The sequence below is a fragment of the Sceloporus occidentalis genome, unplaced genomic scaffold (assembly GCF_023333645.1).
Source record: "Sceloporus occidentalis isolate IW3139 unplaced genomic scaffold, rSceOcc1.0.p SCAF_7, whole genome shotgun sequence".
Lineage (NCBI taxonomy): Eukaryota > Metazoa > Chordata > Lepidosauria > Squamata > Phrynosomatidae > Sceloporus > Sceloporus occidentalis.
Window position 1 is genome coordinate 14,063,997 of NW_028316987.1, and position 72,089 is coordinate 14,136,085.

General features: G+C 41.7%; 2 protein-coding genes across 4 annotated transcripts in view; both read right to left on the bottom strand.

The window, feature by feature from the left end:
• Window positions 1-13,148: 13,148 nt before the first annotated feature.
• Window positions 13,149-29,789, bottom strand: LOC149309230 (Golgi SNAP receptor complex member 2-like). 3 transcript variants are annotated; one of them, XM_089532007.1, is made up of 6 exons: window positions 29,687-29,789; window positions 24,020-24,084; window positions 22,444-22,552; window positions 20,163-20,295; window positions 18,866-19,006; window positions 13,149-16,087 (listed from the first exon to the last, which is right to left on the bottom strand). In XM_089532007.1, the coding sequence occupies exons 1-6, from the start codon at window positions 29,713-29,715 to the stop codon at window positions 15,926-15,928; spliced, it is 639 nt and encodes a 212-aa protein (XP_089388133.1). In that variant the 5' UTR covers window positions 29,716-29,789; the 3' UTR covers window positions 13,149-15,925. The 3 variants fall into 3 exon arrangements, with proteins under 3 accessions (XP_089388133.1, XP_089388134.1, XP_089388135.1); XM_089532008.1 differs by lacking the exon at window positions 29,687-29,789 and adding an exon at window positions 28,155-28,162; XM_089532009.1 differs by lacking the exon at window positions 18,866-19,006.
• A 41,765-nt stretch (window positions 29,790-71,554) lies between these two features.
• The window catches only part of LOC149309231 (protein Wnt-9b-like), an 11,148-nt gene continuing 10,613 nt past the window's right edge, over window positions 71,555-72,089 (bottom strand). The window contains exon 4 of the mRNA XM_089532160.1: window positions 71,555-72,031. Within this exon, the coding sequence (XP_089388286.1) occupies window positions 71,555-72,031 (477 nt within the window). The remainder of the gene's footprint in view (window positions 72,032-72,089) is intronic.

The following is a 72,089-nucleotide window of genomic DNA, read 5'->3' on the forward strand; positions in this document are numbered from 1 at the left end:
ACCTATATGTTAAGACCAGGTGCCCTGTGGTTGACTCGAACCCTAGATTCTGGAGGCAACTCTGTAGCTACAAAAGGAATCACATCTGCTGAAAATGGAGCCCAGAAGGGACTCGGAGTCAGCACTCAATGCAGAGGCTCCCTGGAAAGACAGTGGAAGGAAAAGTGGCATCATCCTCTCGTTTTAGTATTACTATGTTTTTATACTGGGCGCGGGGGGGGAGGGATAGGGGTTTTAGAATTTTAACTGTATTCTCTTTTATTGTTGTAATCCACTTGGATTCCAAGAGATTAAGCAGAATATAAATTATTATTATTATTATTATTATTATTATTATTATCCAACCATGTAACCGCCAGCGACAGTGACTGATAATCTGATCACTGCTCTGCTGATCCTGATTGAAATAAATTTTATTCAGTAATATTTGAATAGTTGTGTCCAGGGTGTGAATCTCTGTTCAGCCCATGAAAGCCCAATAAGTGATCCATATTCACTCAGCCTAAGAGGAAGGCAATAGCAAATGTCTGAATAAATCTTGCCATGAAAACTCTATAACAGGACCATCATAAAACAGAGTTATCTTGAAAGCACAAAACAACAGGGACAAGATTAGGGAATGTGCAATCTTCCAAATGCTGTTGGACTGTAACTTCCTTTACCAGTGGCTTCCAAGTTAACCAAGTGTAGTTAAAGAATATTGGGATGACATGTCTTTTGGTCTTAAGGATTCCTAAATCCAGCTTCAGTCCCAAAGGCATGATGGCATATCTGTCCCTCATAGATTAATCTGAGCAGCTCAAGCCACATTCACCCACACTCTACAATGTTCCCAGTGGATGATTCAAGGAATTGTGCCCTTTATCATAGAACTGAGGGAAGCAAAAACAAAGAACAGTTACTAGAGACGGGGTGGAGGTCCTTTCTTATTTCAAATGAGGATGGTTAGCCAGATGATGAAGTTTAACAAATACCACCCTACTGAGGTTTCCATTTCCACCAATACTGTACTACTCCCTCTCTTTGATGGGCATTCTCTTTGGTTCAGATAAAGAAGAGAAAGTTCTTACTGAGCAAAAGTCCTTTGTAACCCACAAAGGGTCAAAGGAACTAGAAATATAATTACAATATGTCATCTGGCACAATGAGAAATTGTACAAAGAGCAATTAAGCGGACAAAGCCTTTTCTCCAGGCTTACTATCTAAGAAAGTGGTTTTCAAATTTCATGACTTGTTTCTCACGAAAGATGCCCTGTGCTGAGCAGTGAATTCTGGATAGCATTCTAAGGCAGTGCTTCTTAATCTAGCTGATGTGTGGGACCAGCAATTTCCACCCCCCCAATGTGCCAAGGACTAGTATCATATTTTCCCCATTGGATACAATTGTTTTCTTTCTCTCTTGGAGACATGCGGAGTACAAGCTGATGGCTAGTGGACCACTGTCAGTTTATAGACCAACCCTTTGAGTAACACACCTGTTTGAGTGGAATACAAGCAAAACTTGTGCAATCTCTTTACCACCACTCAGTGTGAACTGAGAGTGTGCTGTTCAACACATTGAGCACTTCCCTGCAGCTCTGTAGGGCATGGCAACATTTGCATGCCATACTGGTGTGCAAGAAGTCTATAATAACAGTGTCCATCATGACTGTCAGCTTGTGAGTAAGCTAAACCTCAGGATCCCATGAAATAGTTTGAAAGTGACTGACTGCATTATTATCTTATTTTTTATATACATTTATATTCTACCTTCCCTCCAGGGAGATTTTGGTAATACACATGGTTTTCTTTCTTCCTTCCCCCAAATTTATCCTTATGACAGCCTTGTCCTCCACTGCTCTGTTCAGGTCCTGCAGGTTCAGTCCCATGACCTCTCTAATTCAGCATACGGTCTTCCTCTTTTTCTGCTGCCTTCCACTTTTCCTAGCATCATTGCCTTTTCTAATGAGTCTTTTCTTCATGACAGTAAGAGCTGTTTAACAGTGGAACACACTCCCTCGGAGTGTAGTGGAGTTTCTTTCCTTAGAGGTCTTTAAACAGAGGCTGGATGGCCATCTGTCTGGAATGCTTTGATTGAGATTCTATCTGCTTTATTTAATGTCCAGCTCTCACCTCCATACATAGTGATGGGGAATACAGTGGTTTGGATGATCCTAACTTTAGTATTCTGTCTTATGTCTTGACACTTTAGGATCTTGTCTAGTTTTTTCAAAGCTGCCCTTCCCATTCCTAGTCTTCTGATTTCTAGACTTCAGTCTCTACTCAGATCAATGTTTGATCCAAGGTATGGGAATTTTTTTTATCTAGGATGAATTCATGTGGTTTGTCCATGGTTCCAAGACATCATTTTTCTTTTCTTAATATTCAGCATTAAGCCACTCTTTGCACTTGCTTCTTTGCCTTTCTTTAGTAATTGTTCCAGATCCTTGTTTTCTGCTACTAGTATGGTGTTTGTGTATCTAAGGATGTTAATGTTTCTTCCTCCAATTTCCACTCCTCCTGCTTTTGCATCTAAGCCTGCTGTGCCTATGATTCCCCAACAGCTACAAGATTACCGCACACTGCCAAACAAACACAATGCACAATGTAGTAAAGGGCAGAAGGTGAAGGAAACTGAAGACAAGCTGAAGGAAGGCAGACAGGAGAGGATTTTTCTTGATTCCTTAAGAGCTCTCCAATAAAATTGGACAAACTATGTCCCACATTCCGGTTTCCAGTTCCATCTCAAAGATGCATTTCCATTTACACCTGATGCAGATTCTTGTCATCTAAAAGAAACAGAGCGCTGTCCAGGTGCTGAAATGAAACACTTCTTTCTCACCAGAGAAAGCAGCCCACACAATTGGAAAAGAGTGGGAGGTGGGTGGCATGGAGGCAAACTTCCAAGCCCACCTTGGACTTTGCTAATTGCAGTTTGACTCAAGATGAGTCAGATGGATGCTATTCTTCCAAAGGGAAGTGTTGCTTCTTAGCCAGCAAGCAGCTGCCTTGATGATTTTTGCAAGCCAAAAAGGTTTCCTTAACAAGCATCCATTCATTCCCTCACATTGCTAGTTGAGCTTGCAGCCAAATAGCCTTTTCATATCCATCCAAGTTCTTTACATCATTTGTTTAGGCAACTGGTCACCCACTGGGGCCAAATGCAGCCCACGATAGTTAATGCTCACCCATGAGTCATAGCCCCTTGGAGTAACCAAAAGCAGGTTTTTAGCTCCAGTTGTCTTCTTCACAGTTGATGACTTAGTAGGTTGGGAACAGACCATTAAAAAGGCATTGAGGAAGTAGCCTGTCAATACAGAGCTTGGAAAAGTTCCCTGCTTGTGATCTGATAAAAAGTTTCTGTTTTTTCTTGTTTCACTGGACCAAATTCTTTGAGTGCGTTAAGCAATCTTTACATCTTCTTCTGCAGACCTGTAAAGCATCCCTTATTGAAGTCATCAAATGCTCTAGATAGTTCATCACAATCTCTGGTTTTTCTTTTTCCGTTGAATCTCCTTTTCTGGTTGTTTGATGGCTTTTGGGGTCCCACCAACGATTGTCTGTCATCTGGTCACCGCCAGTATGCTTGACAGTGAAGTTTATAGATGTGAGCATGTTCTGTATGTGTGTGTGTGTATGTATGTATGTATTTAAAGTTTCACTTTTTAAAGATTCTTCCAATCTCTTTGAACTAGACCATTCCCCTTGGGTTATATCACCCATTTCCCAAACTAAAAAATTTCCAACGATGTCCCATTTAATATATAGCTTCCAAATATATGTCAGATCTGAAAGTATAGAAAGTTGATCTAGCTGGCATCTATGAAGTTTGTCCTCTATTTCTATAAGAGGTGGATTATAAATGAATTTTATCATTATTATTATAAAAAAAAACTTGCTGACAGTATGATTTTGTGTCCTTTTGACTTTGTAAGAAGGTTTGCCTTTAACTTGGAGGCTTTTTCCTCATATGATTTTAACTAAGGTTTTAAACTTTTAGGACTCTTTTCTTCCTGACTAAATTCTTTTTTTCTTTTTAGACCTTATGATCACAGCCAATTTTCCATCAGGCTCATTAGACTTATTTAATTTCATTGTCCATGGCTCTTACTTTTTCTTCTTTATTTATTACTTCTAATTGCTCTTGTAAGGCTTTTTCTTGTTGTGTAATCTCTCCTTTTTCTTTTTGTCTGTGACTCTTAGGTCCCATACAGACAGGCCAAAATAAAGCTGCTTCGGGTCACTTTGGAGGTATGCTATTTAAATGATGCATGACCCCTAAGAGTCCGGAAGCCATGCCAAAGCCATGCTCCAGTCTTAAGGACTGGAGTGTGCCTTTGGCACGGCTTCCAGACTCTTAAGAGACATGCATCATTTAAACATTATACGTCCAAAATGACCCAAAGCAGCTTTATTTTGGCCTGTCTGTATGGGCCCTTAGACTTTATATTGAGAGGTTTAAGGCAGATAGAGTTGTAATTTGTTTTTATGTGGCAAAATGTTGTTTTCCATCTTTTTGCCTGTTTACTGGCTCTGTGGTAATTTTTTAAAAGCATCTGAATTTGTTGGCCTTTAGCGTTTTGCTTATTCTCCAGTCTGGCAATCTCTGTGTATAGATCCTTGGTTTTTAACTCTATGCTATCAAGCTCACTTGACTTTCTGATGCAGAATCTGATTTTCTTGTTTTAAATCATATACTTGTTCTTGTAACTTTTTATTCTCTTGTATTAAAGCCTCTTTTCCTCTCTCCTGTTGAATAAATCTCTCATTTGTTCCATCTAGCAAACCCTGAAGTTTGTGAATATCTTTTTCTATATTGATGTAGGGTTTCATTAGCACTTTCTGGACGGGCCCTATTGGGCGCCGTCATTACGCGCGAGGGGCGGCGCTTCCTGACGCGCCTTGCCCCTCGCACGTAACGAGGGTGTCAAAATGGCAGCGCCCTATACAGATGGGCGCTGCCATTTTGACGTGATGGATGCCTAGCATCCGCATGTCTCGGCGCCCTTGTGACACCTCAAGTGTGCCATCGGTGCCTTGCAACATCACAACAGCACCACAAGAAGAACCTGCGATTTGTCCACTGCAGTTCCCTCGCGCAGCAAACACGGGCGCCTTTTGGGTGGTCTGTAAAGCGCCAATAGCACTTTTTGAGGAATACTTCATATCAGAAAGTTGTAAGTGCAGCTGGGCATTTACATTGGAAATTTCAGTAGGAATCCTGACATTCTGGCACAGAGACAGGAGTTTATCACACGGGAGGAATTTCTCTTAATTTCGAATGGAAAGAAAGTGGGGCCAGAACGCATTCACGTGAATTCACTAGTTCAGCAAATTTACGTGAATTCGAATTGCATTCGAACTGATTTCTCATTGCCTGAAAATAGCTTGCCATTGCCCGTAATTGTGTGTGTTCACATCTCACGCAATAACGTGAAACCCCATGATTGCGTTTGGACTGACTTCCCATTGCCCGATATTGCATGTAGTAGTCTATCATGCAATAACGTGAAATCCCATGATTGCGTTCGGATTGCCATTGGATTATACTTTCAATTTCCCTTGTCTGATAACGTCTGGGGTCTTCAGCAGACAGGACAGGAAATTGTTTGGAACAGGGAAAGGGGGAGCTGGCAGTTTACAAAACTGGGAATGAGCAGACAGTAATAGTTTATGCAAGCATTCTTGTCTGAGGCCTCATGATATCTCTGCTCTGTCCTGATGTTGTTGTGCGCCTTCAAGTCATTTCCAACTTATGGCAACCCTAAGGCCCCTATCTTGGGGTTTTCATGGCAAGATTTGTTCAGAGGAAGTTTGACATTGCTGTCCTCTGAGGCTGAGAGCATGTAACTTGCCCAAGGTTACCCAGAGTCAACTCCCAATGTTCAAACCTATATGCCATGCTAGTTTTCTATTCTACAGTCCCACAAAGTTAAAAAAAAAAATTAAAAGAAAAAGGTTAAAAAAATTTTTAAAAGAAAACAAAAACAGAAATCTTGGAAACAACAGAATAACATGCAGCAAAAAACCAAACCAAACCAAAACAAAAACCCAGAATACCCTGCTAAAACCAGAGTTAAGGTATGATGGAAAGAAAAATTGCTTGCTGTGGTGCCAGTAGGACAAAAAGGTTGCTGCAAAGGGAGGCTATAAGGTGTGATGTACTTTAACCTCTTTGTTTAAGCAGGCCTTTGAGAGTAGATTTTTTTAAAGAGGAAACAGGCCTTGTGTAATCTTCTGGATTTGTATTTGCTGTTGTGGTGGTAGCTGGGTTTTTTTAATAGTTTGTATTTCTAACTGATTTTAATTTTAAAAAGCAGCTTAACTGCTTTTTAACTTCCATATGCTGCAAATTATCAATTTCTTTGTTTTAACTCTTGTAAGATGCCTTGAGTCCTAAGTTGGAGGGGAAAGTGGGATATAAATGAATATAAAGAGGAAATAAGCGATTCATGGTTGGGTAATACTGGTCTTCCAATGAGTTTGTATCATAACCCCAAATTGACAGGTACTTCACAAATTACTAAACAGAGCCTGGAAATAATAATAATAATAATAATAATAATAATAATAGATTTGGGACATTTAAAATTTCCATTTGGATGTTTGTTTGGCTTTATACTGAATTTCTGCTGTCTTGTGCCGATTTTTTTTTGTTGATCTTCTGTGGAATTTATGCTGATTTTTACGACGAGCTTTATAGATTCTAGGCTGGCACTAACCAATGTTTCAAATCTATTTTGATGTTGTTTTACTGTATTTTAGTGATGAAGATGATTTGCAAATCACCCTGAGATTGATGGATGGTATTAAGAGATCATAAATAATGACTCACAAGTCTGGCAGCGTGTGTAAAATGAATATAGAAATATTTGTCATCTAACAGACTCATCATTCTCTCTTACAGCAAAATCATATAGATGAGTGGCTATCAGTCTGGAAAAGAAATGGGACCAGTCAAAAATAAAGGAGTGTTTTCTATTTACTTTGGAAACTCCTGTGCAATTACTTTTTTAAAGTAAATAATTCCCATTAATGTCTAAAAAGTAGCCCATTGCTGTTATACAAATATTAGAAAACCTTTTAATTACTTTATAATCAATTAATTACCTTAGTTATTCTTAATTATTATTTCCACTTCTTCCTCTTCTTCTTTAAATAAGGAATTTGACATCAAACGTAGGAAACTTCTGTCAAAATACTTCTGAAATGTCCTTTAACTGTAACATTGAAAAAGCAACTTGAAACTGTTACTTGTAACATGTAATTATGCCATTTGGTACTTTAAAGCTCTGCTTTTGAGGTATGCAAGAGTGAAGAAATGTGGATGTTAAAGGATTTCTTTTAAAATGTCATGACAGAGGCTCTGAAGTTTTAAACTGCTGGTGGCAGCTAGGCCTACAGTGAGAGGAGGGAAAGGACTGAGCTCAGGAACCAGAAGCCAGACAATCTGTAATAGTCTATCAACCCTCTTTACTTGAGATTGTTAAAGAGTTGGCAGAACAAAAAAAAATCCATTTGATTTTTTAAAACTGGAGACCAAAGAAGAGAATAAATGAAATTCCAAAGCTTATAGGCACTATTGGGAGCATGCACATTTTAGAGGGGTGGAAATAAAGGTATTGCTCCCCAACAAGAATTCTGTCCCCCTCCAGTAAAATGTTCATTCAGTCCCCAAATTTCTAGCACTGCAGAATTAGATACTGGTTTTTCCCCCACTGAGACCTCCTATATTTGCTGTGTTATCATGCCCTTTATAACTGTGCCTGTCCTTTTCCTTTGGATGCCTATACAGCATCTCTAAATGCTCAACTGAAGTTTGAAAGTACTGCAATGACAGGAATTTCAGGATTGAAGGAAAATTTCATTGAGGGGAGTGCAGAATCCTTATTTGAGGAGCAATGCACTCATCCATAGCTACCTCTCGGTTCCCCATGGCAATCCGCAAGTCTCAGAGTACCACTTCTATGACCCTTCGCTATTGGATATATTGCCTGGGGCTTCTGGGAGCTGAACTCCCAACCCTCTGGAGTGCCAAAGGTAACACACTTACTATACTATAACGATGTTTCAGAAGAGGAAAAGAAAGCCGTTCCTCCTTTCCAGAACTGCCCTTCATTCCAGTGGAGGTTATAAAATAGTCAGATTTGGGACTTGCAGTTCTCTAATCATACAGAGCATTGCAGGAAAAGGCTTGAGGGAGGAGGAGAGCATGTCCTTTATCTCTTCTCCATGCCTGAAACTAACCAGCATTGGAAGACTCTTGTTCCAGGATAGTTGAAGCCCTCCTTGGGATCACTTCTGCTTAAGCTGGAGGGGGGGACTGGAGTTGTGGAATTTGTTTAGCTCAGGGAAGCTTATGAGAGGCTGGGTAACTTGAGGATCATTTCCACATGGGTATACCAGTACTATTGTATGTACTCGACTATAATTCAACCTCACATATAAGTCGAGGACAGATTCTGGGGCCAAAATTATGGCTTTCTATGGATAAGTCAAGTGTAAAACTTAGGGGCATGTAAAAAAGGATGTAAAGAATGAGGCAAAGGGAAATGATGCCAAACAATTTACAAAATTCAAGCAGACATCACTGTTTGTGCTCACACTAAAGGCTGGATGGATGAGAGAATAGAGGTAAATCAGTGTTTCCAAGACAGATTAAACTCTTGCCTTTCACCAGACTGGTTCCCTTTTATTTTTTGTAAGAGTTAGAGTATGGTACTAATTCGACTCAGATGTTGGGGGACAATTTTTGACTAACACTTCTAGAATGTACAATAAGGATATGAGGAGGGCTCCAAGTTAGGGTGAATTAAAGTTTTTATTCAGAAATATGAGTGCAGTCAAACATATGATAGTACAGTGCGCCTGGGTCATACGCAGGCACACTATACGCAGCTTTCAGCATATGTTGAAAGCTGTGCGGGAGTGCGTGGGGTGCAAGGGGCGGCACATCCCATTTAGATTGATGGGGCGCACGTGCCGCCATGTCACCGCATGCACGAGCCCCATTACTTTCAATGGGGCTCGAGCATACATGCTTTTTTTTTTACACGGGGGGATCCAGAACTGATTCCCCACGTAAAGAAAGGTCCCACTGTAATTCAGACAGACACAGCATTTAGAGCTAACTGAAATGGAGGTATGGAAATTGGATAGTGGAGTTTTTGGGGTGCAGAGGGGTGATAATTACCTGTCCTGGACAAGTGACCATGAAAAGTAGGATGTGGCTTTGACTAGGGTCTGAGGGCAACATAGTTAATAATGGAGGACAGACTCGGGGCCAACTGTGTGCACAGTGACGCTAGATTTGGGACTGACATTTATATCTGGCAGTGTACTATCTTATAATGTAACAAAGATCTCTGAAGGCAAAACGTCAAGAATAAACTCTTCTAGAACATGGCCACACAGTCTGAAAAACCCACAAAAAATTATGGATGCCAGCCGCAAAAGCCTTCGACTTCACATAACAAAGATCTGTTGGTCTTCCCAGGAATCGACAATGGGATTCCAGACTGGTTGATGGCTTTAACTTCAGAGTTACAAGAACACCAATTGGTTTAGGACAACCTTAGGGTGAATGGGTAGGGAAGCTGGCTGGGAACACAGCAGGAGGTAGGTAGGAAGTGTTAGCTTACTACCTTCAGTACAATGAGACCTCCTTTGTCTCTTGGTGTAAGAAGATATGTAAAGAGCCTTGATGGAGAAGCACACCCATTTAGCTTTTGTCTCAGTATTACCTGGGTCCTTTTACATGTCTTCTGGGCTCCGTGTCCTTCCCATGGGAAATTCACTTGGTCTTCCAAAAGTCATCATGACTTCTTAAGAACATGCCTGGCTCTAGATATGAAAATATGGAGATGCCAAATATAATGCAGGGCGTGCAGGAAGTACAAACAGAGAGAGGGGACTTTGAACCTCTAAATGTTTAGGCTGTTTGCAGACCAATGGTATTTGTAGGTCAAATCATCTCAGTGGCCACAGATTTCCCCCTTCAACCAGGCTTCCCTTGTTTACTTTGGACGGAAAAATCCTATTTGTGGCAAATAGACTAAGAGATGGAGCACAGGATTGGAAAGTGGCCTTGCATGTACAAAGTATCAGATTCAGTCCCAGCCATTTTCAAGTTAAATCTAGGAGAGATGGATTTTTCTCCATCTCCTGTGAGAGCCACTGCCAGACAAAGCCGATCGATACTGAGCTAGATTGGCTATCAGTCAACAGAAGGCAGCTTCATAAGAAGGGGCTTACATACTTTGACTTCAAGGCAATTGCTTCACCATTCGGACCTTTTCTTCTCCATTCTCAAGGGTCCCGTGGTCAAACTGTAGAGGATGACTGCTTGAAGCAATTGACTTTTCTTAAACAAGGGAAAGGGATTTGGTAAGCGTCCCCTGCACTAAACCTTCCACAAGCCCACAAATGTAGCAGGAGAGTCATTCACTGTACTAATATGTTCTGGAAGGAAACAGAGCGCAAGAGCTGTCTAGTTTTCTAATTACTTTACTGCCCCCTCCTGGGCTCTTTAGGAATAACAATAACATCAACCTGTTTTATCTCAAAACTTTTGCATTGAATTGATGGGAAGGGTTATTAATCATTATCATTATTAGTAGTCGAACAGAATTGTTACATTTAAAGACATGCTGGGCAGGCATTTGGTATATTGCAAGGCTGGGTGAAGTATCACCCTGGGACTCCAAAGCAGCTCCGCAAGGCTGGTTTTGTGACCATAGACCCTTCCAGACTCCTCAGAAGGCTTCAGGAATGGCAAGTCACATTTATCATAGATTGCAGAGCCTTCCTGCACTGTTTAACGTCCCCCAAATTGTCCCTTAAAAACATTTTTATAAGATAAGAAACAGAAGTGGATTTCCAGCCACTTCTGGCTCTCTCCCTTCCCAATTTTTGTCCATCCATGCAGCCCCTGGAGATTTGGAAATGTGTGAAAATTAGGCTCACCATGGTTGCACACTCCTAGCCTAATGCTCTACTAAACCAATTGTTTGCCAAATTCAGAAAGTGGAGCCCAGTGTTGCCAGGCCTTGGGGAAGCCACCCACATACAAACACAGGCCCCTCAAAGCTACTTTTCATCCGAACATCTTCTACTGGAAGTAATGCTGGCAGTACAAAATACACACCAAATTTGCAGTTTGCATGAATGACACAGCTGCATGTAAATGGTTGCTTTTCTTAGCGACACACTTGGCTGGAACTAGCTCCTTTCCCAGTTGCCACTTTCATCTATTTTTACAAAGAAAGGCAGCTATTTAAATATATGCATGCCATTAAGAACAGCCTGGAGCGTTTTTGTTTTACACCATTACCAGTGCTATCAGAATTCCTCTGTTACCTACATTGCAATTTAGAATTTAAACACTGGGTTTTAAAGAAAGCTGTCAGACACTTATTTTCTTAACAAGTTCAGGCCCGTTTACAACACAACTTGTATTCTGGATTATTTCTGATGCCATGGGACAGGGGGAAGGTTGGAAACTAGCTATTGCAATGGGGTAGGTCTTGCTAATGCAAATATTAGACTTGCCAGGCGAAATAAGGGATGGAGCTCCTGTCCCTTTAATGGTGGCATAGATCTGGAAATTTCAGCAGGAATTGCTTTTCACACAAATACTGAAATTTGTTGTTCTGTGCAACAATCAAAGGGATAGGAGCCTTATTCCTTATTTCACCTAGCAATCCTAACAACAAACTTGTGATCTTAATGCCTTGGGGATATTCTAAAAATTTAGGAACTGCTACTCTTTCTTAGGTGCCTCTCATTCAAGTGGCTGCGTAGCGTTTTGTGTAGCATCCTTTCTCAAACCATACAGCACCCGTTACAGGGTTGACAGTGACACTACAGATCCTGTTGTTGTTGTTGTTTTGTGCTTTCAAGTCATTTCCAATTTATGGGGACCCTAAGGTAACTTATCGCAGGGATTTCTTGACAGGTTTCTTCAGAGGGGGGTTGCCCTTGGCCTCTCTGAGGCTGAGAGAGTGTGGCTTGTCCAAGGTCACCCAGTGGGTTTCATGTCCGAGCTGGGAATCAAACCCTGATTTTGAGTCATAGTCCAATGCTCAAACCATACTGGCTTAGATCCTGACAGTTTAATTTGTACCAAGGAGCTCCCAGACCAGTTCGAGTCCTTAGTTTCATTCCTCTCTAGGAAATGTTGAGCATGAGCATGTCCAGAGTTGTAAAGAGAGCCACTCAAGTCTTTTTAGACATGTCACCGCAGTCCGCCAAAACATTCTCACACCTTTTCCTCAGGATGGTCCCAGTTTGCACATCCCTAGCCTTTTTTAACATGGAGACAGACCTCACTAGCAAGAACCCAGCTTCTCATAGGTGTCCCAAGTGCAAGTATGGCTTCAGATGTTTATTTTTGCCCCCAACTCCAATCAGCCAAACAGGATAACCAATGCTGGGAGATTATGGGAGCTGCAGTCCAACAGCAGTCTTGCCCACCACCAGTGCAGACAATTTCTTTACTCCAACTCCAAGACACTGATGCTGTATCTCAGCAATAGGCAATGGCATGACACCATTTTTGAGAAAGACATTCTGAAAACAGCAGTTTTCTTTCTAGGTTGATTTTTATTCCTGTAGTGCAGTACGCTGGAAGGTTTTCGTACTGGTCAGACAAAATCATTTCAATTCACTACTGAGCACTTTGCAGTGTTATGGACCTTTGCGTATGCCTGGCTTGTCATGAGCTAAAAGGTAGGAGCGTTAGCGCATGCTTCACTTAAATTCCTTTGCATGTGAGAAGGGCAGAATTGGAAGCTTTTCAGATTAGTTTGCCTTTCATTACCTCTAGAGGGCAGCCCTTGCTAACACAACTGCTTTTGGGGATTTCACAGTCACTGAGAGCAATTAATAAACCACTTGAAGAGGAAGCAAGATAACTCAGCTAAGTTTTATCTCCAACATAGTGTGTTTAACTAGCATTAAGAGTCGGGTGTCCCCTTCTTTTGTGTTCTGAATCCACTAAACCTAAAACTCTATATGATAAACTTTGATTCCATGGCGTCAACAAGGCTAGAAAATGACCAGCACAGAGCCAGTTAGGGAAATAATTAACCCTTTGGCATTACTTTGTGACTCTTTGGTCTTCTTGGTTCCAGGAAGTTCTAAGGACTCCAGAAATAAACATAAATAAGTTCAAACAAGGACTGAATACATTTATTACAGATACCTTGTAGTTTCAACAGTGAAGTTCAATGAAGTCCAAAAGCATCTCCCCAATGGCTGGTAACTTGGCACTGCACTTGGAGAAGAACCACAGTAGGCCAGACATCTGCTAGTACATTGGTAGATAGTTGTCACTGCGTACTGGATAGGAGAGGCTCCCTTATGAGATCCCTGTAATATAGCTGCCTGTAACAAATTGTAGCATTCTCAATTTATGGAATACTTGGATTTGAGTTTCACAGATTGATCAACAATTATGGAGTTTCAGGCTTTTGTACCGTTCCAACTCCTTGACCAATTCCACTGGATGCAAATCAGAAGCCCAGTTTCTCTCTTTTCCACCATAAGGTTTTGAAACATTTATTGGTAAAAAAAAAATGCCCAAATATCCAGTTTGCCTTTTTGCATCAGTTTCAATGTTCTTAACTATTTTGTGACACCGCTTGTGTTAATTTCTCACCTATTTTTGATAAGAAAGGGCCCAGCAGCACACAATACCTGGTAGTGGGCAATTTCAAACAGAGACTTGTGCATGGCAAAACAGTATTTAAATGGAGCTCATGGACACACTCATATCCAGTTGTACATTTGTTTTCATAGTGGGTTCCCCCCACCCCATGTAGTCTATACACACAGACATACATCACTGGACTTGTATGTTAAAAAGGCTATAAGGCAAGATAACAGGTCTACAATGGTATATTAAAAAAAAGTCCCGCAACTACTGCTCTTCTCTTAAGTGAGAGGTGGGAGCTATCCAACCCTCCATATGTTACTGGACTGCATCTCTAGCCAGCACAGCCAACAGTGAGGGATGCTGGGAGTTGCAGTTCAACACCACCAGGAGGATTTCCAACTGACAGTTTAAACAGCATGTCCAATCCCCCCCCCCCCCAAAAAAAAGGAAAAAGCATTTCAGTCTACAGACAAAAGTGAGTAGAAGCTGGTAATGGCAGAGGAAAAAAAGAAACAACGAAACTACAATTGCTACGTTTAATGTTTACCTTGTCTATTTTGGAAATGGTTTTAATCTGCTTAAACCAACTGAAACATTAGTCATATCAGTGTGAATGGAGCAAGAATCAAATAAGCAATTATAAAGGAACAGGCTCAGATAGCAACCTGCACGTGACACTAGGATGTGTATTTCGGCACAAGGCAGAAAGCCACTGCTTCCCACTAATGCATTTGGGAGAGATGTAAAAGGCTCTGAACTACAGCCTAGATAACATGGCAATTAAATGGGACTTTGAGGTACAGTGTGCTATCAGGAAACTCACAACTATATTTGCCACTAGGATAGACTATGTCAACTAGAACGATGGACTCAAATTTGAGCATGGCTGCAAGGCTTCCTTGGGGCTCTGACAGTTTACAGACCACAATGCTTAGTTTACCAATGGATGAGATCTATATATATTTCTCTCTTGTGACCACCTACACAGACAGGGCACTATTACTTGATTACCAGATGGTGCGATAGGAAACATGTAGGATAGTGGGATTCATGAGAGGTTGGGAGATTTAGTTGGGAGAAGGGGTGGTAGTTTACAGTTAATGCTCTGCAAATTTAACTGGTAGCCAGTACAATGGGATTTATTCCCACGTTAAACATGCACAGAATCACAACCACAGAAGTCTTGCAGCAGAAAGCCATCATTCAGTGAGATCACTTGCTCCAGTCTCGAGTCACTTGCCCCACTTTTTTCATTCTTATACTGCTCCCTGTGAATCCATGGGAACAAAGGGGTAGAAACACCCACATCCACACAAAAAAGTGGAATTGTCAGCCAGTGCACTGTTGTGCTGAATACCAAAGCCTACTGGTTGTGGTAAATGCTATTTCTGTGCTGTGAACTATTGCAATTTATGTTTCTTATAAAAACAGTTCTCAAGAATCTTTGCACATTCACTACTCCAGTGGGATATAGATTATTGGCCTAACATACACATCCCCAGCCTACCACATCCCTTGATAAAGCAGCCAGGGCTAGAACCTTACATTTGGGGCGTATCTACAGCTGTCAGTCACACCAAGAACCCTGAACACACTGTTTACTGTTACCTCTTTGAAAGCAAGTCATTTCACTGATATTACTTCAGCTTTCATGATCTGCTTATGCCAGAAAAAAGGCAGACACAGAAGCCATGTATACCAAAAACAACACCCCCCACCAAAAAAAAAGCGCCCACCACTTTGGCACACAGGGTATGAAGGTATCTATTTACTTTGACCACTGTGGGAAGCAAGATACATTCCTGGCCTCCTAGCACAGTAATTAAAGTCAAAATAGCCAATCCCTTACACACAGCTCTTTGATCATCTCAGGTGACCATGGTATTCATCTGCATAACCTAGTTCCTAGTTCAGTTGCATAACCTAGTTCTGGCCTTTGCATTCTTATGGAGTCCATAGTTCCAGTGACAGCACATCTGGGTACTTTTCTTGTTGATCTCAATGACGATTCCTGGTGTGGCCACATGAATGTGTGCCACTAATGTAGGAATACCACACTGCCAGCTAAGCTTGAGTGTTCCAAGGGCAATGTGCCTTCCACATGACACTCTTTCTTAATGCTGTGAGGTTCCCATTCAGTGCCGAAATGTCCCAGATGCCACCCAGTTTAAGCATCACATGAGCCATATAGAGAAGATGACCAATCCAGAAGTTAGGAAGTTCACAGTTATGTTGGAAGTCTATGAAGAAAGGGATCTGACACAGTCCACTTATGAGATCTCTGGCCACTCACGTCAGGTACTGCACCACGAGGAACATGAGCACACATGTCACAAGCATGCCTCCAATCATGAAGTACTTATCCTGGAAGGCACGTTTCTCAATGAGGCGCATGACCGTATTGGATAAACCCAACATGTTGGCAACGTCCATTATTTTCTTGTGGGTGCCCTGAAGGTGACAAAGGAAAAGTGACAATGTTAGCAAAAGACCATTCAATAAGCCCTTCCAATTCTCTCAAAGTCTGGAAGCCTTTTGTGTTTTTCACAGTCAGATACTCCCTAAAGAAAAGCTGCTTTTCCAGAGTCAGGAAATACTTTTAATGCAAACCTGAAATGTGAGTGATTTCCATCTTTTCTCATTCTTCCTCTCCATCTTTTTTTTCACATCCTCCACCCCAATTTTTTTCACATGTTGATTAAAGCCCCATATGAATGTACTGCTATTTAAGACTTTTTAAACACATATTTTAATGTGGCACTTTCTCTAGGATTACATGTAACTTGTGGTCTTCTTGGTGTTTGAACTCTATTTTCACACTGGTTTCTGTAACTCATTGGGATATGAGAATGTCTTGCATTTTACAAAATTCAACTTATTGTTTTAAAAAATAGTGGCACCAGTGCTCTTACACCTGCCTTAGTCCAGCTGGCAAGTAAACGACAGGCCATGGTCCATTGTTAATAAGATCCAGGCATAAGGTTTTCACTAGAAAAGCACAAGCTGTTACATGACAGCCGGACACCTACATACAAGTTCTCCAATGCTTAGGTCAGTGGTGACAAACCTATGGCATGCGTGCCAGAGAAGGCACTCAGAGCCTTCTCTGTGGGCACACACACCATTGTCCCAAAGGAGTTCACTAGAGTTTGTCACTAGAAAGCCAGAGGGATGTGGCACTTTGCGATAAATAAGTGGGTTTTGTGTTGTAGTTTGGGAACTCGGTCTCTAAAAGGTTCGCCATCACTGGCTTAGATCATATTAAGAAGCACGGTGACAGCCAGTTTTCCACTAATTATAAAGAAGTTGCTTTATCAGCCATATTTTCTTCTCCACCTTATAAAATATTTTGATGTACTTTCCTTCAGAAACCAGAACTAAGCTGCAAACCCATGTAACCTTGATGCTTCCTTTTCCCAATGGCTCAGCTAAGCCTCAAAATTGTTTCAATATGAAGTATGGCAGCAAAGATGGAAGAGCCTGCGACTACCAAAAAAGCAGGAAAGCAGCACTGTAGAAGCAAGCAGCACTGTGGGGATGAGCAGTGGCCAGCTAGGTATTTACAGCAGCTACAACATCTGCAGAGGTACTAGTATGTAAGAAAGCCAGCATGATTGGAATGTTGGACAACTTTAGAGACTCAGCCATAAAAACCCCTGGATTACTTTGGGGAAGTCACACTTTCTCAACCTTAGAGGAAGGCAAAGGCAGGCCCCCTCTGAACAAATATTGCCAAGAAAACCCTGTGATAGGTTTGCCTTAGGGAAATTTACATTGAAAATTACTTGACACAACATGACTGGTATGTAAAATATGGAGATTGTTCCCTTAAAATTATAAAAGGGGGCTTTCACTTCCATGTGAAAATATTGTGCGAACAAGCCTCTACCTAGTTGAGTCATCTTTATTTCCCATGACTACACTGGGATGGTAAAAGGTGACATTTCTTTTCCAGGATGACTTCTACACACAAAAGGTGAAGTCAACCCTGCAAAGTCACATCCTGCAGTGACCTTAAGTGACCAAGGCTGCTAGAACTGGCAACTCTGACCTGGGAAAACAGCTGCATCCCAGGTGGGGCCAAGATACCAAAGGAAGGCAGCTTCTCTATTTTAGCAGAATATCAGGGATTGCCCTATTCTCAAGGCCCACACCCTGTTGGCCCACCCAGTTTGCCTTCAACTGACTGCTCCACCAGAGGAAAAGGGTTGTGGTTGAAATAAAAATAAGCATTTGGATTAGAAATGTTATTTATATCAGCAATTACCAAGAATTCCCTCATTTTTAATTCCTGTAGCGCAAGGGATAGAGCAGAAAGTGACATCCCACCTAGGTTAGGAACAAGCAAGTTTATCTGCTCTTAAGAAGAAGATGTAGGTAGTATGCTACAGCAATGTGTGCAGTGCAGCTAAGGGGAGAAAACCCTAAAAGCAAGGATGCAGGTCGACTGACAGAAGCAGCCCAGAGCCAACAATGGGTAGGAAAAGAAATATCTGCAAGGATGGAAAAGGTAGATGGAGCAGGAGGTTGATGGATGAATATGAGAAAGATAAGTTGATGTACACAACCTTACTCTTCTACAGAACCATTGGCATGGACGATCTTTTTTCAGGACTTGTTTAGGGTAGGAAGGGAAATCTATTCTTTTAGGTCTACTGTTCATAAGAAGCTGTATCATTGGTCAGACTGTTCAACTTTCAAGGCAAATATCATCTAGTGTAACTGGCAAAGGTCTTTCACATCACCTGTTACCTCATCCTTTTAAACTGAGATGGCAAGAAGAAACATGCAACATTCTGCATACAAAATCTCCATTGTATCACTGAGCTGCAGGCCCTTCCCTATTGTTATTCCAGCAATGCTTCCTTTTCTGGGAACAAATTTGCAGAACTCTGTTCAAATTTCCAAACAAACATTTTTAAAAGGAGATTTATTATTAAGTTTACAAGCCCTGAAGTTCAGGTTTTCCTGAAAGACTGGACTGTAACAACAGTTCCAAAGATCAAAACATTAGGTTTTTCATATAAGAGATGAAGCAGGACAGATTTGGAGTCTGTACATTCAAGAACAGGATGAATCAGGTGAAGTGGAAGAGATAAAGAAAGGAAGAAATGAACATTGCTGTTTTATCATTCAGAATTCAAGAAATTTATCAGATATCAAAAAATATTGGGTGCCTGATCATACATGTTTTTTTAGAAATAGCTGAAGGCCTTATCCTGTGCCCACCTTCAGTGTCACTCTCTGATCTCTCAGGCCCTGTAGGATGCTGGTTCCGCTGCCAATAAGATCATCCATGCCACGGTGTGCATTTTGAAGGGATTCATTATGTTGTAATGTTTCATCAATCGGAATGGTGGTGTCAGAATCCTGCAAGGGGGGGAAGGAAAGGGAAGCATCTTGGTTACCTTTCCTTGACACTCCGAACCTTGACACTCTAAACCCAAAAGGACAAAGGTGACTGTGTAAGCCCTGATACAATCAACATTGGTCCAAAAGACATTGCAGAAATAATCCAGTTTGAGATTGCTTTAACTGCCCTGGCTCAATGCTAAGGAATTCTGGGAACTGTAGTTTTGTGAGACATTTAGCCTTCTCTGTCAGAAAGCTCTGGTGTCACAATAAATTACAAGTCCCAGGATTCCCTGGGAATCCTGGGAGTTGTAACTTTTAGAAATAGCTGAAGGCCTTCTCCAGTGCCCACCTTCAGTGTCACTTTCTGATCCCTCAGGATTCCCAGGGCAGTATCAAACTGGGTTATTTCTGCAGTGTGTTTTGGACCATTCTTCAACAGCAGTGAAGTTCAAACACCTTGCCTCCACAGAACCTTCTTCTGCTAGAGATGTCGTGCCCATTCAACAGACCACTTCATGTACAATATGCTGGTGATCCCTGAGGAGTCACCTTTTCATGTCTGCCAAGTGTGCCCCAGAACCCTACACTGTCCCTTTGTGTTGCAGGAGAAGAGTGACAATAGCAGACCAATTGCCATTTTGCAGTTCTGGCAACCATTTGTCTATCTAAGGTCATAATCTCTTGAGGCCCTTTGTCCAGGTGTTCCTGACAAATGAGCTCAGAGGTACTTCATGAGATTTCTTCAGCATTTGGTGCAAGGGAACACCGTGCCCAAAGAGGTTCAATTGGTGGTTGTACTACAATCTTTTCAGCACCAGAAGTTATTATTATTCTCCCAAGCATTTAAATAACTGTCTTAATGTTTTTAGACCTTGGTCTGCATCCAGTTCTATTTTGGTTTTATATGCTGTAGTGATTTTACTACTGAATTAATTTGGTTTTAAGAAGTGCTATTTTTCTAGTCACTTTCACTGTTTTTCATATTTTTAAACAGCGGCCTAAAAATACAATAACTAAATAAATAATTTTGCCCACTGTTGCGGATCATCTCAGTACTGAACTGCACGATTCCACAAAACCCCATTTGTGTTATAAATATGTGAGAAGAGCAGGAGGCAGGTCAAGGGGGCAAATCTCAGCAAAAATCCCCTGGCCTTGGCATGCAACATACATTAGTGGTGAATGTCCGAGCCAGAAGCTCTTCCCGTTGTCTCTCCTGCTGCTCCCGAGCATAGCGTCGATGCTGGAAGTTCTTCAACGCAGTCTGTAAGTGCTGGATGTCATATTTCAACTGGTCAACTCGGCTGCAAACAATAGTTAGAGTAAAGAGGCAGAAGTTATAAGCTTCAAAAATGCAAAACAGACAACCAGTCTGGAGGGTTATCATAACAGAATACCATATATACTTGTGTATAAGTCGAGGGCAGTTTTTGAGGCCAAAATCATGGATTTTGATATGACCCATGGATAAGTTGAGGGTCAAACATTGGGACATGTTACAAAAGATCTACAGGGGGAAACAAAGCACCACTTTCCTCCCTACATCTCCCTCTCTGAACCTCTCCCAAGGATCACAGTATCAGCATGGAAAATGGGGAAAGAAGCCTGGGTGCATACACGCATGCGTGCACACACACACACCTTTGCCACCAGCATTTCCAGGCTCATGGCTTGCAAAAAAGGGGCACCAACCTCTCTTTTTCTCTCTGCTCCTAACCCCAGCATTTCCAGGATCATGGCTTGCAAAAAGAAGCACCAACCTCTCTTTTTCCTTCTCCTCCTAACCCCAGCATTTCTAGGCTCGTGGCTTTCAAAATGGGGTCCAAGCCTGGACATACTCATTTTCTCTGTGTCCCTTCCCTCAGCAGCTGCTTGTTAGCTCAGGTTGCAAGGGAAGGCTGAGGGATCTCTCTCTCTCTCTCTCTCACACACACACACACACACACACACACGGGGAGAGGGAGAGAGAAGAGAGCCTGCTGAGATTGAAAGGGGAGCTGTTTACCTGGCTACAGAGGAAGGTGGGCACTTTCTTTATGAACTTTTTCAGCAGTAACAACTTAATGCCCTTGATTTTGGAGTCCATTTTGGGGCATAAATTTCTCAACTTATAGTCGAGTATACATATATGGTAACATAATACCAGCCTAACACTGAATTTGACTATGGCAAATTAATGGAAATGTGCACTTGACTCAGCATCAACAGCTGTATTTCTTCTCCTGTACACATGACATTTCAGATGATATGGCCCATGATTGTTCATTCTGCCAAACAACAGTTTTTACAAGATAAGTTGGACATTTTGCCAGCCTTGAATGCTTTTTTTATTGGAGATGTTAGGCAATGAACCTGGGACCTTGAGCACAGCAAGCAAATACTCTGTCCCTAACTAAGGAATGGGGGAAATGCTTCACGCAGAGCCAATTCATGGAGCCCAGTTCCCTCTCCCAAAACTCCCCTTCCATAGCTCCTAGGCCACTTCCTGTTGGAAAAAGGTACCCCCCCCCCCAGCCCACCACCACCACCCAAAATGGCAAAATTCCATTGAGAGAATGATTTTGGCTGATATGGCCCTCCAAGGTCCCTAAGGTGGCCAATGTTTAATACTTGTCCGCCATTGCTCCACAAGCAAAGCACACATCTTTGATTAACATAATATACTTGCTGCAAGCTTTCGAAACTCCACTGGCTTTTTCATCAGGCAAGAGGTTACATAAAAAACAGGAGAAAAATTGGAGATGTTAGTAAGATGCTTGAATGTTGTTGTTTCTGTCCTTAGTTAAGATGGTATGGGGAGGGTATCTTTAGCAGGCTGGCCCCTCCTCCAAAGGCCATGTAGCAATGGGAGATGGCCAGAGGAGGAGGGGTCAGCCTGCAAAAGATACCCTCCCCATACCATCTTAACTAAGGACAGACACAACAAAATGCAGAGATCATACTAACATCTCCAATTTTTCTCCTGTCGGCATATAACATCTTGCCTGATGAAGAAGCCAGTGGAGCTTTGAAAGCTAGCAACAAGTATATTGTGCATTTCGCTTGGCCAATAAAGGTATCACTGTTTGGTGGATTTTTGTTTGAATTTACTAAATGCCCAACACAGATTAACATAGTATTACATCTGCCTCACAGTTGCTATTTATAATCTGCTAATTATTTTATTTAGAAGTTTACTTTAGCACACTGTTAAGTTCTTTGGTGATTGGTGGGTGAAAGGTTATTATTTACAAAAACAAGACAAAAATAAAAGTTCATTCAACTTTCATTTATAAGAAAATGTATACCTCTACACCTTCTATCCCATATTGAAGGCAACAAACAATATCATGTTGTCATCTTCCTCATCCTCATTCTCATCCTCAAACATTCCTCCACAACAAGCAGAATGCAGCAAAAGACATAAAGATGAAAGAAGCCACCTTGGGAAAGCAAGGAGGATGATTACTCACAGTTTGGCATTCTGCCGCTTATTGGGAGGTTCCTTGTTACAAAAAATTTCTAGCCGTTCTAGGTTGCTGAAGATCCTGTCAATTCGTGCCTGAATTTCATTTTCTACTACTGTAGAAAGGGAAAACGAAAGAGGGTTGTATGTTCATTCAGGGAGATTACACAGGTTACTGTCTTAACCTATCCAGTTCATTCCTCCAAGCCCTAAGTCTGATTTTGCATGTAAGCTCTACTTCATAGGCTACACTGAGGATCAAACACTAGATTAATATGTACAAACCTTATATATACACATCTAGTCCCTCAGCAGATGTTTAGCAAGTGAACAGTGAAACCACCATCAACAATAGCTTCTCAACTGACAAATTGTGAAACTAGAGTAAACAGCTTCCAAACAAGACATGATGCAGAAGCCTATATTAAATGATGGATCCGTGTCTGGATTGTTCAGAAGCCATCATCTGCAATTCTTCCATTCAGATATGATGGAAAGCCATCAATTGTAGTTCCTCAATCCAGGCATGATGGGAAGCTGTGGTAAACTGACACTTCCTGGGTTGCTTTTGTTCATGTGAAAGGAGAAGCAAACTGGCTAGATTCAACTGTCCAAATGCAGCTGTTAGTGAAAGAATGGCATTGCAGCAATCTCAGTGGGGCTTACTAGAGTTTGGAAAAACCTCTTTTTTGTAATACAGCCCCCAAAATCATATAGTCAGTGTGGCCAATACTAGGCTGTAGTGCTTGCCAAAGAATCTGGGTAGCTTGCAGCCCTAAGTATCCTACCTCTCACATTGCCAGAGAGGTTGCAGAGGCAAGTGATGGCCATGGGAAAGTGTCTGGAAAAATGTCTCACCATCTCAACTTTAAACTTGGTAGTACATAAATATATTTCGCTGTTCATTCATTCTGACCACAACTTCGGTATCACAAACATGACTTTTTAAGTGTTGTCACCCTTAACAGATTGCACTGATTAAATGAGCATGACTTAAACAATCATTTTGGAAAATGCACACTTTTCAAGAATAACTAGGTGTAAGAACACGTGAGTAAAGCAAAATTCAGCTGTCATTCTGCATGCAAGATTTCTAACAAACTGGTATACTCCACTTTGCAGAAACCACAGCAGTTGCTATGAGAGGTACATAGCTGGCAAATATCTATGCCACATTTGATACATTTTCTGGCACCCATTCCTTGCCACTGTTCTCGGGTACATGAAACACCAGAAAGAATCTTCTAAGGTGTTGCTCTTCAACTTCTGCTGCTGCATGAAGTCACACTGAAAGATTTATGTCTCACATCCTCAGAGGAAAACAGGATCAATGTGTCCCCCAAAATGGCATCAGCCATCCACACTTCTGGAAGGTGTCTGTATGTAAAATGTACTTCTAAAAGACAATTGATAAGGGCAAAGAAGCTAGTAACAGGAACATGGAAAATCTAGCACCCTTCAATTAGTATTAGCTGATGGAATCTGAAGACACAGATTGGAGAGTTACCTCCTTATACGAAACCTAACCCAGTAATACCAAGCCAAACCAACAATGTAATTGCCCTCCAGCATCAATTACTCACAGTGAACTGATTGCTTGTCTGTTGTCTCCAGACGGCTCATGTATGAGTGAACTTCATGGACTTGCCTGTTGAAAGGTAGAAAGGCAGGAAATGGGAGAGTCAATAAGCATCTGTTCTAACAGAAAAAAGATTTATCAAGAAGGCACAGTGACAGATATAAATTGCTGATGTGCAGACTCAAGAGGACTCAGCAATTCAAACATATAATTATCTGCCCCATCACCTATGGTGAATAAGAAGTGCTTCCAGCCAATCAGGCAAGGAGGATTTACAAAATGCAACCAAATTAAATAGTGCAGGCTACTGGGAAGAACTGCGAAGGCTTCCAAACTGTGCAGTTTCTGAACTGCACTCTCATCAATTATCATGGCTAGCAAGCATAGCCAAAGGTGAAGAATGCTGGGAGTTGAAATACAACAACATCTAGAGGGCCATAAAATTCCCACCATTGGCTTAGTCTATCAGATATCGTAACCTCACTTGCAAATCTGGGTTGGTAGAACTGTAGAGTGGACCTTTTTTCTGTTGCTGTACATTACCATGAAAATATTGCTATTTTTAGAAATGAACTGTATCACAACTTTAATCACCAGTGTAATTAAATGCTAAAACACCACCCAAGCCACAGAAAGTTGGAAAGGCTAACCAGTAAATTATGAAAACAAAATTGTAATGAACTTTTTTCGCTACTAGAAAGCATGCACATTTGTGGGCATACACCTGCTAAAGTTAGTGGGTATGTTCAGATATCATGGCCAGATAGACTGTTTTTAAAGAAAATTCTACCATGTGTGAGCAAGAGTGTTATGCATTAACTCTGTCTGCCAGCAGGAGCAACCAAACAGCTTGCTTTTAGAATGAAGCTTCCATCACTGGCTAAGGGGGCATTCCAATTTGGATCTTCATTGTAGCATATGCTCCAGTTTGTCAGGAGAACAATAAAACAAGTTATCTTCTGGGAAGTCCCAGCCATGATTATCTGGCATTTCTCCTGGGAATCTCCTCCAAAATAAACAGTGGGAATGGCACAGTAGCAATGACTGCCAGCTGGAAAACCTGTTCGGGAAACAAGCTGAGGATATCAGGCCACAGGCACAGAAAAGGCAACCGGATGTGGGAGATCAGGTTAGGAAAGAACAGGAAGAATCCTCTGCCCCTCGGCACCTCCTGGAAACTGGTGCATGGCAGAGACATGACTTGCACACACAGAGCAAACAAGTAAATGCAATGGGCAATGAAAAATAGTCATGAGATACAGAAAACATACGTCAAAGACTCTTCCAGAAGAAGCAGTTTGGGCCTGCTACAGTTTGATTAGTAAGATGCACAGAAATGCCATAACACCACCATCAACAGTGTGAATCACAAGGTCTTCCAGATGTTGGACAAGTCCCTGCCAATGGTGAGGAATGCTGAGGGTTGCAATCCAACATCTGCAAGGCTGCACTATTCCCACCTCTGCAATGAATGATACTACACAGTATGGAAGCACTATAGTCAGCCCTCAAATTTTCATGAGTATAACTTCCATGGATTTGATTATCCAGGAGTTTGTCGTTGCTGCTTAACTAGTTTAAGCAGCAGCTACTCTGCACTTAACTTGGCAGGTAATTCATGCCATACATACACACTGGCCTTATTTTCCTGTTTCCTATGGCCTGGGTGGTACTGATTTTTGCAGCAGTAAGTGGGAATTGAAGTCTGTAGCATGCATGTTTGGAGAGCTTAGACATATTCAAATTTTTGCATTTCTGCAGGGGTCCTGCGCCCGTAACCTACGCAAATGGGGAGGGCTGAGTGCACTTTACAATGCTTCTTGGCACTCTGTCATATTCTAGAACTAGGAAAAAACAAATTTATGGGGATCTGTGGGCTTGTGACAGAAACTGAATCAAATGCCCTTTAGTCTATCTCTGTAATTTCCTTATCTTTATATGGCACATTTTTGGTATGGTGGCATGAGCTTAAGCTCACTTCATCATGGCAGGAAACAAGTATAACAATTAGGCCCGTACAGACAGCCCAAAATAAAGCTGCTTCAGGTCACTTTGGTGGTATGCTGTTTAAATGATGCATGTGTCCTAGGAGGCCGGAAGCCACGCTAAAGCCACACTCCAGTCCTAAAGACTGGAGCATAGCTTTAGCACAGCTTTTTGGCCTCTTAAGATGCCTGTGTCATTTAAACAGCATACCTCCAAAGTGACCCAAAGCAGCTTTATCCTGGCCTGTCTGTATGGGCCCAATTGCTTCAGGATACCACCAGATTGCCAGTCACAATTGCTTAATACAATGCTGCTCAATCAACCTTGGAAAGTTTTGCAAGGGCATGCCAACTCATGATCAGAAGACATGTTAAAACAAGCATGTCAAAGAAATAACTAGTTGAGGTTATCATAAATACACCACTAGGACATACAACCTACATCAAATCACCTAAAAGTAGGAAACCCTTTAAAGTTAACATATGATTCAGTCAGTTGAGAGCTGTGACAGCAGAAGGGAATCTAATTATGTATATCAAGCAACACTCAACCATCAGGAAAAAGGGGGAAAAACAGTTTTCAAAGTTTAACACTCAGGTTTTTGAAAATCTGTAAAGCACATGCCTCCTCTGCAAGGCAGAGTCAAATCTGAGTGTTGTCAAATTAGAAAATCCCATTTCCAGGAGACATCCACCATTCTAGGCTAAGTATAAGCAGATGGGGGAAGAGGGAGCACAGAGTTGTCATGACTCAGTGGATAAAGAAAGCAGTCTGCACCTTGCTTTAAACCACAGGTAGATTTAGGAGACTAGACTGTATCTCATTCACATTTCTTCCTGGTACAGCCTGCACTCTGGCAGTTTCATTCCCAGCTTCACAAAATCCAAAATGTATGATCAAATGTACCTATTTTTTTTAAGAATGAGGAGGTCAATTGTGCACCACCCTGCAACTTTCAATTATTACAAATGGAAAACTTAACCATGTACCTGAAAGCCAGGCAGAAAACATATTTTTCGTGTGTAGCTTTGATTTTGGATGCCCAATATGATCAATCTACAAGTCCTACACACATCTACCTGATCACAATGGGACTAACTTCTGACGTTAAACAATAAGGCTGTACTATAAATCTGTATTAGCTGTTCTCTTCCTACCCACTGTGCTGTGTGCCTTCAAGTCATTTCCAACTTATGGCAATGCTAAGGCAAATCTATCACAGGATTTTCTTGGTATGTTTCTTCCGAGGGGGGTTGCCATTGCCATCCCCTGGGGCTGAGAGAGTGTGACTTACCCAAGGTCACCCAGTGGGTTTTCATGGCCAAGCAAGGATTCAAACCCTGGTCTCCACAGTCAGAGTCCAACGCTCAAACCACTACACCATGCTGGCTCCTCTATCCCTAATTTTCTTAATTATTAACTTTCACGTAACTCCCACCTTCCTACTCCTGTTCTTCAAGAACTAGTTGTACAATAATTGTACTTATTATAATTGTTAAGTCGTTGTCCATCAAGTTTTTCCTCCCCTGGATTTGCATCATCTTTGACCACTGTCCAAGCTAACCAGGAGAAACCTAAAATCTTGATGGTGATAAACTTCTTTCCTGGGATTACCAATACTTTTCATTTTTTATGTGACTTACCACCCCAAGCAAACATTTGGGGGATTGCAGTCCATCTTTGCCATTCTTTCTGAACCCTCTCTTTTGCAATTTGTTCTGAAAACCACCAGCTGAAAATGACCTAAGGCCCTTTCATTCACAACTTGATATACACTTTCTAATATGGTTTTAAGCAAGTGGATTTTAATTGCCTGTTAATATTTGTTTATTTAGTGGATTTATATCCCTCCTTTCTCCTAAAATGGGAGTTTTGTGGAGACTTTAAGGATGTTGCAGTTAAGCATACATTCGCAGACATGGTGAACAGATTTGTTAAAATGAAATACTGACATCACAGTGCACCACTGGAGAAAACAACTGGATTTTAACTTTACAAAGAAGTAACAGCTATTTGATTTTTTCCAGCAGGGCTTACTGCAATTAAAGATGTTTCTCTTAGCAGGAATAAACCCTATTCAGAGGTTATACTCCAGGCATAAGGCCAACAGAGATGGAGGGAAGGGATAGAGTTCAATGGGCTGCGTCCATCACCTGCCAGCTCTTTAAGTTGTTTGGTGAAAACCTGAAATCGGTGAAACACAGAAATCAAAACTCATATAGGCTTCTATTTCAAACAAACAAATATAAAAGGAGGGATGGGGTTGCTGGTACAGAGCCAACATAGGCAGCCATATTACATCAGCTTCTGAACAGGGCTATAGCTGGGCCAACTTAAGGCAGCAAACCTCTGAAACCCCAATGACCCCATGAGGATGTCCTCATGAGCATGTGAAAACAGGTGCCTTGCCATTTAGCTATACTAGGCAAGGCCCAGAAGTGTAAAGACACACCGTATAACTAAATACTAAAGTTAGGATTGTCCATGCCATCATATTTCCCATTTCTGTGTACGACTGTGAAAGCAAGACAGTGAAGAGAGCCGATAGGAAGAAAATCAAGTCATTTGAGATGTGGTTTCTGAGAATACCGTGGACCCCTAAAAAGACCAATGGACGGCTCCAAAAGCAGATCAGGACCAAACTCTCCCTGGAAGCCAAGATGACTAAACTGAGGTTGTCATGCTTTGGCCATATCATGAGAAGAAAGGACTCACTAGCAAAGACTATAATGTGAGCTCAAAGGCTTTCATGGCCGGCATCCATAGTTTTTTGTGGGGTTTTTTGGTCTCACCCTGCAATATGGAGATAACACTAGCCTACCTTACAAGGGTGTTTGTAAGGATTACAGGTTTATGGATTATGAAATGGTATGTAAATAGCTGGCGTTGTTACTGCAACTCCTATGGCTCCTACTGTTACCATTGTATCTCCCAATGCGATTCTTTAGTCAGGCTGCAGAAATAATCTGGTTTGACACTGCTTTAACTAATATGGCTTGAGCTATGGAATTCTGGGAATGGTTGTTTTGCGGGACATTTACTCTTCTCTCTCAGACTACAAAACCCAGGATTCCACAGCATTGAGCCATGACAGTTAGGGGCTACGTCTGCACTGTAGAAATAACCCAGTTTGACACCGCTTTAATGGCCGTGGCTCAATAGTATGGAATACTGGGAACTGAAGGTATGTCAGAGATTCAGTCTTCTCTGTCAGGAAGCTCTGGTGCCCCCCCCCCCCAATATCAAACTCCAACTCCCAGAATTCCATAGCCTTGTGCCAGAAAAGAGTTAAAGCGGTGCCAAACTGGGTTATTTCTCCAGTGCGGATGCAGCCACAATCTCAAATCCAGCTACTAAGTGTGACAATATTGCCTCCAAGCTGTATTTGTCCCCCCTCCAAAAAACAGCTAGCATAGAAAACTACAAATCCCAGGATTCCACAGCATTGAGTTATGGCATACCAATGGTTTAGTGTGGCACCAGAGCTCTCTCTGACAGAGAAGGCAAAGTATCTCCCAAAACTACAGTTCCCAGAATCCCACGACACTGAGCCATAGCAGTTAAAGCGGTGTCAAACTGGGTTATTTCTCCAGTGCGAATGCAGCTTCATCCCCTTTCCCTCTCCCTCCCAGACCCTAATCCCTGGCTATTTCATGGGTTAGATCCGCCCCATAAAGACACGCACTTATTGGTCTGATGATAAAGGGCTTCCATGGCGGTAGCGACAGAGGCTCCTTGCTCTGGACTCTGGCTCTCAAAGCGCGCCTTTACACGTCATCACCTCCCAAACCGGCACTTCCGGTTTCCGGCTCGCCGAAAGCCCCCTTGTGACGTCGCCTGCCCGAAAGCAGGTGTCTATCCCACTGCCTGCGAAATGGGAAAAAAAAGTTGAATGTTGCCTCTTTCTTCACTTCTTCCCTTCTGCTCTGGCCGGCCTTTCTTTTGTTTATTAAAGCCATAATGTTGGCATTATGCAGATGCCTAACTACAAACTACAGCACTGGTCCACAAACTGGGCTCTTCAAGGGAATTTTGGACTTCAGCTCCCAGAATCCCAGGCTATTGGCCAACATGGCTGAGGCTTCTGGGAGATGAAGTCCAAAAAGGGCACAGTTTGGGGACCATTGTAAGAGAACTTCCCCTCACATTGTTGTTTGTTGTTCTTCAAGTGGAAGCCAAGTTGGTGCTTTTTCTTCTCAAGTTAGCCATTGTCTTCCTGAAAATACAACGGCTACCTGCACCCTAATTTTCTGCCAACCCATCTATCCCCCCAAAAAACCTATATTCAATACCTACCTGACCCACAAGGATTATATTCACTTAGGTACAGTGGTCCCCAAACCGTGCTCTTCTAAGGGCTTTTGGACTTCAGCTCCCAAAATCCCAGGCTATTGGCTAAAATGGCTGAGGCTTTTGGGAGCTGAACTCCAATATCTCTTAAAGGGCACAGTTTGGGGACTACTCAACTACAGTTTCCTATGCCTTGTCCACTAACAACCAACTTCGTCTCAACGCACAAAAGATTTGTAATTGGAATTGACATCCTCACACACCAATGGGATATATATAGGTTTATCCCTGGCTTTCCACTCCACCAAATGCATCTGACTGAGGAAGTAGGCTCAAGTCTAGGAAAGCTCATGCTGCCAGCTTCTTTCTTTCAGTTAGTATCAAAGGTGCTACAAGGTCTCTCTAAATAATAATAATAACAACAAATGCATCTGAGGAAGTCGGCTGAAGTCTAGGAAAGCTCATGCTGCCAACTTCTTTCTTTCACTTAAGTGCTACAACATCTCTCTATGTGCTGATTCCATAGATTAACATGGCTATATCTTTGAATTCTACAAACTACAATATGTGGAGAGCTCTTCCCTTGATCTAGACACGATAATTCTGTTGATGCAGCCTAAAATCTCATTGGCTTTTTTACCTGCTGCATCACATTGTTGACTCATGTTCAACTTGTGATCTAGGAGTCCAAGTAGACCACAAGTTGAACATGAGTCAACAGTGTGATGCAGCAGCTAAAAAGGCCAATGCAATCCTAGGCTGCATCAATAGAAGTAAAGTGTCTAGATTAAGGGAAGTAATAGTGCCACTCTATTCTGATTTGGTCAGACCTCACCAGGAATACTGTGTCCAGTTCTGGGCAGCACAATTCAAAAAGCATGTTGACAAGCTGGAGCGTGTCCAAAGGAGAGCCACCAAAACGGTGAGGGGCGTGGAAACCATGGCTTATGAGGAAAGACTTAGGGAGCTGAGTATGTTTAGCCTGGAGAAAGACGGTTCTCCCCTGAGCTTGGGGAAATGGCTGTTTTGTACTACAATCCTCAGAATGTCCCAACCAGCTGGCTGAGAGATTCTGCAAGTTGTAGTCCAAAACAGTAACTTCCCCACACTATCCATGATCATTACTGCTAGTTGACACTTTGGGGCTCTCAGTTTTGCACTAGTTAAAGCTGCTGAACATCTTCTATATTCTTCCAGGTGAGCACCACTATTCTATCTTTTAAAAGAAATGTTGCTTTGATGTGGACAACATCAACATCAGGCAAAATAGCTCAGCACACATTCATTATAACCCTTTTATCATGTTTTTAACCAATCTTTTAAGCAGCACTTTCCAACTAGATTATTTTATAAATACCACCTGAATCAAAGCATGCTATATTGTGATATCCTCATACCTTAAAAACTGATGAGAAAATAACCTTCCCATTCACTGTTTCAGCAAGGTAACAGTGACTTGGAATTGAATTATTTTAAAAAGATAAAACAGTACTAAAGAGAAGTCGAAGGCTTTCATGGCCGGCATCCATAGTTTTTGTGGATTTTTTAGGCCATGTGGCCATGTTCTAGAAGAGTTTATTCCTGACGTTTCGCCAGCATCTGTGGCTGGCATCTTCAGAGAATGAAGATGCCAGCTACAGATGCTGGTGAAACATCAGGAATAAACTCTTCTAGAACATGGCCACATAGCCCGAAAAACCCACAAAAGCTATAGTACAAAGAGATTAGCACTATTATTCTCACAGTGATAATTTCACCATGACTGCCCCCCCTTTGCAAGCTATGGTCTGGTGCCTATGTCTAAAACATATTAGATGGTGCCAGGTGGATAAGCTTAAGGGAAGAGTTATGTAATTTGGCCATCATGCCAGAAGAAGCGCTTTGTCAAGCAATACTGAGAATCAACCATAAACAATATCCACACAATAGAGATCCGAACCTAAGACCAGTACAAATGTCAGTGGGGAATGCTTGGCTGTCCAGATGTTTTGGATTTCAGCTCCCACAATCCCTTCCTCTTGGTGATACTAGAGCTGGAGAGAACTGATGGGATTTCAAGTCCAAAACACCAGGAAGGCCAAAGTTTCTCCAGTCCTGTCACAAGGGCTTTATAGTGCTGGGTAAATGGCTGACTGGTTCTTGAAAGCAGTGGAGTGCTCAGGTAATGAAAACACCCAGGAAACCTGGTACTGCAGCCAAAGGGAATTCTCAAAGCATGAAACTCAAGATGTTCTGGATGAGCCATTAGTTGTGCCAACATCCTATTTCAAACAGGAAACTTTACACAGTCATGTGTGGGCTGTCTTCCATTTATAAACCTCCTGGGTTTTTTCCTACTACTTCCTCCTCCTCTGATGATGATGATGATGATGATGATTGTAAGTAGAAGATGGCCATCTGGAAGCACTCTCAGTTCTGGTAGCACATGTGGTGGGATCCTGGAACCTAACTAGTTAGATATTCCTTTGAAGACCTTTTTGGGATTCCCACAAAATGCATTGGATTCTCACAAATAATGTCATCCTTTTCTTGCATTCCTTCCTTCCTTATGTATTGACTTCATTGACTTAAAAACCAAGAACAATTGAAAAAGCAAAGAATTGGTGTCTGGATTTCTTATAAAGGAAGAAACATGGTTTATACTCATGGGAACATCTTGCAACTGTTCCATGCCCTATGCTGCATTACCCTTAATTCACCTGTTGGTTTAATATTTACAGGTAGGATGTTGGGGCTGAATTTGAGATAGATCAACATAAAGGAATACTATTGCAAGATCAGAAATATCAGTCCCACATTTCTCAAGAGCTCTCAAACCTCAGGAAGGGTTGAAAACAGGGTGAGAAAAGGCAGGAGGAAGGCGGAGACGGGCAAGAAATGTAAAGTTGGTCACATTAGTGAAAAGGTAATTTCCTGCAAATTTGGAAAGTCCTCCGATTGACCTGTAGCTGAATAATTAGAAGCACGTTTCGCTTTAATCTATTAGCAGTTGAAGGTCATGCCATGTTATTTCCTCAAAGGCAATTATCTTCAGATTACTGAAATACCAAGAAAGCATTTTGAAATGACTTAGTATTTTAGGCTCTCACAAGACATCATACACATAGAAACTGCCTTGCTGGATCAGATCAAAGCTCCGTCGCTTTTTTTAAAAAGCATTTTTCAACTGCAGCCAGCCAAATGCCTCTCCAAGCATTCACAAACTGGGCATGAAAAGGTTTTGATTTGCACCATCCCCTCAATTCAGGCAAAATGCAGTCTGTGTGTAGCCAAAAGTCTTCCATGTGAAATTTATTCCTGCTTTTCTGAACTCAGTGACTAATCAGTGTCTCAAAATCTCCCCCTCCCGTCCCCATTTTATACTGCTGTTACTGGTCTTTGTTTTTACATTTTTTGGCCACCATAGAGCTTAAAAATTAATATGTCTAACGTATATCTCCAACTGTTCCGCCTTGGGGATGGTGGAATCATGATTGCAGCATATCAAAGTTACCTTAAAGTTTCTCTGCCACACTCCACTGACCTTCCCTTGGTTTTACTCAAAATCATGTCCTGCATCTGTTCACACACAGCAACTGTTCGGATGCTTCAGTATAGACTAAACTTGGGTGCATTTACACTGTAGAAAGATTGCAGATTGACATACCTCTACTCTATAGAATCAGAAGATCTGTAGTTTTACAGATGAACATATCACAGGGATGTTAAAGATCTTTCATGTCTCTCATTTGTTTTGAGGTGCCAATCAAATGTGTTGGTTTTGACTTCAAAACTCTCAGCAGCCTCAGGCTGGAGTGCCTAAAAGCCTTGTTTTTCACACAACTGCTTGCCAGTTAAGATAATCTTCAGAAGCCTTTCTCCATGCACTTTGGCCTTCATAGTTCAGGCAGGTGATTGGTGGGGAAAAGGCCCACTAATCTAATGCATGCCCAAATTGCAGAGCCCTTTTCCTGGGCATATTCTCTTGGCACCATCTGATCAATTTTAGGTGTGGGTACCAGGCTAGAGGCAAGAAAAATTACTTCTTCGGGTTACAAATCACAGAACACCCAACTTTTTGAAGTTGCAGTGACTGAGCCATATATTTGGGTGTTCTGAAACTGTAGTCTAGAAAAGGCCATCCTTAAATATTTGAAGATGTGTCACACAGATGAGGATGTACACAGTGCACACTTGCCTTATGCGGGGATCCATTCTAGACACAAACACACACACACACACCGTGTAAGGCAAATTCTATGTAAGATCAAACTCAATTTGTTTGAATGGAGTGCGTCCCTGCGGCATGTGGTGTGGCGGGTGCCATGGGCGTGTGCCCCATTCACCATATTAGGGCTTGCTGTACGGCCCAGGTCACCTCAAGTCTGCATATGGCAAGCCCACATATGGCGCAGGAGCACTGTAAAATCTCTAGAAATACAGAAGCTATACAGAAAATGTTCCCACTCCCCCCCCTTTTTTTTTTTGCTGGAAAAAATTGGAAATTTTCAGGAAAAAAAATGTTAAAATGCAGTATCAACCCCGCTTTAGCAACTTCAAATTCATTATGCAGTGGACCCTTATTATATGCTGAGGTTTGGTTCCAAGATCCCCTGTGTATAACAAAATCCATGTATGCTCAAGTCCCGTTAAATATAATGACATAGCAAAATGGTGTCCCTTATAAAAAATGGAAAATCAAGGTTTGATATTTGAAAGTTATACTTTTTTGAACATTTTCAAACCGTGTATGCTTGAATCCGTGTATAAAAAATCCGTGTATAAGAAGGGAGGGGAGGCAGGAGGAGAGGAGGCGATAGTGACACAATGTGACTACCAACATCACAACTGCCCTGGCAGCAATGTTTTGCATCTGGAAATTATAGCTTTATTGGGAGGTCATTGATGGGTTCCCCCTGCCAATGAAAAGGGACCCACTAACTGCACTTTGGAGAGACAGCAGCTACAGGTTGGAGGCAGTGGCATGTGATACGTATAGCCAAAGCCACTTTTTTCTGGCTCTAACCATGGTTTAAAAGCAGTATGTAGTGATATAGTAAGAAAACCCTATGAAATGTATGGGCTCACCATAAGTCAACAGGCAAATGGAAGGCACACACACATTTTTCCCAGTCTGTCTCAAAGGTATAATTGGAACTGGGTTGTTCTGCCTTACATTTTGGACTATGATTACTATCATTTCTAACCAACATGGAGATTGCAGTCCAACACAAACTGGAGAGAGCCTGGTTGGAGATGATTAGTCATACATATTCCGGAATAGTGTTTAGGGAAATTTACACGCTTCACCCCAAATTCTAAATATACTGCTAAGGGTTGGTCCTGGCAAAGCAAAAGAATTGAACACCATCAGGGTGGTCAAGTGAACAAATGCACATCCTGGTGACCCCTTAGGTCAGATTTCCAAAGAGAACAAATTTCCCTTGCTTTTCTAATGAAATAGACCAACGGACATTGATGTTTATGTTCTGATTCCCACCTCCTCAACTGCATTTATTTGTTTGTTTAGTCCAGGTGCAGAAATTGGGATGCTCTGGTGAGAGAATGAGACTGATAAATTGACTCAAATAACTGACAACAGCCAGGAGCATCGAGGGGTGTGTTGGGAGTGGGGAGGGGGAAGTTCTGTTTGAGGAAAAGCTGTTGTATTGTAAACAGGATAGAAAGAGAAGGAGACAATCACTTAGGGCTTGTCTGATGTGTCCCCAGGTCATTCCTGTGTGGGATCTTCGCTGGCAGAATCTGATGGAGAGAAGGCATTAGACATTAGCCTGTCTTGTTAATTTTTGAGGGCAAAGGTTATAGTAGCCTTGGTCTGAGTGATCTTTAGATATCCCATGTATTCCACACAACACAGAATGGGCTCTCCATACCGGCTTTTCAGAATAGCTAGAAATATCTAGTAGACTGTTCTTGGCCTAAATCCTGTGCATCAGCGTTTTGACCCTTCTCCCCTTTATGCTACCGAAATGGCTTCCCATCTCATTTCTTTGCTAGGATGCTTTCACTGGGTGGAAGCAGCAGCATAGGGATCATTCTAAATTATATAAAACAACATTTATATCTCAATGGCCATGCTCACCTGAAGAATCTGAGATGGGCTTAGCTTTACACTTCCCCTAAAATAAGGGTGGGCAACAATAGAAGGGCTGGTGACCCACTCACACTGGTCCCCTACATTTGCCTCTTCAGACAAACCATAACTGACTAGACATTTTGTGAAATTGAAGGCTTTCACGGCCCGCATCCAGACCGCACCAGGTGACACCCTAAAAGGGGTGGGTGACACCACTGCTCCTCCAACACCTACATTTTGGCAGAAATGGGTAGTGGCATTCATCTGCTTCCCTTTAAAATGCTTTAAAAGATGGTAGGAGTGGAGTGAAGCTCAGTGGAAGGAAAAGGGAGAGGGCCCAGATTTTTTTAGAATTCAAATTTCAAATTTCAAAATTTTAAATGTTTTATTTTTTTTAATTTGATTTTTTTAAAAATATATTCTTTTTACATTTTCTTTAAAAACATCACATTTTAAACAAATCTTCACTATGCATATGTAAATACATTTAGGTTGTGCATATGATATTGTAATCTGAAGGTATAATTTAAATTTTGCTAGTTGTTTGTGTCACAACTATTCGCATTATACTCAGTGGTATATGGGAATTACGATTAACATGTATCATTAATGCAAAAAAGCGTTGCTAAAGATTCTGTATCGTGTGAAATGGGAAGAGGTCAAGGGCGGGTGACACCATGAATGGCTGCACTGGGTGACACTAAGGATGCCACTACTTCCTTCCAGTTACCATTTTTCCCCAATGCATCATGTTGCATCATGATACGGCCAAAGTACAATAGCCTCAATGTAGTCATTTTCCTTTCTAGGGAGATTTCAGGTTTAATTTGCTCTCAGGCCCATTTATTTTTCTTTGCATCTGTAGAACTCTCCTCCAGCAACACATTTCAAATGAACTCATTTTCTACCTGTCAGTTTGCTTCACTGTGCAACTTTCACAACCATGCATAGAAAGTGAAAATACTATGACATGAATGAATCTAACTTTGGTATTTAATGATATGACCAACGCTCATGGAGATCTTTCATTCACAGAGCAACAACAGAATGCAACAATGGCAACCCTGCATTGATAAAACTAAAAACATTTTCACAGCCACTTTTTCTAGGTCAACTGACAGTTGGAAGGGATTCAATGATATTAAGAGCACATGATATCAAGTGCTGGTGCTTACTTTATAAAGTCCTACGTACCTTAGAATCCAGCTATCTGAAGGAATGCCTGCTCCCACATCAACCTGGCTCATGCTTTGATGTCCTTTTCAGGGGCTGCCCTTCACATGCCTGAATAGTCTGTGGTTAAGCAGATGGTGATGACCAAACAGAGAACTTTCTCAATGATGGCATTGTGACTGTGGAAATTACTCCCCAGAGAGACCTGCCTGGGGCCATCATTGTTATAACTTAAATTCCAAAGACATTTTTCCTTTCCCAGCTTCATATGTTATATGTTCTCTCTTTTCTAATGTGTTGTTATGTTCCATTTATGTATTTTATCTTATTTAAACCACTCTGGATGCTTTGCTGAAGGGTTGTTCTTGTTGTGTGCCTTTGTTTCTGACTTATGATGATGCTAGAGTGGACCTATCATGGGGTTTTCTGGGGCTGAGAGGGTGTGACTCACCCAAGGTCATCCAATGGGTTTCCATGGCTGAGGAAACTAACACTGATCTCCAGAGTCATAATCCAATACTCAAACCATTATACTACACTGGCTCTCTGAAAGGTGGCATATATTAAATAAACGTATTAAAGCAAAAAGATTAGGGAAACTTCTATTCTCTGTAAGAACTCTGTAAGGTGTGAAGCAACCCTTCTGGAATTTGATCCAGACACTCAGAAATGTACTTTTTTACCATGTCTAGGAAACAAACGTGTCTTCTTAATACTAATAATTTTATAGTGGGCCTTTTTTTTCCCCAAGTGAAGGAGTGTGAGCCCTGAGGGCACAGTGAAGGAATGAGGAATTTCTGTTTAAGTGCTGGATGGATGTTCCTCACTTGGTTGGTCCCCCTTCAGGCCACGATGGGGCCTGCCTGTCCAAATGTTGACAGATTTGCTCTTACACAAGCCAGAGCTCAGAAAATGCCTCAAGGCCCTTGCAGGGAAAGGATGGGAAACCAGACAAGTGCTAGAGGCTCCTCCGACAAAAATTCTTCCAAGTGACAAGCAACTTGTGAGATCCCAGATCCACCTCAAACCTGATGGCTTTTGGACAGCCTTTAATTCTTCAGGAATTAGAGAAGGGGCAAATAAGCCATCTAGGAATGAAGGAATCCAAGAGATGTGGGGAAGGGGGACTAATAAAACCTAGTTTTATTACTTCATGGCTGCTGTAGCATGAAAGCAAGGCCTCTTTGGAGGCTTCTTCAATGGAAGACTCCTTCAACACTGCAGTGTAGTTATACCGGTTGCATGGGGTACCTAAGCGTCAAGGCCCAGGGGATGTTTGTGAGGTAGGAATTGCAAGAGCTCTGTCTGTCTCTCACTACTGTTGAAGACACTACTGTTCAGGGTTAATTTGACTTGCAATATCTCATTGGGTCAGTATATGCACACATAGCATTCAATTGCCTAGCAATATTATCTCTTTCCATCTATCCATTCAGTAAAGTTGCACTGGAGTACTGAAAAGCATGTTTTTTTAAAAAACGTTATATTTTATTTCATTGCACTCTTTGCTTTCACATTGTTTTCCTCTTTTGACTGTGGTTGCCATCTGTGGACACCTTCCCATGTATCTCCCAATGCAGTGGAGAGATCCATGGCTCTTCTCAACAATTCCCTTCCCAATGCTGCCTTCCATTTCATTCATTTTTGTGTTGCACTCATGGATCCCTGCTTGACACAGTAGGCGAAGGGGTCCTGGGTGGTGGGGTTAAGGCCCAGAAGGAAACACTGCAGCAATAACAATAGCACTTTACCGCTTCATAGTGAACTACCATAAGCACTCTCTTAAGTGGTTTACAATGTCTTAGCCAATTGCCTCAAACAAGCTGAGTACTCATTTTATCAACCTACGAAAGGATGGAAGGCTAAGTCAACCTGGAGCCCCAGAGCCCTGTACTGTAGGGGTAACTACAGGGGGGCAAAATGAGGGCATTGTCTACCCAAATAAGAATTCTGCTCTCCTCAAATAAAAACTTTCCTCCAGTCCCCACATTCCTAGCATTGCAGGAATTTAACGCTACAGCTGAACTTTTAAAAATACAGTTTAGGCATCCAAAGAACAGGGGCAGGCAAAGTTACCAAGGGACTGTGAATGCAACAAATGTAAGAGTTCAAGGTATGAAATATTTTCAGCATCACACTCTCTGAAATGCTAGAAACGTGAGGACTGAAGGAACATTTAATCGGGAAGGGACTGGAGCATGGCTTTGGTGTGGCTTCCAGACTCTTAGGACACACACATCATTTAAACAGCATACCTCCAAAGTGACCGTAAGCAGCTTTATTTTGGCCTGTCTGTACGAGGTCAGAGAAGATTTCTTGCCTCCCAAAATTACAGTTCCCAGAGTTCCATAGCAGAGAGCCGTGACATTATTATTATTATTATTATTATTATTATTATATTTTATTTATAAAGTGCTGTAAATTTGCACAGCACTGTATACAGAATGGATAAAGTAGTTAAAGTAGTGTCAATCTAGATTATTTCTGCAGTGTAGATGCAGCCTCTCTCTGCAACTGCACTTCTTTTCTTCTTGCCTCAGCTTGCATGTTGGATATGCTCCTCAGTCTTGCTTCTTGCACTCCACACCTTGCACCTCCCTCCCTCCCACCCTCCATCCCTTCCTTGCCTCATCTTGTGCCACCATATTTCCTCTCTTGCACCTTCCATCTCCTTAAACCTACCTCTATTGTACCCTGCCACCCCATCTGCAACCTTCTTTTGCCTCATTTCCCTTGCCTTGCTTCATCTCACACCTTTGCCAAAATATAAATATTTTGGAGAAAGGGACAATTGAAAAAATATTTTTTAAAAAAATGGTATATTGGCAATAAAGAACATAGCTGCATCTAATTAAAATTCCCCCCAGGCTACAAGTGTTAACATCAAAGTAATTCAACATCTTATCATTTCTTTAGCATGGAGCTATTAGAGAGAGGTCAAAAGTTGAGGGCTCAGTGCTGAATCCAGCAAGCCTTTAGTGCTGTTTTTGAAATCTTCCAAATGCCACCATGTTTCTGTCCAGCTTCTTGTGTTTTGAACAACCATGCATGAATAGGCTTAAAATGTGGGTGTATGCACAGGCAATGGGTCCGAGTCTCTTCTAGGAAACAACAGCAACAGGTGGAAAACTTAGATCCGCCTATTAACTATTCAGAGCAGGGCTTATAATGACACTGGCAGTGGTACATAGGAAAACATTGCTTATCAAAATATACTCTGCTTGGAACAACAATTGAAAACTGTTCAGTAGGGTTGCCAGAGTGAAAACTGGAGATGGCACCTGTGCCTTTAATGGCTGTGTAGAAAAGGGCATTTTAGTATGTGATGCTTGGATGACAAACAACACTTGCTAAAATGCCCTCTCCTACACCACCATTGAAGGTGCTGAGCCATCTCATTTTCACTCCAGAAAACTGGAAATGGCTCTGGAGCTTTAATGGTGGTATAGCAGAGAGAAGGTCAGCTAGTGTTTCCTTTTACTACAGTGTTCTGAGTTATTTGCTAGTGCACTTGGAAATGATGATTGTAGCACTGTCCCAGTCACAGGGTGTGTTGAGGCAGGCAGCTGGAGAGACCCCTTAGAGTCCTGCCATAGCTGCTTGTCTTAATGTGCCCCATGGCCAGGGGAGTGTCACAGTCATCATTTCCCGGCCCCCTGATCTGCAGTGCCTCAGAAACCCTTTGCCTGCATGTTGCCCGCCTTAGGAGGTGCGTTTTGCAGGTCACATTCTGTCATTAACAATTGTAAATGTGAATCCCCAAAGTTAAGAGATTGTAAATCTGATTTATGATCTCATAAATATTGAGCAGGATGCCAGCCAATCAATTTTAAGTTCCAAAAGAAACAAAATAACTTTACAACTACAAAAGAGAATTAATAATTGCACATTTCATCCCCCCCCCGCCCCCCAAAAATTACACACACACCAAAAAAAAATCTCCTATGGTTGAAAAATATCCTCCCTTTCATGGCTTCTCAATTTCCAGAAATTTTGCATCACTGTCCCCATATCAGCACAGGAAAAGTGTCTTTCTGAATTTCTGGGATGGTGCTATCAATTAATCTGAAAGGTCTGACTTAGTATAAGGTACCTTGTCATGTTACTAAAAATAAATTAAAGGGAAAAGCAATGGCTTTCCTGGAGGTATAGGCTGTTTCTTGCACTTGAGGGAGAATATAAACATATGGTGTGGGGACAGAATTACTTGGGGCTCAAAAAGTGTCCCCAAGCTTTTGCAGTTCTCTCTGTGCAAGTGCGAGATAAGGCCCGTGTACTCATGCACCCAAGTTCCCTCCCTTCCAGCATTATATCTATCACCCTAAAGCCAAAATGGAAAAAGTGAAAGAACAGTGGATGGGTGGGATTAGGCAAGACTCGGCAAAAAGCCTCCAATTTCTACACACTCCTCATAATACCCAGCCATATAATGAGTAGTTTAATGACAAGCATAAAATCAGATAGACAAAAGAAATTCTCAAGTGTCTAGGAGTTCTGGATAATTCGATATTAATCCTGAGTGTTCAGGCTGGTTAGCAGTGAGCCAGAGAGAAGGGGCAAAGTTGGAACAAAAAGGGGCCAGTGCAGGCCAGTTTGGATGAGACCATTAAGCAGCTCTCTGGCCTGAAGGCATGGCTGGAATTGAAAGAGGGCATAGTCCCTTCTAGTGCACTAGTAGTGCCTTTCTAATTTTCAGCATCCATAGAAATCTACAGATGGGTACAATGTGCATGAAATTCACCATATGTAGTTCCAGATAGCGTGGTCAGTTCTTAGATTTTTAAATTAATGTGTGGCTTGCAGTTGCGCATTGGATTTTATTCTAGCATCCCTTATTGGAACATCATTAGCTGCATGTGGATCTCTGGTGATGCTGAAGGTAAAACTGAAAACTGAAAAGCAAAAGATGTAAATGAGAAACTGAGGGTGTGTCCACAGTACAGTTACAGCAGTTTGATGCCACTTTAACTGTCATTGTTTCATTCTCTGGAATCCTGGTTTGGCGAGGGACTTAGAATTCTCTGCTGTAGTTCAGGGGAGTGGACTAAACTTTTCTAGCAGAGAATTCTAAGTCCCTCACCAAATTATAACTCCCAGGGTTCCGGAGGACAGAGCCATGGCAGTTAAAGTGGTGAAAAGCTGTATAGTGTAGATATATTCAGAAACTCAGAACGTATAAAATTGGTTTTATTTAGGGGGGAAAACCAACATATTTTGCCTCCAAAATATTTGTATGCCTTCTAAAGAAAGGGGGATGGTGTACAGGCATTAGTACAAAACATGAAATTGAATAGATTTTTAAAAGTTGCCTGTATGATTACTGTACAAGTGATAGGACAGAAGCCAAGTAAAGATAGGCCTAGCCTTACTATTAGTCAGAGTGATTTTGTCTGACAACCTATTAGTAGTGTATGCTTCTTTGGTTAATGTGGAAGTTGGTATTCCTTTCTTCCCTTTGTGCTGAGCAAAGTCCTCTTGGACCTACCATTGTTTTTCTGCAGCCTCCCCACCAATGCCATGTCAGGCCTGGTGAGAGCAGTGGGGATTGGAGTATCCTCTTGCGTGTCCCTGCAGCCAGACATGAACCAGTGGTTCTCAAACTTTGGTCCTCCAAATGTTTTGGATGTCAGGTCCCAGAATTCCTGGCCTGGCTGTTGACCAAGCTGGCTAGGGGCTTTTGGGAACTGAAATACAAAACATCTGGTATGAAATGGCATTGGTGGAGTGTGGAATTCATTTTGCCTCTTACCATGGAAACATAATAATAAACTGTTTATTTATAGCCCGCTTTTCCTGGGAGATCAAAGTGGGGCAGAGACTTCTCCAGTCCACACTGGAATGGCTGGGTGAGGGCTGTGGCAACTCTGTAATAGGTCTGGTAGGTCACCGAATGACCTGTAGTGCAGTTCCACGTGGAAAACTATTATGCCATGCCGGACCATACAGGATTGTGCCACTGGCGGTCATGAAATGCACCACATCATTAGTTGCTTCACTTATTATGATCGTATTTTGACCACCAGGAAGTGAAGAAAGTATTTGTGAGATTTTCCACCAAAACAAGGCCCAGCCTAGAATGGTATGTGCCTTGACTTTGGGAAGGGTGTGTGAAGTTTCCTGACCTTTCTGAGGCCACAAAACATCTGGAGCCAGCCCTTGATAAGGGTATTGGTCATATCTCAGATTGTCTACGGTGACACATGCCTTGATTATATCCTGTTTGAACTACTGTAACACACTCAATGTGGGGCTGCCTTTGGAAACAGTTCAGAAACGTGAGTGGGTTCAAAATGTTGTAACCAAAATGCTAACTGGGTCCAGCTATAGGGAGCATATAACTTCTTTGTTGAAACAGCTTCACCAGCTCCTAGTTAGTTTCTGGGCACAATTCAAAGTGCTGGTCATGACCTATAAAGCCCTATATGGTTTAGTTCCAGATTATAAGACCATATCTCCCCATATGAGCTTGCAAAGGTCCTAAGATCTACAAGGGATCTACTATACTATGCAAGGAGTGCAACTGTTTCCCCCAGTTAGGTTCAGCGCATTGGATAGCACCATGAAAGAGTGGATTGAAACCAAAAGGAGATTTATAGCTGCACTGAGTCAGCAGCTCCCACTGCTTTAGGACAGTAACTAATCTACTTCATAGGGTCAACTGTGAGGACAAAATGGGAGAATCCCACTATGAACTATCTGTCAATAAGATGAATCCTGATTAGTTTCATTAATAGTTGGCCACTGCCTTAGGTGGATCTAAAAGAGGTCATGCAAATGAAGGAAGGGAGGTTGATCAAGGCTAGTTGACTACTGAGTAGAAGAGGTACTTTGGGCTGTAAACACCAACCTGTGAATATCAGGTTTGTTGTTGTGTTCCTTCAAGTCATTTCCCCAATTCAGGGCAACCTTAACGCACAGAGTTTTCTGGACAAGCTCTGTTCAGCGGGGTTTGTCTTTATGCCCAGAATCGGATAGAGTATTCAAGACCTCACCTAGAATATTGTGTCAATTTCTGGACACCACAGTTCAAGAAGGATGTTGACATGCTGGGGAGTGTCCAGAGGAGGGCAACCAACATGGTGAAAGGTCTGGGAATCATGCTCTATGAGGAGCAGCTTAAAGAGTTGTATTTGTTTAGCCCAGAGAAGAGAAGATTATGAGGTGTCAAGATAGCCATGCTTAAATATTAGAAGGAAGGTCATATTGAAGCTGGAGCAAGCTGGTCTTCTGCTGCTTCAGAGACTGGGACATGGAGCAATGGATTCAAACTACAAAAAGAGAGATTCTACCTAAACATTAGGAAGGGTTTCCTTATGGTAAGAGCTGTTTCACAGTGGAATACGCTAATGGCATCTCCATCCCTAGAGGTTTTTATCCAGAAGCTGTATGTCAGGAGTGCTTTGATTGTGTCTTTCTGCATAGCAGAGGGTTGAACTGGATGGCACTTGTGGTCTTTTCCAACTCTACAATCAGCCCTCCATATCTATGGATATCTTATCCACGGATTCAAGCATCCATGGTCTGAAAACATTTTTTAAAAATACTAATTCCAAAAAGCAAATCTTGATGTTGCCATTTTATATAAGGGACACCATTTTGTTATACCACTGTATTTAATGGGACTTGAGCATCCACAAATTTTGGTATCCATGACAGGTTCTGGAACCAAACCCCAGCAGATACCCAAAGCCCATTGTATTATTCTTCTGAGGCTGAAAGAATGTGACTTGACCAAGGTCACCCAGTAGGTTTCCATGGCCCAGTGGGGATTCAAATGTTGGTTTCCAGAGTTGTAATCTAGTGTTCAAACTACGACATCATGATCACTCTCCAAATATTAGGTACTGAGATATAAATGACAGTGAACAACTGGGCTACTGGGCTTGCTATATGAATTTAGCTGGCACTTGCTGGAAAGAGCAAAACGTGGAAATAAATAAATAAATAATCCCGCCCCCCAATTTGGAACAATATATTTAATCCTAGACTAGATATACCCTTGGTCACATCCCCCATTATCTGATGTGACACAGAGGGGGAAAAGAGAAAGACATCAGTGTCTAATGGGATTTACAATATGTTCCCTAGAGAAGGCAGACTGGCATTTTGTGATCTTGCTGAAGCTTTTGGAAGGCTCTCCATTGGCACCAAGGGCTCTCATCTCCCCTGCCCCGAGCCTGGTTCGGTGCTTTTATAAAAGAAACCCAACATGGGAAAATTAAACAGGCTATGGAGCTGAGGTGGTGGAAAGAACATTCTTACAGTTTCTGTATTGTATCAGGCATAAAGAGACAAATGTTCCAGTCATTTTTACCTGCCCTGCCCTATAGTCCTGGAAAAAAGAGATGATTCTGTTGACCTGAGGATATTATGGGTGACCCTGTAAAAGCTCAGCCATCCTGTGTATCTGATGGGGATTATCCACAACCATGTCAATAGGTAGCCTGAAGCTATAGATAAACTCACCATAGACACACACACATATACACACACACCACAGTGTTTTTTTAAAAAAGATTTTAATGAATGCTAAACGTTTGTAGAAACCTTTGACCTTGCACTAATGACTGATGCTGACCATGCCAAGACCTTTCCTAATCGTGGGCCACCCATTAGATTCAGCTGCTCATTTCGATGTCACAAGTACTACAGGGGCAAAGCCATTACAGGCCAGAGAGTTAGTTTGAAAGCTGTGCATATGTGTGTGTGTGTGTGTAAAAAAAAAAGTCACTTGCTCCAGGGAGGTGGAGAGAAAGTCTCCAGGGAGGTGGAGAGAAAATCTTCAGGAGACCAGCTTGTCAGATTCATTACTGAAGACATTTCAAAAGAAAGGTTAAAGAAAGTCTCATTGCAGGAACTGGGAGGTACACATTTATGCCTAGCAGCTAAAAATATGTTAGTCAAAGACAGACTGGGGAAAGAAGGTATGCGGATGATCAAAAACATCCCTGGACAAGCAGAGAAGGGGGAAAAAAACATACATCTTATTTCTCAAAGGGACATCCCATAAATGTTGTCACAAAGCAATGCAGACGTACCTTAACAAAGTCTCTGACAGTGAAGCTCCTTTTTTTACAAATTCTTTTTGCACCCATCCAACTCTCTTTTGCCACTTGTCCTTTGTCTAACTGGAGGTGTCTTCTTTTTTTATAGCAGCATCAGCATTGGGAGGGTGGTGAAGGAGAACTGGAAAAACAGATTTTTATATCAGTTTGCAGCAGTGTGTCTGCAGTACACAATGAAATAAAATGTGAGTTGGGAAAGAGTGCAATTCTTCTCTAGCTGATCCTACTGTAACCTCATGTGGGTGCCTACAACAAGAAAAGTAAACAGCAGTTGCCTCCAAAATTTCTTACTGATTCTGGAATGTGAGCCTGTGGGAACAACAAAGCAGAGAGAAACAGGGACAATAGATACTATTGCCTCACCAGCTACTCCCAGCTGTTAAAAAATAGATATATAGGTTTAACCACCAAAATGGAAATCATAAGAAGACTGGAAGCTGGTGAAAGAAAGAAATGCTGTCCTTGAATGCATTTTGGAAGAAGCTTTCAATAGGTCTCTAGAAGGACCAAAATGTTTTTGGTTACCTATGTATGGCTTGCCTGACCTGGGCTGCTGCTACACTGCAGAATCAATGCAGTTTGATACTACTTTCACTGTCATGGATCCATCCTATGGAATCCTTGGATTTGAAGTTAGTTGTGGCACCAGAAAATGTGTTGTGTTATTTCTTGTTTTCATGTTTATACAGTTGGCCCTTCTTATACACTGATTTTTTATACATGGATTCAAGCATACACGGTTTGAAAATGTTCAAAAAAAGTATGAATTTCAAATATCAAACCTTGATTTTCCCTTTTTTTATAAGGGACACCATTTTGCTATGTCATTATATTTAATGGGACTTGAGCATACATGGATTTTGTTATACACGGGGGATCTTGGAACCAAAACCCAGAGTATAACAAGGGTCCACTGTATTTCTAAATCACCCCAAGGACATGGGCAGTTGGGTAGTACATAAACACTTTAAAATTTAAAGTTTAAATCAACCCATCAATTCATAAATATCTTAAATGCACCAGATCTTGCCTGATCTTGGAAGCTAAGGAGGGTCGGCCTGGTTAACACTTGGATGAGAGATCATTAATCAGTACCAGGTTCTCTAGGTTGTTTTTCAAAGGAAGGAACTTGCAAAACCATCTCTGAGTATTCCTTGCCTAAGGAAATCCTTTGTATTCATGGGGTCACCATAAATTCATGGGGTCACCATAAGTTGACAGGTGACTTGAAGGCACACACGTATGCACACACCATTCAAGTCCAGGGCGATTTTCTCTCTACTGTGCTACTGTTCCACTCACAAAGAGTTTGATGTTGGTTCTGTTTTTTGATATATAGAGCAACATTCAAAGCGGTCATCCATTATGACACTGAGACATTCAGCCACCTTATTCTGTTGCTTCTGTAAACTAGACTCACAAGTAAGGTCACAGTCAAAGTAATTTGGGGCTAGTCACTCAGCCTGACCTACCTCACAGGACTGTTGGGAGGATCAAGTAGGGAGAATGAAAGCTATATGGTGTTTATCCGAGAAAAGATGGGGTATATATCTAAATAATATTATAAATAATGTCTGTGGCTTGTAAAATATTTTCTTTCTAATTGTCTGATATGTATTGCAAGCTGATGCACATGAGCAGTTCTTTATGCTACATGTGCTTTCCCCATTAATCACTTTAAAGCAGCTGCCATATGGTGACCCTGATCAGTGGTGCCCCTGGGGTTGGCGTCACCTTGTGTGTAGGGCAGTGGTGGGGAGACCGCTGTGGCCTCCAAAGTGTCATTTGGGGTCCAATATGGCTGCAGTCGTATCAGAGGCCAAACAGAAGGCACTGCCTCTGCTGCTAGAGGGGGCGTGCTACAGCCTCTGGAGAGCTATTTCGAGTCCAGTGTGGCTGATGGGCAAGCAAAGAAGGGATGTGACACCCTTTCTCGCTTGCCCAGCAGCCATGCCAGTCCTAAAAGGTGTACCGCCCCACCAGATGTATACCCTCCTCTGGATGCTGAAATTTTGTCAACTAAAAACCATTATAGTGACTGGCACCCTCCTTTCATTACGGTCAGTGGAATCACAAGGAGGGTGCAGGGTGTGTGATCCACACACCCAGCACTCTCCTTGTGATGCCATTGACCATGATGAAAGAAGGAACAGGGCACCTGCCACTTTAATGGTTATGCAGTAGAGCAAAGTTCAGCAGGTCCAGCTTGTCATGTAAGATCCATCTGCTGAACTTTTGTCTTCTTCACAGCTATTAAAAGGACAGTGGGACAGCCCTAATGCTGCATCAATCAGCCCTATAATGAGATGAAAGTGGGAAAGGATTAGCAACAAAATGCTAAAATAGGGAGGTATTTCTTTTCCAAATGTATCTTCTGGAAGCGCAGGACTAGACACGAGACATGGATACAGAGACAGGTGTAGGTTAAGGAGGCCTGGTCCGTGTGTCCTTTAGCATGCAGTCTGATTCCGTGCTTGGGGTATATTATGCAGGGGCAAGGAATGAGAGCCTGTAGCTTGTACTCTTTTGGGAGGCCCAGGGAGGGTGCTGGCTTGGAGGTTTGCACTCCTTCATGACCTGACCTCCCTTCTTCAGGGCTCCCCCCTACCCCCCCCCCCCACACACACACATACACACACATGCACCTCTTGGCTGCTTTGTTGGTGGTAGAGGAAGCCTGTGAGGTCAGGTGGTGGAATTTTAGCTGCAGGCATCTCAGGCGAGATGCTGTTCAGCCCAGCAATCTAAGATGTAGGGCTGCGGCTAAGTAGGAGAGCCGTCACTTGGCCAAGGCCTGGCCCACTTTGGAACTGCTCCAGCATGTTTACTCCACTCCGTACCTTTCACTCCCCTCCACTGCTGTCTCCAACCCCTTCTTCTCGTCTCCTGTTTAATCTTTAATGTGTCTCCAGTCGCCCCAGGCTTGACCCCCTCCATGAGGCAGAACCCTTGTGGAGGCTGTAATTGCCTTCTCTACATTTCTTTGTGGTGTGGCATCAATGGAAATGTGCATTTAATGGCTAGGCCCCTTTCTAACTGCCTGCTTGATACCCCACAGACAAAGGAGGACAAGGGTCCACACTGTGAGTGATTAAACCAAAGGTGCACCTTGCAAAGCCACATAAGGCAAGTGTGCATGAGACTTGCCAGTTTATATTGAGCGTTTACCTACTCCATTCTCTCCAAGATGGCTTCCTCTATGAGTTTGACAAGGAGGCCTTAAACTGAATGAACTTAGTTCTGTATCAGACTTCCAAATACTTTCCTTCCTTTCTAGGAAGGCAACCAGCTACACACCCGGAATGTGGATCTCTTCTGTCCTTCAAAGCAATGATGAAGGCAAATTGGAACACATCTGATTCAAGGTTTCTTGGTGAGGAGGAATCAAGCAAAATCACCCTTGTCAACCTTGTCAAGAAAAGTATGGCTCTCCTTAGTGGTCATGCAAAACAAATAGGTGATTTGCACTAACACCTTTTCCAAATCTATCTTGTGGAAATGTAGAACTATACATGAGACATGGCTACACAGATAGCTGAAGGTTAAGGATATCTGGTCCATGTGAATGATGTCATTATATAATGTAGTCATTAAACTTAATTGTATCTGAAGGGAGTCAGCCATTTCTAGGGTTACCACAGTGAAAACCTGAGAGAGCTCCTGTACCTTCAATAGTGGTGTAGAAGAGGAAAATTCAGTGGATGTTGCTTGTCCTGCAAACACTTAACAAGCAGTGCCTATTGAAAGTCCCTCTACTTGTTGTTTTTAACTGCTGTCAAGTTAACTTTTGCTCCTGGTGACCCTATGAATGGGAGACCTCCAAGTCACTCTATCATCAACAGCCCTGCTCAGGTCTTGCAGATTCAGGGCTCTGGCTTCCTTGACTGTGTCTGTCCATTTGAAATGCAGTCTTCCTCTTTTGCTACTGCCTTCTACCTATCCAAGTGTTTTTGTCTTTTCTAGTGAGTCATGTCTTCTCATGATATGGTCAAAGTACGACAGTCTCAGTTTAGTCATCATGGCTTTGAAGGAAAGTTCAAGCTTGATTAGCAGTCCATGGTATCCATAGAAGTCTTCTACAGCACCACATTTCAAATGAGTTGATTTTCTTCCTATCCACTTTCTTCACTGTCCAGGTTTCACAACCACATATAGAAATATGAAATATGATGGCGGTATTGAATACTTTAGTATTCATTGTTACAGTGGACCCTTCATATTGGTGGGCAGATCTGACTGCTCGCAGACTGCCATGACCCATATTATTCTATGGTGGGTGTATGCACACATGCATACATTGCTGTGTATGTTGCTGCATTTATTAGCCATCCATGGGAGGGTCCACAACTTAACCCCTGTGGATCAGAAGGGTCCACTGTACATCTTTACAGTTCAGGATTGTGTCTAGTTCCTTCATAGCTGCCCTTCCAAGTCCTAGCAATCTTCTGATTTCTTGTCTCCATTCTGATTAATGGCCAAGCTAATGGAAAATCTTAAACTACTGCAATGTTTTCATCATCTCTTTTAAAGTTACGTAAATACAGTGGACCCTTGCCTTACATGGGGGATCTGTTCTGCCTCCCCCCACGTAAGGTAAATAACGCATATGCTCAAGCCCCATTGAATATAATGGGGCTCTGGTGCGGTGACGTGGCAGTCTGCGTGCACGATTGGCACATGCGCAATTCATTGTGTTGCAGCGTGGCTTCAGTGTAAGCTGGAAGCTGCATATAGTGTACTCGCGTATGGTGCAGGTGCACTGTAATTTGTGATCATTACTTTTTTTCCTTGATATTCAACTGTAAACCTACCTCTGGAGCTTTTTCAGTAATCATTCCAAGTCTTTGCTATTTTATGCTAGTAGTATGATATCATCTGCATTTCTTAAGTTGCTGATGTTCCTTCCTTCCTTTTCTACAAAAACATTAAAGGTGCAGGAGAACTCTCCAGTTTTCACTTTGGCAGCCCTAGCACTTGTTTTCACTGATCTGTTGTCGTGGAGAAACTTAACAAAGTTCTGCATTAGGTCTCTGACTGGTATGTCCTTCAACCCTTCCCCTACAATCCTGAACAAAAACTCTGGTCTGAATTTCCAAATCTACAACAAGCAACTGCACAAGATCTCATTTATACTATTTCCATTGTATAACCATTCAGCTTCTTTTGTCCTGTGGAGTTTCTCAAATGCAGAGGCCACTAGATTGATGATTTTGTCCACAATTGATTAACATCAGACCAAACTATGATTCACCTTGAGGCTATATTTCATTCTATCATGAAAATGGGATACCATTTAATGTAAAATGAAAACAGAGAGGGGAAGTAATAAAAATAATACACTTGCAATAAGTTGCTCTGTGTGTGTGTGTATAAAACAAAGTCATAATAGAATTACAATAAAAATAAAATTATATAAGTGATACTTGCTTTGTTATAATAAGTAATTTATTCCAGATTTCTTTTTAATTATGGCATTTTTAGACATTTTTGTAGGCACTTTAATTAATTTTCAAATTTTAAGTCATTCTCCCATAAACAATCCATGGTATTTGAAGGGTGAATGAACAGTGTACATGTTACTAGAGGTGGGAGTTTATAATACTGGGGCTGATTTTGGCATTAAAGAGAGATTAAAGTGCATTTAAAGAATCCCACGAAGCAGAAATGGCGAGTAATTGCGAGAATGATTATCACACGCAATTGCGCAAATAAAAGTGATATCAGAAATGCATTGTCACCAAAATCCTGAAAGTAAAACGATGTACATTAATGCTTCTTTGTGACCATTTTAATGGCGAGTTTTATGTGACGACGTGTGAAATTGTTTTGAGTAATTGAGCAATTTTTCAGGATATTCATGGGATAAACTCCCAATCTCCTTCATGTGATAAACTTTGTTGACTGGACTGGAAAGAACAAACAAAATGCAGCAAAGCAGTGGCAAAACTCAATTGCATAGACTGGTAGATAATATACTTGATTAACAGTTGTCCTTGGCCTGATACCTTTGAGATGTCTGGAACAAATCTCACCACTGCAGACAGACAACAAATGATCTGTAGGACCTTTGACTGGAAAATGCCATGTTGGGAAAGACATGTTGGAGAAAACCTTTGAAGAAGCCAGTAACAAAATGTGCCACTTATATGCTACAGCATCAACCAAAGTATTACATAGCATTTTCTCTGTCAAACCTATGGTGTTAACATCAATGATTAACACAATGGCAACTCAGTACATGAAAAATCCCCCACCCTTCCAAAATTAACATATGTGGGTTAGATTTTTGAGGTTGGTGACCAAGTGTGTCAAGTCTTTTCTACTAACACTCTAGTCTCTGAGTGCTGACACAAATTAGTTCACTTCTGTTTGGCACAGCTTTAGTATGTTTAGCATGATTGTCTGTTCCTTGATGCTCTTCTTATGTCCAGAGCACCTCCTGTGCTTATCAGCTGAGTTGGTGATAGAGAATGCTTGGGAGACCACAAAAATCCCCAAGGGATACATACAACCTTTGTGCTCCAGATATCCACTACTCACATTTTCCTCCACCCTGGTTCCATCTTCCTTCTTGTATGATCTGATGCCTCCATTTCTGAAACAATGCTCTAACAATGAGGGAAAAAATGGATAGCACTCCTTTTCTGAACTGTTTTGACTTTCCAAGAGAATTCAAACCTGCACGATGACTGTAAAAGTGAATTGTGATGGCATGAGTTGGACTTAAGACATTGTAATTCATGAACAGGATGCCTGCCACCTTCTTATCTGCATGGTGAGACAAGTTTCAATTGGTATTCTTAGAAACAACCATTCCTCTTGGTAACGTTTGATTTCAAATATTCTCATCATGCGTGGGCTGGAGCAGGCCAGTCCTAAAAGCAGAACTTGGAAGGACTTGGAAAGCTGAGGTGGAACAAGGGATGGATTTTTCAAATACATGAAAGAACCAGACAGTGTTTAGTAGACAGAACAGAACATAGACAGAACATTGCAGAGTTACCTGTTTGCAATTTTTGTAGATCCCGATACTGCTATAACCAATCACAGAGTGGTAAATTCTAAACTGTAGGAGCTCATCATGGCAGCCCAAAGGGAAGTCCATAATGCAGATTCATCTACTCTACCTGTAAGTCAACAAAACAGTTCTAGTAGAGTCTCTGCCAGAAACATGCATTTTGTAAAGCTAACCAGTTTTAGCTCCGTTTTCTCAAGACCAAGGCACCCAAAAAGTTACCACGAGGATAATTCACAACAAAATACTGTTGTTGAGAGTATTCATTCCCCCCTCAGCTGGTGTGGGGTTGCAGCTATTCTCAGGGGAAACAGGGAAGTCTTAGGGGAAGGGGTGGCAGATAACATATTTGCCCCAACTGGTCAAAAAGTCAGATCAAACTTTGACTCTGCAGGCGATAGGTTCGCAACAATATTGCCTGTGACCTTAGTTTGGTTTTTGTGTTTTTCCAGTTACTTTGATAAAATACTGACAGATCTTACATCCTGAGCCTTCGTCAAACTAAGCAGACATCAAATATTGTAACTCCTGCCTCATTCTCATCCTCCTTTCCCAACATGTCTGCCCACTGCAAATCCATGTGGAATCCAACTGCCCTGAGGAGCTCCTTGCCATGCATTCCTTCCCTGACATCCTCTATCATCTGGAGAAAGCTTTCACCTTATGTAAATCTTCTGACAGTTTATGAAGCTGCAAGTATTTTAAGCTGAGTCAAAGGGATGACAGTAGTCTGTAATCCAAACTGACAAGCAACGCAAAGGGCAGTGGGGGCAGCAGGCGGTGAGGAAAAGAAGAATAGAGAAAAAGAAGGCCCCAGAGAAGAAAAATAATTGTTCACTGCAGCTGCTTTGGGTGGGGTAAGAGAAGGTGTTAAGAAGAAGTGATGATAACAGATCAACTGTTGGCCTTTGGGAACAGGATGCACATTTAGGGCCTCCGCTGGCCAACAGGAAGATACAGTAGTAAGCTAGCACATCTGTAACAGATGCTTGACCCAACCTAGGGGATTAGGGCACTCTCTTTTAATGCTCCTTATCCCTGATGGGCTAAAGACACATATATTTTTAAAACAGGTTTTATCACATTCACCCATGGCTGGGAAAATGCATTCCGTTTACAACCTGGATGCCAGCCAGGCTTACCCTGCACCTTTTCAAGAACAGGAAAATCCCATTCTTGAAAGGCCACAGAATAAGCCCGGCTGACACCTGGCTGACTCCTGGCCAGGAGCGAATGTGATAAAACCCGTTTTAAAAATAAAAGCACCTTTATCCCATTAGAGATAAGGTGCACTAAAACAGAGTGCACTGATCTAGTTTTGAAAGAGGCCAAGAGAGCAAACTCACAGCAGGGATGGATGGTGAAAGTGTGGTCCTCCAGACATTGTTAGAGTGCAGATCCCATGAGTTCTCACTGCTGGCTTTGCTGGCTAGGAATGACGGGAGCCACGGTCCAGTGAGATCTGGAAGGCCACATGTTCACCACTTTGTTCCATTAAACAAATAAATAAATAACATGTACTTTTATTGCTTTGCTTTTAAAACTGTTTTTGTTGTTTTTAAAAACTATTCATTTATTTAGAGTATTTATACCCCCTCTTCAGTCAAAAAGGCTCCAGGGGTAGGTTATAAGATGTTAATTTCCAGTTCCGTGTTCTCAGGCTTGCAGTCACAACACATAAGGAAAAGAAGTGTAAAAAATTGTACACCATGTTAAGGCCTATGGGATGAAAGGTGGCACAGAAAGTGCTTCTGGGGTGAGAAAGCTTGAACCTAAATCAGCTACCTTATTATTTAAACACTTTGGGTTGCCTTTAGTAGAGGACAGTTTTCCTCCTCCTGGCATTATTTTAACATTTTGTTCATAATTGCTTACTATAATATCTTTTCCCTTATTGAATTTTTTCCTCTTGGGATTATTTTGCATTCTAGACCAATGATCTGTATTACAATGGGAGACTTCTTCTGATGTCCCCAACTGGAAACAGTAATCCAAGTGAAATGCTAAATAATTTTTGTTTTCAAAGCAATGAGTAACAATTCAAAATTGGATTGTAGGTATTATTGATTTAATCTGTTTAATTTTTTATTTCCTGGTATTTTGATGAATGTTCAGATGACTGACCCAACAGCACAGTCTCATACAGGCCTCAGGGGTGTGGTACTGCAGAGAGTGAAACCTTGAATGTCATTCCCACCTAGTACTCTTTTATTTGTTGTGTTCTCATTTCCATGATCATTTTGCCAGTCCCCATTTTTGAATTACTGTGTATTTCTTAATGTAGAGAGATCTTGTAGCACCTTAGAGACTAACTAAAGAAAGTAGTTGCCAGCATGAGCTTTCATTGACTTAAGTCTACTTCCTCAGATGCATTTGGACCAAATGCATCTTAGGAGGTAGACTTAATTCTTTGAAAGCTCATGCTGCCAACTACTTTCTTAAGTTAGTCACAAAGGTGCTACAAGATCTCTCTACATACTGATTCTACAGACTAACATAGCTATGGGCCTGTATAGACAGGCCAAGATAAAGCTGCTTCAGGTCAGTTTGGAGGTATGTAGTTTAAATGACACATGCATCTTAAGAGGCCAGAAGCGGCACCAAAGCTGCGCTCCAGTCCCTAGAACTGGAACGTGGCTTTGGCGTGGCTTCCTGCCTCTTAGGATGCATGTATCATTTAAACAGCATACCTCCAAAGTGACCCAAATCAGCTTCATTTTGGCCTGTCTGTATGGGCTCTATATCTTGGTATTTCTAAATGCTCAGCTGTAGTTTAAAGTTACTGCAATGTTAGAAACCCACTGAATTCTATAGCACCGATTCCTTCCTAAATGTATGTATGTGTGTGGTTGTGGGCTAAATCTTATTTCAAACCATTCTTGTGTGAAGACACATGATGTGCCACTAGACACCTCATATTATTAGCCAGACTTTCCAAAGATAGGGTTATGTTGTTACTTTTTGTTTCATGTTAATTTTAAACAAACCTTAAGCACTCATCTCTCTAGAATCGGCTGGAGTGTAAGCTTGAATGTATAATGCAGCCGTTCTGCTATCACATCCTCATACATTCCTGAAGGCGCACCCGTTGGTTTTAGTTACACCAAAGAGTTCAAAGTTGAGCACCACAAGGCATGATTATTTCTTGGGACATGTTGTTGTCTGTCCTGAAAGAATCCTTCTTGGTCCCCCTTGGGGCTAATAGTCACAGAAGATTCCTCATGTTTAAACCTGACCTACCATCCTCTATACTTTGAGCAGGAGGAAATATGAGAAGTAAGGTTGGCAGCTAAGGGGTTGGTGAGTGTGTGTGTGTGTGTAAGCGAGAGAGAATGTCACTTGCACGTCTATTTTACACATACCTTCTTCATCAGCAATTTCTTGATCCTTTCTTGGATCGGGCAAGGAGCACACCTGTATGCTTGTGCCGTTGGATGCCTCTAGGCTTAGAAACAACATGGTGCAAAAGAGCAGGAGGATGGGAGAAAGTTATGCTTTTTTTAAAATAGAAAAAAAAAACTGCAACATGTTGGTTTCAGGTGACCCTCCTCCACAGGTTTTGTTTCATTTGGGCATGTCGAGGTCTGAAGCTGAATGGAAGCCAACAGTGTTGAAAAGAGTTTAATATCTAACCTACTGGGCTAGTTGAGGCAGTAAATTGCTGGCAAATGGCATTAGCTCCCCTTGGAATTGCCTAAGAATGGCAAATGTAACTACCGTACATAGAGAAAGAATTGAAAAGGAATCTGAACTGGCATAAGTGATTACTCCCTAATTATAATCTCACCAAGTACATAATCTCATTGGAGACTTTACACATACAGTCTTAAGAGGAGCTTTATTGGGTCAGCCCAAAAACATATTATGGTCCAGCATTTTGTTTCCCAAACAGCCAAACAAATATGGCTTTGAGATGGCGACTGATGCTCCACGCTGTTGTCCCTTGCAACCGGCATGCAGAGCTTTACTGCCTCTAAAGCTAGAGTTTCCAGATACTTATCATAGCCAGAACATGGACAAGTTTCTTTGGAGAAATTCAGTGAACAGAATATCTGAGTCAGCATGGCAAGTGAGGATCGAAAATACCAACTTTTCCAAGCTCTGATGGCTAATAGACTATGATAATCCCATCTGGGATGAATTTGGCTCATTCTTTTATAAGAATGGGTCTAAGCCAGAAGATATCTCTTCACCTTCTAGCAAATGAATGCCAACATTTGCTTTCCTTATTTAGGCAAGCTTTTTTAAAAAATCACAATAGGGTAGCTTATTCGGGGTGTGTGTTATGTTTTAACTTTTGTATGTTTTTAGGTTGATTTATATTGTTTTAAATAGATGGTTTTAATTGTTTTTTTAAAAAAATTGCTGTGATGTTTTGAAATGTTTTTATCTTGTAAGCTGCCTTGGGCCTCTTCCTTGGAGAAAGACAGCATAGACATGAAACAAAATAAAATAAAATTTTAGTTATGAATTATGTGAAGTTTTATTTTCTTCTGTTTTCCCCAAAGTTGATCCCAATTCATTTCATAGGGAAACCTGAAACCAGGGAGGAAAACCTTTTATTTTCTGTTGAAGGATGCATCTCCTCGGGGGTTTTCTACTAAGGGCCCAAACTAGTCATGGGGAAAACTACAGCCAAAGTGGGTTACCTTCTTTCCGCCTCCTTCCTTCCTATTCAGAGAGCTATCAAGGAGGGACAGGTCACTTGCAAACAGCTATTAAAAGTAATCTGAGAGCTACACAAAACTAATGGCCCGTACAGACAGGCCAAAATAAAGCGGCTTCGGGTCACTTTGGAGGTATGCTGTTTAAATGATGTATGGGTCCTAAGAGTCTGGAAGCCACACCAAAGCCTTGTTTCAGTTCTTAGGATTGGAGCATGGCTTTGGCACAGCTTCCAGATTCTTAGGACGCATGCATCATTTAAGCAGCATACTTCCAAAGTGACCTGAAGCAGCTTTATTTTGGCCTGTCTGTACGGGCCCTTAGTTGAGGGCCATCCTGGTGCTTCAGGTTATCCACCCCTTTCCTCAAACCATTCAAAATGTTATAACTTTCTGCCACGTCTTGTCTTAATCTGCCCTTGCTTTCTCCACCTGCCATTCTCCAGGTGTTTTAGATTTTAAAATTCTTCATAATTCCTCATTGGTTGTACAGGCTGGAACTGGTGGGCCATGGAGTCTAAAACGTCTAGGGGGAAGGAGACTGGAGAGTGGTTTTTGACCCAGTTTTTCCTTGACAAGTGGCAACGCATTTATCCTAAAAATAAATAAATGATCATATTTGACTATTTTTATAGAGCTGCTGCAAGCAAGAGAAGGCAATGTTTTGAATCTTGAAATGTGTTCCATAACATTGTAAACTCCTTGAAATCTGAGCAGCCTTGCAGATTACAGGTGTTGTCTGGGCTTTGCTCTGAGTAGAATTGCCATGCAGAGTTAAAACATCTGCCAGGGAATGGTAGCCTCAAGGCAGTGGGGAACCCCTTCCCTCTTGAGGTCTGTAGCTGTACGTCTCTCCTTGCCTTTAGAAAAGGGTGTGGGCTGTGCATGTGTTCTGCAAAGCTTTTGAACTATTTTCAGAATATAAATATAGACATATATATATGTGCAGCTGTTGATTTACCTGGAAGCTTTTTATATTTTACTTTCATTTGCATGTAGTAATTGTTGAGCAATTTTAGATTACATTAGTAGTAAGTCATCTTGTGCTTAGGGGGAAGTGGGGTGAGTGTTGTAAACAAAAATGCCAGCTCTCATTCCTAGTCTTTTTATCATTTATTATATATTGAGGAATTGGGGCAAAGAAAGACTCAAAATGTCAACTTGAGTAGAGACAAGCAATTGTGAATCGCCAGATATTTTTGGCCTGTAACTCTCACCAAGCACTCGCCACCATAGCCAATGGTGAGGAATGATGGATGTTGCAATCCAAAGCCATTAGGAGGATCATTATTGCCCATCCCTGCTCTAAACCAATTCATCTGCTACAAAACAAGATCAAACCACCAGCAGAACTTTCAATTCTATTTATATACTAGTTGATAAAATATTAGCTCCCAAAATGTCACCCCTTAAACAATAACCTGTGGTGACTTATATCCATTAAAATGTGCAAATATCTTTAAAGGCCATTTCCTGTATCCCAGCTCAACCTATCTCTAAAGGAAATGGCATCTGGAATAAGATTGCAAACAGCTGCTCTAGACTATGGTGCAGTGTGTACTACAAGATTCCATGTTGTCTTTCCAGAGTACTGAGATCAGCCAGTTTCCCTACTATCAGTATTTTCTTTTACTCTGGATTTAAATTTCAATTTTTTAAGCTCATGCGCTCCAGATCAACTGCAAATACCTATTCAGGGCTTCCACAGCCTCCCTGAGATCTGTAGGTAGAAAATGAGATATTGCTGGATGTCATCAGCACATTGCAGATACCTCTAGAGCAGTGGTGCCCAAACTTTGGTTCTCCAGGTGTTTTTGGACTTCAACTCCCAGATGCCCTAGCCAGCGTATCCAACAGTCAAGAATTCTAGTTGCTGAAGTCCAGAATATCTGGAGAACCAAAGTATGGGAACTACTGCTCTAGATCATTACCCCTGAAAGTAGTAGTTTGTGGACTGGTGCTAGTCCACAAGCCTTCAGCTGCCAATCTGTGGAGAGTTTCCAGGACAGAAAGAAATACTGGTAGCCAATGGGCATAAATATGGTACCTGTCCTTGGCATATTAGGAAAAAACTGCTGGTCCTCCATATCAGCTGAAAAACACTGCTCTAGATTACTTTTTCCAGTAGTTTTGTGTAGACAAATAGCATGGAAGACAGGATGGAATTCTGCAACACCCCATTTGACAAAGGCCATGGGGTTTCAACCATGTCATTTTGCATAATCTTAGTGTCCTAGAAATTGGACCCAATTCTTAAAAGGTATGTTCCTCTTCCCTCTGTTTGTGACAGATTAATATGATTATATCTTCTAAAATTATCACAAAATGTTACTGTTTCTCATGGAGACCATGAAAAGGAGACTGCAAACTTGGCATTTCAGGCTAAACCTAAGCTCTAGTGATTCTACCACTTATTAGTTTTCTTCCTCAGCTCCAAGTGGTACAGGAAAAATAAGCATCAGAAAGCAAACTCCATACAATCCCATGGTGACAACACTGGATTTTTTCCCCCTCCAGGGAGAGTTTCCCTGGCCACAAACCTCAAGAACTCTTGGCCTTCAAGGACAGCATTCTGGGAAACTCCCAAGGATTAACACCTGTAGGACTCACAAACAGCAGGAGGAGCCGTTGTATGTGCCAAGTCCTTAGGAGAGTGGTATGGAATGTAGCTGCTTTGTTAGGTAAGGCTTTGGAAGAAAGCCCTAGCACCTGCAATAATCACAGCAAAGGTAGCCAGGGGTTTGCAGAGTTGGGAAGCCCTTGAAACCCAAGAAGAGTACGCACGTGTCTCGATGAATAGGGTCACACCTGGGCCCTGAAGGGATATATACGAATGGGTGTGCGTGTGAGCACAAGATATGTGTACGATCTAATATCAGCTTATTGGAAAGGAGAAGGAGAAGGTGCATGACATCAACATAACCCCCAATTTTTCACAGATGGAAAATGGGACACGTGTGTTAGCCATAGTGCATTTTTCTGTGTGTGGTATTCTAAATGACCTTAGATGGACCCTGCCAGGACAGCTGTCATAATCCCCTAAGCGATGGGACATGTACACTCAGGTGAGATCAGCCTCATGGGACCTCTTGGGAACAATAACCCCACAGGTAGTTTGGGAGTTGCTAATGGGACTATCATCACCTTCAATCATCAGAAGAATGTGCGATGATTGTCTAGATGTCTCACCTGATGAGCTGGCTATCAACTTAGCTCGCTTCCCATTTCCTTTGATTATTGACACCCCAGACAGTCAAACACCTTTGCCCTGCGGCTAGTTTTTGCCCTTAAAACCCCCTGAAAAACTCCCCTCAGTGTGTTAGTTTAGATGTCATGGGGATTCTACGTCACTTTGATCTCTAGTCTAGCTCTGGCATTTCCGTTCAACCAATGCTCTTGGAACGGCTGTGTCTCCCCTCCTTCCCCCAATTGGATTCTGGAAGCAAACCTCATCTGCAGTAAGTATCACCCGTAGTTCTGCCTCAAACCTTTTCCAAGCTAACCCCTGATTTCCTGAGCCTTGAATGAATGAGTGTGTGATAGTGAGTTGTTGTGTGTTTTTCCCTTTTAAATAAAGCAATACTTTAATTGGAGAATTTTGCCTCTGCAACATTTCTTAGATCCACCGGTCTCTTGGTATACAGACTGGAGATGATTTCGTAGGGTCCTTGTAGACAACCTCCTCGCAATTTGAGCTAAATAAAATTCCCCTACATGTGGCTAAGCAAGAGTGTGGTCAAGATGGCAAACATTATTAATTAGGAAGAACAAATAAGCTGGAGAGAGGCTGCAGTGGTTTGCTTTTACCTAAGCCTACTGGGAAGAGCAAAATTCCACCCATCCTCTCCTCTTCCCCTACTGAGTAAAACGAATGCAAACTACATTTGCATTTTGAACTCAGTTTGAAGTGACTGAAGTAAACGTGGACGTAGGGAGAAAGTGGGAGAGGAGATGGGAGAAGAGAGAAGAAGGGAGGAGAGAGAAACTGGGAATTTTTAATATCAGATGAAAAAGTGGGATGGCAGAAGATTAATTAGGAATGTCCCTACCAAATCTAGATGGTTAGAGGATATGACAAGTGGGGTGTTTATTGGGTATGTAGCAGCTTTCAGTATCCACTAAAAGCTATGGGTCAAATCAGTGGCGTCACTAAGAAGTGTGAGGGGCTCAGACCACACAAGGTGACAACGTAAGGGAGGGTGACACCACTGCTTCTCAAACATCTGCATTTTAGCAGACACAGACAGTGGCATTTGCCTGTATCTCTTTAAAATGCTGAAGAGATGGTTTGAGTGGTGTGAAGCTCAGTGAGAGGAGAAAGGAGTGGTCCCAATTTTTTAAATAAAATTTCAAATTTAAAAATTTAATTTTTTAAAATGTTTATTTATTTTTATTTATTTTTTTAAAATTCTTTTAAAACATCACATTTTACCAAATTGTCACTTGAACCACAGGAAACTATGTATTTGTAAGCACATTTATTCTGCATGATATTGTAATTTAAAGATATAATTTTAATTTAATTTTCATCTACCCCTAGCTCTTGGTTCAAAAGAAAGATCAGCACTCAATCATTGCAGTCCAGTGGGCTCCAAAAGCAGACAAATAGTGCTAGGTGAGCAAAGCAGGGATTTACATGAACACCCATTATTTGCAAAACTGGCATTTTTTAATCCAGTTCCAAGATCAGCCCTTCCCCTGGATTCATCTCATTGCTATGATCATACCTCAGTAGTAGATGTCCTGTGTGTCCTACTTTAAGAGGAGTGTCCTCCCTTTGAAGAGCTGTCAGAGGAAAACTCTGTTTAAAGTGTTCTCTACTTCAGTGTTCCTCAAAGTGATAATCTGTGGATCAGTACCCATCTCTGAGTTACTAGCAAGTTTCCAAGAAAGAAAGAAATAGATGTAGTCACTGGACAGAAATATGCGGGTGTACCTTGGCCCATAGGGAAAGTACCTCTACATCAGATAGCTTATGAAGCACTGCTGTGTTAGAAGGACTGTCCAGCCCTTGGTAATCCTGACAGTTGCCCATCAGCAGTCAATACTTGGAACTCAAATGTACCAGCACATGTCACCAGGGGCCTTGCATAGCATAGAGTTATAGCACTATGATTCCACTTTAACTGCCATGGTTTTGTCCTATGGAATCATGTGTTTTGCAATTTAGGGAATGGCATTCACAGTTTGTAGCCAGAAAGTTCCTCTAGGTCCTCTAACCAAATGACAAAACTCAAGATTCCATAGGGCGCAGCCATGGCAGTGAAAGTCAGACTAGTTAGAATGGTCACAGTCTTGTCTACCAGAGTGAATTGCATTCTGGCTCTATTTAAATTATAGTAAATTGCTTCTAAATAAACATTTATATGCATTGGCTTGTAAAAAATCTATGTCAGTTCCAGCTCTCTTTTCCCCACCTTTTGGTTTCCAAATTTCCTATTTGGGGGCAGTGTACATATGGCAAATAATTATCTCATTTCTGTAAGCCAGAAGTAGGACTTCAGATGATGTTGGACTGCAGGTTCCTAGTCAGATTTCAAGTCCCTAGTCAACGATGAAGAATGCTGGTAACTGGAATCCAAGAAAACATCTGAAGACAGTGGTGACACCAAGACACCCATTGTGTATGTGGTGGTGGTGGGGTGCTGAGGGAGTGCAACAACAGATGGAATGGATATACCAGAACATTCTGCACCAGGTGACATTTGCTTAAGGGTACTCTCTGCATTAACACCTGCTGGACTAAGTACAGATTGAGTCTTCCTTTCCAGGATTCCAAAATATTCCAAAATTCAATATTGACTACATGAATGGCTGAGATAGTGACAGCTTTGTTTCTAGTGGTTCAATGTACACAAACTTTGTTTCATGCACAAAATTATTTAAAATATTGTGTATAAAATTACTTTCCGGTTATGTACAGTGTACATGAAATGTAAATGAATGTCATGTTTCGACTTGGGTCCCTTATTCAGGAAATCTCATTGTATATGCAAATATTCCCAAATCTGATAAACTCCAAAGTCCAGAACATGTCTAGTCCCAAGCATGCTGGAAAAGGGAGACTCAACCTGGTATTGATCCACTAGACAGCTGCTTACTGATGCAATGGAAGCAGCAAAAGAATAGGCACAATTGTGGCTCTAGTGTGTGTTGGGTCCAGTTTTGAGAATGGAGGTCTGTTGGAGGGCCCTTCTTATTGTGGAAGGAGAGAAAGCCTTCTTTGCTGTGGCACCCCAGCTGTGGAATATCTTCCTTTAAGAGATCCAATGTGCAATAATTGTCTAATGTAAAAGAGACCCAGATGGGAGGAGAAACAAAATGGATCATCACAGAACTGGTTGGCTGACTGAAATGCTAGAGTACTTTTTACTGCAACATATTGTTTACACAGGTCTCATCTGTAGATGTAGAATTTAAAGTCTATTTGTATCTCCACAGAGACCCCTCTTTTCCAATCCAATATGTCTCCATTCCAGTGAGGCTAGTAACTCAGCCACTACATTTGTAGATGGTCTTAGAAGTATGTGCCGTTGTAAGAGGCACCACTTAGGCTGATATCTTTTGCCATAAAGAGGACCGAGGAAAAATGATTACTTCTCTGTAGGTCAAATTTGGCCTCAAGGCTGGCCTCAGAAGTCTGCCCCTGTTGTTAAAGGAAGTCGATTTCTCTTCTCCCAATAAATTCAGGAAGATTGTTTTTCACATCTCTAGTTAGGAGAGTCAAGAGAGAGAGAGAGAGAGAAAGAAAGAGAGGCAGATCAAGGAAAAAATGGAGGAGAGGAGGTGGGAAGAATGTGGAAGAAAAGCAGAAAGAGGCCCATTACCTAATTTTTCATTGATTTAAAGTCCATGCCTCCATAATCTAATACAATTATTATTCTGGCCGCCTGGTCTTTGTTGATTCGTTTTGATATTTGCTGGAATAGGATGGAAGAAGAGAACTTAGTTCAACTTTTAAAAAAGTACTCTTTTATAGATAGATAGATATAGATATAACGGAACCAAGGTTATAACCATACATTAGAGGTTTAGGAAGTCATTTTATTGTGTTGTTATTAATGGTTTAATGAGGTTATTGATATGTGTTCAGTTTTTGTTGGTTTTTGTGTTAAATGTTTGTTGGTCTGAATACCAAATATATGTAATAAAAAACAAAGAAATGTGGGGAGAACATGCAGGATGTTTAAGGCAGAAGAGTATGGAGGGCAGTTTGTAGCTGCAAGTGAAAAAAATGAGAGCATTGCTCCACAAATAAGAATCCTGCCCACAATTTTTTCCAACGTCCCTTGAATCCTCAAATTGCCAGCGTTGCACGGAGTGAGACAGTGAAAATATTCACATCTAGAACACTTCCCTTTATTGTGTTTGCATTCCCTTGGTCACTTTGCCGGCCCCTTTTCTGTATTTCTAAGCAGCCACTTGTATTTTAAGTTAGAAATGCTAGGGGACAGAAGGAAAATTTCATTGGAGGCAGAATTCTTATTTGGGGTGACAATCAAATTAAAATAGGAAGAAAGGATCCATTCGCATATTTCTGTGTAAGAAGGAAGGGTCCATTCACACATCCTTAATTGATTTTGCATTCAGCACTTCAACAGAATATGTGAACGCACTCCACAGAAAAGCACTGCATTCCAAGCGAAGGAAAAGGATATAAAATTTATTCATCTATTTGTTTTAACCATTTGTATTTACCTTCAAAAATATATCCCCAAGGTGGTTTACATAATGAAAATGATACAATTACCGTTGAAAGATTAACACACATGTACAAAAAACAACAACAACTGGAATTATAACCAAGAGCTGGAGAGAAATGATTCACTAAAGAAATAATAAAAGCCTTGCCAAAAAAACCCTGAAAAACAATCTTCAGTGCCTACTTCAAAGAAGAGAGAGAGAGATAGGACTTGGCACAGTTTGGATGGAGGGAATCTTATAATAGTGGCACCACCACTGAAAAGTTATTTTTGTGTCTGTATCATTATTATAGTCACTGTTTTCCTCCTCGCTGGGTGCATCTACACTGTAGAAATTATGCAGTTTGACACCACTTGAAGCGCCATGGCTCCATCCAAGAGAATTCTTTGTCGTTTTGTGAGGAACCAATACTCTTTGGCAGAGAAATCTAAACACCTGGTAAAACTACAAATCCCAGGATTCCATAGGATAGAGCTACAGCTCTAAAAGTGGTAAAAAAAAATTACGGTATAGATGCACACCAAAACTGCTGAAGAGCACACACATATTAGAGATGCCCAAACCAGCTTTTCAAAGCCAGGGGCTTTGGCTTTGCACTATGATTCTACTTTTTACTGACATGGTTACATCCCATAGAATCCCAGAATATGTAGTTTGGTGAAGCACTAAAAATCTCTGGCTGAGAATGGAAGATATCTTCCCTAAACTGCAAATCCCAGGATACCATAGGATGAAATTATGAGCTAAATTGAATTGTTGAATTCATAGTGTAGTAACTGTGTAGGTTAGAATTTCACTGTGCTTCATGCATCTGCCCGGCCTAAAACAATCTAGTGTTCATTGATGCCCACAAAGATCTCATCTCTGAACTGTGCTGGCATACAGCATTTGAAGGCCTCTCGTACTCACATCACAGCTGGATTAAAATGTCATGGGAAACAGGTTCCTGGCAAAGAGGGTGAACAGGATTCTGTTCATCCATGCTGAAAATCCCCTCGCCTCTCTCCTTGCTTGCACTTCCTAGTTGTTGCCTCAGACCTCCATAAATCTTTCAGGGATGGATTGGTGATAGTGGAGAGATGGCTTTGGGCCCATCTCTGGACAAGCATGGATGAGAACTTGTCAAAGAACATTGTGCTTCCCTCACCGCATCTGGAACCCACTGAGATACTCTGTATTTTGTATGTATGTGTCTCTGTTTATCTGCTGGCCACCTTTGAATCAGACAGTAACTATCCCAGTCAGCGAGGTCACCAGATTAGAAAATAGCCACTACATCTCCTCTATGTTTATGTAGGAACAGCCATCTGTTGCTTCATCGCAAATGAAGCAGCAAATAATCAGTAGATCAACCAAGCGATTCAAGCTTGAGTCAATTAAGTGCTCAGGAGAGGCTGAAATGTTCCAATACTTGTGAGTCTTTTAGCATCTAGTATACAACTGTAATAAGGAAAGAAAATTAAGATATTAAAATGGCTTTCCATCTAGCAACATGGAACATGGAAGCCACCAATGACCATTAGAATCAGCCACAAAATGGATAGTGTGCAGGTAAATCAATGAACTAAATACTCCTGTACCTTTTCTTTTGGGTATGATCCCACTAATATATAAACAAGGGAATCTCTGAATTATAGTAATCTTTCCTCTGGTTATCTCACTCCCATTCCTACTTTTGAAGAAAGAAAACCAAGAGGGGAACAAACAGAGTGCTTTGAAAGAATCAAATGGCATTTATGGGCCCCTGCAGACATGAGCACAACAAACCTCTGGAAAAGAATCAACAGCAATATAAACAAGATACATGGCAAAAATTAATGCACACCTTCTGTTATGTACAATTTAAAAGCTATAAACAACTAGGATGGCAATACGTTTAAAGTTAGCCACACAGCATTGTAAGAAATGTACAAAGGACATAAATAATATAAATATTCTCTCCCATCCAAAATATACATTTTGAGGTAGGGAAAAAGAGCCCCATATATTCCCTTAAAAGCATTAAGAGTATATTAAATCCAGCATTTTGCATCTATTGTTGTTTGTTTGTTTTATTTACAAAGATAAACAGATCTTTCCCTTTTGGTAATAGGTCCGAACTAGTCGGTTGTGTACCCAGGCTTCATGAGTGGCTCTACAGCCATGTTTGTATTGGAGAAGTCAGCCTTTCTATGAGGAAGATGCAAACACGCTGCATTTTGCTTCTTGGCTTTTGAATTGGAGATGCTGGTTACTGGAGTAGCATCCCTCACCCCTGAAGCAGTTTATCCAGCTGCTTTTTATTCCAAATGCATCACCATTATTACAGTAAAGGAAGAGGAGTTCCTTTGAAAATATTCTGTTCCTGTGGGTTTCTAAAAAGAATTATACTTTTACAAATAGGGACGAGACTGTGATGGGGAGCCTAAACTGAACCAACGAAGCATTATTCTACCTGATGAAGAAGACAAGACTCACCCTCCAGGAAGCTCCCACCAGTTAGAGGTGGGGCACATTCACTCTAGGTTTTAATCCAGATTTTAAAGATACTATCCAAAGTGCTAAAACCCAGAATAGATTCAGTTCCTTGAAGGTCGGGAATAAAATCCAGAGCAGATGGGATTCTGCTTAGAAGAACCTATCAGCTGCCACTGCTTTGCCCATGCCACATTCATAAGGCAACCAGGCAAGCAGTGGAGTCGTATTTCAGCACTGTCAGTGGGACAGCATCCCTCATTGCGCTTGCAGGCAGCCTGCTAGGGATATGTACATGAACATTAAGCCTATGCGATCTACTTTGATCCCCCCCCCCCCCAAATAAATTAGAACCTGAATGTCCAACAACCAGAGTTAGGTACAAAATCTCCATGCTTTGAATGAGCAGGCTACATGTAAAACGCTGACTGCACAAGGGGAACAGATTATTTACTGTAGCCTTCCTTGACTTGGTGCCTTCTCAATGTGCTGGACTCAGCTTGGAAACATATCTTTGGACTATAGCACCCATGGTCATATTGGATGAGAGATTCTAGACACTAGTGTCCAAATAATAGCTTTTCCATCCCAGTTGGGGAACATACGAAGGTGTCGCTGTTAGGAGACTCATAAAATTCAGTGACAGCCAAGGTATCTGAAACTGCCCAAGGCCAGCAATAACAAGGAATTATTTTTAGCTTTTACTTGCTACTGTTACAAGTAAGAAACCCTTGGTGATCTACTGCAAATCAGCAATGGATCTATCAGTAGATCCCAATATGCTTCTGCCCACTTTGGCGCAGCACAGCACATGGCACACAAATAACTTTGTCTTCAGTATCTCACTACTCTTCTTCCCCTACCTCCCAGCATCTGCTACTTGAGGCAACCATTTTCCTCTGTGTCATGAGGGCTGGAGTTACCAAAAGGTTATTAAGAAGAACTGGAGAGAAGTTTCATTTGTAGCATTTTAGTGTGTGTGTGTGTGTGTTTTAAAATAATTATGATGGCACACACAGATTTACACAGTATGCAAGCCACTACTAAAATGTGGTTCATTGGCTAGCCATGTATACTATTCAGCTGGTTTTTGCTGCTTGCTTCAGTTGTCAGTGTATGGGTCAGGTTGCCTGGCATTTAGCAGGTCACCATTCACAGCTAAAATGTTGGGTGGAGTATGGTGGGTCACCAAATTATACAGGCCCTTCCTAGCATTTGTTTTCGCACTTGTTGGTGTCATTTAATGCAGAAAGGTTTGTGGTATGGTACAAGGCACCCAGTTCTTTTCTCTGTAGCCTCCTCTAGGGGGATTGGTGTATTAGATCAGGTCGGTGGTGAACAAATGTTTCTACTCCACCAACTTGGCCTAATAAATCAGCCAAATATCCTGAAATCCCGTGGGAAGCCTCAAAGAAAATTTCTCTTGTGGATTAGCAGGGCTAACCCATAAATAATGGGCGAGTTCATGCCTATTAATTTCCAGAGTATTTAAGGTGGTTGAGAACCAAGTCCAATTAGAGCCCAACTGGCAATAATGTGGAGATTATAACTGCATCAGTTGGAATTAAACTCTCAAGATGCCTTAGCAAAGGCAAAGCTTGAGAGATAAAAATGTACAAAGCGTGTGGCTGACAGCCAGGAAAAATGTACTAGTGTATTGGTTAAAACAGAATGAAGGTGGAATGCCATTACATGGAGCACAGAATTTAATCTCCATCATAGAATCCTGATAAAGTTTCATTAGATTCAGACATGTTTGTTGTCCTCCATGGTTCCCTTTGCATGGGGAATAGGAGATAATTTATCCAGCTTGTGACCAACCAAGCTAAATAGAATCTAATAGGACATTCCAGTGTTTTTAAAATTATGTAACAATTCCCTTCTCCTTCAAAATCTGGCTGCTATGCTGGAATGGGATGTATGTTTATAAGCTAGCCATGGGCCAGCTCCCTCTAACCTCAATGGCTATGTTATAGGGAAACTCAAATGGAGACACATTTTTCTTTCTTCAAATTTTGACTGCATAGAGATCTTTAAAAATTGTAGTAGGCAGAAGGCTCCTTCAAGCCAACCCTCTTCCATTACTGCTCATTTTTTTAAAAAAAAGATATTCACCCTTCCTTAAGAAAGCAGTACCTCATCTCTGCTTCCTCAAGTGTGATACACCAACTTCATCATACAGTGAATAGGTTGTATTTTGGTAAAGATTCAAGAGGACCAACTAGTGATTCTCCTCTGATCTCAATGAACCCTGGGAGGTGCATTGCTCTAAATCAGCCCTAGGGAGATAACTAGGAACCACCGTTTACATGTTCCACATTTCACACTGGTATACTGGATACTGGGGGAAGTTTAAATGGAGACTCCTAGCTAAAGGTCCCAGCGTAGAAGTCACCAGTAGATCCTATTGGTATGTTGGGATTGCAGCAGTTGCCTGAGGACGCCATATGCTGATGTTGGGCCTATGCCCAAACCCGTAGTGTCAGCAACTGGAGCAACACTGTTCTAGCAAATGCTCCATTGTGGTGAGGGAAGGCTTCTGCCACAATTGGAAATTTCTGACTGAGTACACTTTACAAAATAGATGGTCCTGCCAATTCACTGCAAAGAATAAGTTGCCACTTAGACTGTTGCCTGGACCTTCACTAGAAAAGAGTGGTAGGTTGGTAGTAGGGTCCATGGCTTTGCATAGATAAGGCCTCCCAATTTTAGTTCTTACCCTCTCCATTTTGGAAGGATTTTAAAGCATGAGGTACTTCTATCTGATACCTTGAGCAGCTCTCCCCAGCAAGAGTCCTAGGATGGAACACCCAGTGGCGTAACAGTGCCAAAAACAACTCTTTATGTCTCTTTTTAGCAAAGGTCCTTGGCTCTTTAGAAGCATCAGCCTGTCAGAAAGAGAGCCAGACCTGGAGTTTGGATCCTCCTGCTAATGTGCTTCCTCCTTTCCCTGCTGATTCAAAGATCCATATTCTTCAGTACTGCAGAACTGCTGCCAATGACAAGTTCTCTGCAGATTAATTTTCATCCCCAATATGGCAAAGGAAGTCAAAGCATGAAGGCAGTCCAAACAGCATGTAGTCCTCTTCCTCCAGCTCACCGTATCAACTTCTTACTGCTTGCAAGTGTAAACCACCTCTTCCTGCATGCACTGTTGACATTCAACATAGCAGCACCACTGCACCTGGCAATGGCAGGAGAAGGTCACCATGCGAGTCTGGATGTTGTAGCCCCGGCCACAGCACATGCTGTCACAGTTGGCCTCGCGGGAACACGTCCTTCCTGCAGTGCCCACTGAATACCTGCTGGGCCGGCAGAAACTGGGAGAGTCTTCCATGTAAACCAAGTCAGTGGGGCGGGGAGGGGTGGGACCTTTGACCAAATGGCCGTGGTGCTGGGGGCTCACCAGTTCCGAATGGCCCACAGCATCATTGGTGGCACTGAAGACCTTGACAGCACCATCGTAGCGTAACTTGAGGAGCTTCCCTGTCTCATGGAACGGAGATAGCTGCTTCCAGCAGGTTCTCACAGCACATGAGCCAGAGACACCATGGCACTTGCAAGTGGTCTTGAGGCCATTTTTCACCGCCTGTGGAAGGGAAAGAAGGATGGACAGATACTCATCAGATAGCATAGTCATGAATGAA

What these genes read in the sequence shown, in the direction of transcription:
- LOC149309230 (XM_089532007.1), bottom strand. Translation starts at nt 29,715, where the DNA reads ATGGAAGCCCTTTATCATCAGACCAATAA. An exon ending in CTTTATCATCAGACCAATAA is followed by an intron (nt 24,085 to 29,686) that starts GTGCGTGTCTTT and finishes ACCTTTCAACAG; the next exon opens with GCAAGTCCATGAAGTTCACT. An exon ending in AGACAAGCAATCAGTTCACT is followed by an intron (nt 22,553 to 24,019) that starts GTGAGTAATTGA and finishes CCCTTTCTACAG; the next exon opens with TAGTAGAAAATGAAATTCAG.